At 42.7% G+C, this 60,948-nt stretch overlaps 1 protein-coding gene across 1 annotated transcript; it reads right to left on the bottom strand.

The window, feature by feature from the left end:
• Positions 1-3,599: 3,599 nt before the first annotated feature.
• Positions 3,600-20,602, bottom strand: ALDH7A1 (aldehyde dehydrogenase 7 family member A1; the record flags this gene model as incomplete). The annotated part of the gene is made up of 18 exons (XM_082337596.1): positions 3,600-4,111; positions 4,908-4,983; positions 5,917-5,990; positions 6,158-6,255; positions 6,707-6,823; positions 7,597-7,703; positions 7,994-8,078; positions 8,958-9,052; positions 10,367-10,408; positions 11,414-11,511; positions 12,388-12,465; positions 13,462-13,506; positions 14,126-14,258; positions 14,862-14,985; positions 17,050-17,130; positions 18,836-18,901; positions 20,194-20,247; positions 20,426-20,602. The coding sequence occupies 18 exons, from the start codon at positions 20,600-20,602 to the stop codon at positions 4,057-4,059; spliced, it is 1,605 nt and encodes a 534-aa protein (XP_082193722.1). The 3' UTR covers positions 3,600-4,056.
• Positions 20,603-60,948: the final 40,346 nt, after the last annotated feature.

Genomic DNA, 60,948 nt, shown 5'->3' with positions numbered 1-60,948 from the left:
TTTGCAGAAAAAAATTTATTTAATTACCAGCTCAGAAGTAGTGTTCCTAGATGTGCCGGAATATGAAAGGCACTCAGAAGAAGAGGTTTGTGTTTCACACAGCTGGCTAGCGAACCCAGAGGCTGCTCTGCGCAGGAGGGACTGCTGCTCTGCGGCCCTTCGGCAGGGCTTAGCCTAACCAACAGCGACACCAGGAGGAACGCAACGATTAAAAAAAAAAAAAGGCTCCGCTATGCCTTACTGTGCAAGTCCCTGTCCCAAAATGCAGAAGCCTTTCCCTGTTATCTGGAGGTAAGCAATGAGCTGTACGGAAAATCAATGCTAATAATTTAGCAGAAGAAAGAGAGACTGTGAGCAAGTACGTACCTTTGTAGCAGGTACCCACAGGCAACCACGTTCAAAATGCAAGGTTAGACGAGACGATTTGCACTGCAAGAAGCACTTCAGTGGCAGCAGAAGTTTGCAAGCAACTGAATGCAATTAATCCATTAGTTTCAAACACTAGGCATGTAGCAAATGACAGCATGTTTTGCTGATCAAAGAATACGCGTTTCAGAATACCGAACACAAGATGTTAAAAAAAGTCCTTGCCAAGCCATAGTTTTACTCAAGAATTTAATTTTATGTGATTAAGTCATTTTGCCCATATATAAGCCTTAAAAATGTTTGTCCTCTTCCACACAGGAAAATAAAAATATACACTTGTGCAATACATGCCCAACACATTGGTGCAGCACCAACGTGGCAAATGATTCAGAAGACAAGCCAGGCAAAGAGCTCTCCTGTAATTTACACGTTCTTTTTTTATGTAGCTCCTCTTGAGATTAATGCAGAGACTTGAATGGATTAGTACAGGCCAATGAGTCTTGGATGCAGCAACAATATATATAATAGCTCACACAGAAACATAGGCAGCTGCCACAAACTAAGAGTTCTGGCAGCCTCTTGGTTTTGAACCCACCCAGAAACAAGGTGTAGAACTGAATGACAGAAAACGACATGATACAATATGAACAGCTTGCTCTCTTAGTGCTGAAAGATAACAGTAAGCACTTTCCCAGTTGTTTTAAATTCAGCACTGCAGGGCAGCTATTTGCAAAAACACAAGTTGAGACCTACTACTGGTGAGCAGTATTCCTGGTTCCTGAAAACAGTTCCCATACCAACTCTCCTATTGGGAACTGTGGTAGGATGCAATAGCATGGGAGAGTAGCAGCCTGCAGCTCACAGCCTGCAGGTTTGATTTTTCACCGTTCGTTAAAAAAGCAATTGCTCTGTTTTTTTTGTAAGTCAAAATGACATTAGTAGAATTTGCATTTTCCTTCAGTTAAAAATAATATGGCAAAAAGAAAGGAAGTTACTTGCAAGACTGTTCCCATCAAGGTCATTTCACAGTAAGCAATACTGTGCTAACAAATGAATTATTGATCACGTGTCATTTAACACTCGTTATTCACTCGTGTTACACACTCAGTGGTAATTAAGTTTATGCAACAGTGGATGCCGCTGATAGAATTTGTATTAAAACTGCAAGTGCCGTTATGTTGCACATACCAGTAGCTCCAAGACACATTTTATGAATTCTCAAATTGCTTTCCTCGGGTGAGATAACCCAATGACAGCTAACGCAGTGTACAATCTCGTGAGTGGACTTACCAAATTAAAAGCAGAAATTGAGAAACAAGGTGCTTACAGCATCTTTAAACCTCCTTAGTTTAATACCTCATCATAATCATAACTGCTTATAGGCACCTAAATCCTTGCCAAAACCTATTACAATCTGCAGCTGTCTTTAAAAGGCACTCTCCCCAGAGCCACTCACTGGAACTCCTTCAGCCACTCAGTTCAGGTAGGATTCTTCAACAACAGGTAACAAAATAAATAGAAGGGTGGAGAGCAGCAAATTGCAAAAATCATCTAAGGAATTAAAAGCTGTCTGGGAAGTAGATGAAGCACTATGATTACCTGCTGTAATGCCATACGAACAGTCCAATGACAATGCAGATAACACAGTCTTTGCAATAGAAGTTCATATACTCAGCAAAAGTCAGGATGAATTCATAATCTACTTACGGAGAGAGCCCATTATTTGTCTACATAAAGTGGATCTAATGAGCTTACTCATAATACACAGAGGTAGTTACACAAGTATTTCAAGCTGAGTCCTCTGCAAGACTACTCAAAAATTTGTGTTGAAGGATTGTTACCTATCAAAATGTCAAGTTAACCTTTAAAAAAAGGTTTAGCATGTTTGCTATACAGTCACCCTCTTGATTACACTCCTACATTTTTTCCATTTATACCTATTTTCAGATAACAATTTGGAGACCAGTCAAACATCAGACTCGCCATCCCATTTTTGTTCCATTCCATGGCCTGAGTTCACATACCTGAAGCCAGGTGGCAGAGTTAACCTTATTCCTGTAAATTAAACCACTGGACTTGCAAAATTATTTTATCCAAAGAGTAAAAAGGCCTTTATTTTCCAGAACAACAGATGTGACATAATGAGGCTGTTCAAAAACTATTAATAAGCAGCAAAAAGGGGAGAGTTCTTGAACTTATTTTTCATTGTTGAAATAGTTTCATAGTGACATTCAGTGCCACAGAACAGTGTTAAAGAACACAGCTTCTATAACTTGTGCTATTTTCAGAATAATTAAATTTAGAAATTGGATTGTTTCTTTGCCCTCTATCTGCTAATGATTTATCTGTCTGTGTAGGGGATTTCAGTTCTTTCTGTGTGCAACTACACAAAACTCTTTCATGAAATCTGTTTCCTAGTTAAATGGCCAAGCACAAAGAACTACAGGAGAGAGTTCACCTAGCTGTAAGAGACTCGGTAGGAAAAAACTAGCTGTTTGTTCTGTAGAAAGGGACACCCAAAATACTTTCCATAATACAGATGTAAAATTCAAAATACTATGTATTTTAAAACTAGATACTAAGGTGAAAGAAGACCAGCTAGCACTGCAGTACGTTGGACCTTTAACACAATTTGGATGACACTGCTATTATAAGGTGTTAGCGTCAAAATAGATCAAAAGCCAAACCAGAGTACTAGAATCTGAGCCCAAAATGAACAGCTCTGCCATTTTCAGAGATTGTGGCAATTTAGTACATAAGATTGAGAGGAAAAGAAATCTCCTCCAAAAATGGTACATTAAAAACCTCAGAAGTTACTCTGTGGCAATGTATAGTCAGCCTAGTAGCACCGTTCCTTTTCTCATCTTGGACTCTGAGCAAGGCTGCTAAATGAGCTGATGCAAATTCCCTCTGGAAGAGTATTCCCTCCTGGCTGCATCTCCAGTTCTTCAGCTCGTTTGGTTGTAGGGTGTCACAAGGGCTGTGACAACCTGAACTGGCTGTGGTTCCTCCCAGCGTTCAGAGGAGGTTCCAGGAGACTGCAGTAGCCCTTGGCCTTACCCCTCACCTCCCAACACACAGGGTGAAAGCCTCTTTCCTGAAGGAGAGGGAGGAAAACTGAAGCGACGCTTTTAGCCCAGTGAGACTTCTCCCAGCTGTGTGAAAATGGAGTCAGCTGAATGCTCCTGCTCCAGAACAACGAACAAAAAAAACCTAGAAGCCCAAGGTATGTCACAAAATGTACCTTTATTTATGCATTGAAAAATAGCCTTGTACTGCCCACCCCCCATAGCACCAGGTATCTGTAGGAAACTCAGCACATAGTTTGAAGCATAGACCTACTAGCTGGAAATATTGGTGAATGGTGGGGAGGCAGGGGATACAGGCAGTGCTGATACTGAAATATAGTGGTAAGGCAACAGAAGATTATTCAGGCTGCCTGAACCCAAGTTTGTTAGTTTCAGTTAAAACTCCCTTCTTCCCAAAGACCACATACTTCTCATTTGAAGGCTGAAGTAGTAATTTCATACATTGAAAGTGAAGCAATTTTAGAGTAGCTGATTTTTTGACAGAATTAGTATCCTTGCAGCAGATAAGATTCAGATAATTAACTTTCTTCGCCATGAGGCTTAGAAGGTGCTTGGTTCTGAAATGCTAGGAGAGTTCATGGCACGGCTGTCCATAAGGCTGTTACTGAAACTTGATTCCTTGAGCCAAAGGTAAATCCTTGCTGTAGTTGATTGTACTGCAAGAGAAACAAGTATTTAGAGACCAAACTTGATCACTAAGACAGATTATGCAGTCCATTTTCTATGCACACACTTTCTGATTTCTGTCACATGTATACAAAAGACTTCTGTAAGCAGTTTGCCTATTTAAAGTTATGAACTGACATTATTCCCGTTTTCAATATAGTAACTATGTATGGAGGAAGACCATATTCCCCATTATCTCTTCCTTGATAGATCAAGGAGAAAGTAAAGTATCATTCTCTATTTAATCTTTTACTAGGAGAATGTCCATACAGAAAAACCAAGGTGGGACTTCTCACATTCATAAGCCTTTGCGTGGAAACCAAAGTTAGCATAGATAAAGGCTAGGGAGGCCAGCAGAGAGTGGGAATGGTCAACCACTACAGCCTGTCACGAGATTTATGGACAGATACCCAACACGTAGCTAAATCACCTACCACTGGCAATAGTAGTCTCCTCACTGTGGTTGCCACTTCATGTATTTCCTGACAAGTTTCAGTAACATAATTTTTAGCCGTGTTTAAATCAGGCAAGAGCGGAAAAAAACAGAATATTTTTTTTCCTTTTGAGGAACAGTGAGCAAAGAAAGGTCTTTATCTAGACCCTTCAAATTATCTTCTACTAGGAACACAGATGTAAATTCTTGCATGAAGAAAAGGCAATTACACTCATACATGGTTATCTCACGTTTATCGAAGATAACCTCCTGTAGTCAACGATTTAGGTTTTGAACTTTCACAGGTTTACCTGTAATTTACATTTATCTGGAATTTAAAAAGACTGTCTTACCAAGTAGACCGTCTCATATAAAGTTTCCATGAATCACTTCCAGATTCTCTTCCTCCACCAGTGTGCTTTTCACCACCTGTAGGAAAAAGGCTATAAATGAAAACTTGAAATTTTTTTTCAGCATGGGAATCTGGACTAACTCCAGGAGGTGAAACATTTTGTAAATACTCATGGGAAAAACTGTACCTTTGCCCTTGTTCTGTATCTAAATAATTACCAGATCACCACCACATACAACTCACATAGCTAGCTCTCTCCTCATGCTTGATCCAAAAAACATCTGCCTGGAGTTGAAAGTCTCATCATGCTGGCACCAGAGGCCCTTGGTTTAAAGATATTTTGTTTTAACATGAGACAAGAGTACAAGAATGTGTTGGTTCTTGTACTGTTTAAATGGTAAAGTGAATATTTCTTCTTCCTTCCCCTCACTTCCTTCAGTATATACAAAAAAGAGAAATAAAGGCAAAAATGTATTTAAAGACTTTCTCACAAGAATACTTTATGTTGTAATTTTTATATACACATGCAAACACACACAACAAAAATACTCAAGGCTGTTTTAATTAAAAATGGTTTAAACGGTTTTCTACTCAGCCACATCTCTAAACATATTCAGAACATACTTCTGAGTTACATTCCCTTGATGAGGAGGGGGGAATAATACATGGAGTATTTAAAAACCAAATGCAGAAGTTTTTAAAAGCGGAAGTCCAACTACCTCTAGTAATTTTCTATTTTCTGCTAAAGCAGTATAATTCAAAATTAACTTCATTGATTTCTTTAGATTTAGTCATTTAAATGGACTGATTAAAACCTTGAAAAATTGGATGCGGACACCTAAGTCATACTAGTTTTACAGTGCTTTATTCTCTTCCAAAGTAATTAGAAAAAAAAAATATCCCCCCAGCTTTAAAAAAAATGAAGCTTTAAGAATAATACCAAGTCTCTAGACCTGATGCTAGAGGATTTCATCATTTAAAGGATAAAGAAATAAATGTAAGTAACATACCAAAAGCACCTCCAATCTCAGCCCCACTGGTTGGGATGTTGACATTCACAATGCCACAGTCAGACCCCTTTGGCCTACAAACAACACAATAAGACACAATTACTCCTCAGGATCAGGAAAGGTTCCTTCCCTAAAATGAGGGCTATAAAATGCTCCACTCGCATCATGCATAGGTTTACAAAAGACATGAAAGACTGTGCTCTTATGCTTCAGGAACGTAGAAAAATAACTTAAATTATACCCAAGCCAGCGGAAAATCCGTCCCAAATCCTTGGTGAAGATACTGCTGGAAAGACCTTGTTTTACTTCATTATTCCAGGCAAAAACCTCCTCTTCCTCCTAAAAGGAGCATGTGTCAATGGTTAAACCACGACCATTCAAAGCAAAGCAGTTACAAAAAAAGCACTGTGAGAAAAACCCCAACATACCATAGCCATAAGGCAAATACACTGAATGCCACTTGGCAAATACACATGCATCAAGTCAGGGACAGAATACCTCTACCACTGCACAAAACACACAACCTGCTTTTGAGCAGGCTGACGTGAACAACAAAAATCTATTCCTGTACAGACTCTCATCTTAACTCTCCAGTGGTCTTCACAGAAAATGCATAAATGCAGCCACACAGTGAGGTAAGCTATTACAGTGGATACCCCACAGTGCAGAACAGCTACCACTTCTTCAAGTGCTGGGACAATTACATGAACATGACATACATCTGAAATCTCTCTCCTGACTCTTCTGTTAGCATCCTTAACACCTGACTAATTCCCCATTGTTATTTTACCTTAAATTTCAGCACATACAGTATGGGGGCAAACGTCTCAGTGTGGACAATGGGTGCATTATGAGGAAGGCCAGTCACAATGGTTGGTTCAACATAGTTTCCAGGGCGATCTATAACCTTCAAAACACATAAAAGAATATACAACTGTGTAAGTTCAAACCAGTATCCTGCTTAATATTAGTGCAGGAAGGGAATCCTTCATGGTCTTATTACTATAGTTGTGCCTAACAATCAGAAATAGAAGGTCAGGTCATCTGAGTAGATAACTTAAATTTTACTCATTTAAGTATTTAAAATATAGAAGCATAACTTAGTCTACTAAGCAGGTAATCAAATCTCAAAGTCTAGCAGCTAACAAAAAACACTTCCTTTCTCCTACTTTTACGCTGATTAGTAACCTGATTAGAACTTTAAAGGTATTAGGAATAAAGAAGGTGCCAGTGAAAGACAAGAGTTGCCAGAGCGTTAAGTCCATGAGAATTAAACATCCTGTATGATGAGGATGTGCAAGTGGCTCTCTTGAATCTTCAGTATTTCCTGAAGTTTGATATTGTGAATCCAGGAACAGAACAGCAATTTTTCTTTGTTATGTGTTTGATATTCACCATTTACATTGCTGTTTGTATTTTCACCACCGCCTGCAACTAGGGAGTACTGCAAGGAACAGCCAAAAGCTCTTAGCCGTTTCTTGGAGTAGAAGGTAGCTTCTAAGTAGACCCATCTTTACCCTAAAGACAGGACTGCAATTCAGACATTCTCAGACTGACTAACTTAACATCCCGAAATGGGTGACAGGACAAACTGAGGCATAATTTTGGCCCAAGCCACCATGTTACTGTATTTTTTTTCCTAGAGCACTAAATGTAGCAGGGAGAATACAAGTAAGTCACCTTTCCACCATAGACCACAGAGCCACCCTGTTGTTTTGCTTGTTCCACTGCATCAAGGAACATTTTCACTGCTTCTTTGGTATGAAGAGGCCCATACAGAGTGTCAGCTAAAAACAAAAGATCCAAAGGCATACTTTCAGCAAAACTGTGTATGTTTGCAAATATTCTTACCATGACATTTTGGAAGTAATTATTTAATCTGTCCCAGATGAACAGTAGTAGCTGGATTCTTCACCTCCTTTTCAGAGTTTGTATTCTAAATGAAACCAGCTATTCCCACACCCTGGCAAACTGCTAAAATTAAATAGCTTTGATCTATAATCTCTTTGGAATTTAAACAGAAAGAAACAAAGAGAAACTTGTGTCCTAAACCCATGAGTTGGAAATAGCTACTTACAGTCCCACGGATCACCAATGCGGACCTGGGCATAGGCCTTAGCAAGCTTTGCCACCACCTCATCATGGATGCTTTCATGAAGGAACTAAACAAAATGTGATAAGAAGGTTATAAGACAGCTCAGCCTGTGTAACTATTCCTGAAGTACTACTGCAACTTTGCAGAGGGCTGAATGAAATATGGAGATAGTGTTGCTCCTATTCAGCAAATCCTGAAGCTAAAAATGAGCAAGGCCTTGAAACAGCACCAACACCATGAAATGAAGATTTAAAAATCTTCACCATAAAGATTTCAAAGAAGCAAAGAAACAAAAACCTCTTTTTAATTTTACCCCATCTCTGATCATTGGTATCAACGTGTTCTGTAAACTCTTTAGTTAAGTGTTTTAAGACAAATACTCAAGTAATCTTTATTGCTATAATTCAAGGAATCACTGCCCTTCCTATACATCCAAAGTTAACCCGCATCAATTTTGACTAATATTTACCCAATCAATGCAACTCTGAAAAGACTATACAGACACAGACTGACACTGTAACACCTTTAAACTTGTTGAAAATGATTGGTTAAAAATTAATAATAAAGTAAGCAACACACACACACTCCCCCTTGCTTTGCTGAAATCTAAACCCTGCACGAAAATTTGCAGCAGGCACAAGCAAAGAAGCTCTGGCAATGAAAACAGAGAAACACAGGAAGTATGGTAAGTTTTATTTTCCTGAGTTTTAGCACCAGGTACATTTAGAAACACATACAAAGAAACGCTTTAGAGCTAGAATTATAGCGGAATGACAAACTACCATCTTATTTTCCCATCATACTGATTTTTGACAAAGTAAAAATGTGTCTCAAAGATTATGTATCGCTCTCCATAATATTAGGAATTGTCAGGCATTTTCCGAGCTAATTTAGAATTAAGTTTAAATTCAGAGCCACCCAAACCAGACAATACACATTTACTCACCAGCCTTCTAGCAGTTGTGCACCTCTGACCCGCTGTTCCCACAGCGGCAAATAAAGCAGATGGGATGACAAGGTTCAGATCTGCATCTTCAAACACTGAACAAAAATTAAAACATCAACATGTTACTCAAGTAAACAGGCAGTTCGCAAGACTTAAGACACTAAAGAATATAATAAACTGACAGGCTGGTCAAGAAGCATTAGGAATAGTCGCACTAGCACAGCACACACAGAAACACCTCAAAACTCCTATTACTTTTACACCTGGAATTAGACACACATGATTGGACATAAATGTAGGTCCAAACAACTGAAGAGAGCCTTTTGCAGTAAAGCTTGCAAAGAACTTCAGCTTCATTTTAATTCAAGAAACTACAAGCAATTTCTTCCCATTTCATCACCTTGTCCCTCTCTCACCAAGAAGACATCTAGCAGCATAACGAAAACAGTGGTAAAGTGTATCCAGATGGCATGCAAAAAAAGTAGCTAAAACACATAGGTACACAATAATGTAAAATACAAATGAGCAGAACAAATTAATCTGGCTAGAAGACATTGGGATGTTTAAAGCAAAGCTAGTATGTACAAGCCTCAAAGGGTCCCCAAAATATCACTCAGCTTAACCAGCCCCACAGAATTCTCTAAGTATCCAAAATTTTTACTAAATTTGGCACAAAATCCCATCAAACAATGTTTATGCCATCATTCAAAGCCAAATGCAGAAAAAGCAGGACTTCCGTGCGAAAAACGAAACAATTTTCTAAGTATAAAGCAAGTTTATGCTACTGGCTGCAAAGTAGTACAGCAAAAAAGAAAGACCTGCTCAAACGTTGTTTTCGAAAGAGCTTAATGTTCTAGACAGGCTATTACATTTGTCCATAATATGAGAAAGGTGCAACAGAAGGCTACAACACAACAGGAGAGCAATTCAGGTATTTATCTAGCTTATATTTTCTTTCTGCCACATTGCTCAGCTTCACAGTATTTATATTATGTCTATCTAGAAACTAGATCATACCCTAAGCTACTTAAACCTGTAAAATGTGCTACTGAAATAAATACCTGCATGCTTTGTATACAGATGTACTTACATTCTAAAATGCTAAAAATCCGGTGTTCACGAGATTAGAACTATCCTAACATAAACATATTTAGCATTGTCCACATCCCATTACTGAAGCTTTCTGCTTCTCCCATTCCCTTCTTCACTTCAATGGTGAATACATGTCAGAGCTTTAACTTTCATTTTTTAATTAGAACACTACCCCTCGACAATATTGAAGACAGAAAAAATCCAACATTCTATTACATACTTTTTAAAGAGAGAAAAAAGGGATAATTTGCTAGAAATATTTGTATACTAACTTCCAAATATTATCTATGGGACTAAATTTCTACAGTGCATATTACCAATAATGGCATTGTTTCCTCCCAGTTCCAGCAGACTTCGACCTAATAAAAACAAACAAAACAAGTTATGTCATGCACACCTGTATTCACTGCACCTCATTCAGTGAGCTCACCTCTAACTAGGGCTAAGTTTCATTAAACATGTTTTTCTGGATAGACAAAAAGTTTTAGGCATCACTGTCAACTAATCACTCCAGCCAAAGCAGAAAACTACACCAAATACTACATCTGTCACATATTGTGAAGAAAGATACCTGGAGAGCTGTTAGGGCAGAAAGAAGCTTAAAAAAATAGGCAAAAATAGCATTGGAAAGGAGAAGATGAAAACAGAAAAAGTTGCAGCATAAGCGGTATGATGCAGACAAAGAAGAGGAGGAGGTGTTACAGAGATCAAAATACATACATAGAATTTAACCAGCCTTATTTATTTCTCCAGCAACTTCTCTCAAATTTGAGAGAAGGAATCACCATCTACTTCTGGGTGAATCTTTGCAATCTGTTGTGATTTTTTTTTTTTACGTTCCTATGAACTTCAAATGTATAAAATGAGAAAAACCTGTTCACAAGGTTTTCTGTTTAAAACTAAGAAGTCAGAATCCAGCAGCTGTGCACAGACTCATGCCTGTACACTTTTAAATATCTGCAACAAAAACAGCACCTCAAGAATGATAACTTTTCTCCTGTATTTAAAAGGAGTAAAAGACGAGGGGCCATTTCTCCATGAACACATTGCCAAAAGACCATAGGCCCTGACTGTTCATCTTGACAATCTCCATATATTATAATCATGGAACCCTGCCCAGAATTAACTGTAGGACCATGGATTTTTGGATACCCTGGAAAAAACGCTGAGTTGTGATAGAACAAACTGAAAAATCCAGTATCTAGCTCTGAGCAGTTTCACCATCTTATTTCCACCAAGTTAAAAAAACCAAAAAGTAACACAAGAGGTAAGGGAAACAAGCTGTTATTTTAAAATCCTATGGGGCTCCCCTGCCTTTCCCAACCATGGAAAGAAATTAAGTAGAGAAGACCCCACACACTCACCAAATCTCTCCTGAACCATGAGTGCTACCTGCTTGCCCACTTTCGTGCTGCCAGTGAAGGACAACAGGTCCATTCTCTCATCTCTTGCCATTGCTGTCCTGCACAATGGGAGACATACCACCATATTCAGTGGAAGAGCAGACAACTGGAAAAGCTGCTGGTACCTTCCACGAAAACCAACTTCAGCCAGGGAGATCTTTTAAAGTCAGAGCCACTTCTTTGAAAACATCACATAAGTAACTGAGCAGACAGCAGGAAAGCTGCTTCTTAGTCAGAAAAGGAGCAAGGTTGTTCCTCTCCCCCTTTTCAGACCGTAACAGCATCACCTGTACTAATTTTGGAATTCAATCTGAAGTACGTAGTGAGATCAGCTCTAATTGTTATGTTGCCTAAGAAAATACGGATACTTATGACTTTTTTTAATGCTTACCATGTTTTGTCTTCTCTTGAAATGCTCAAAAAATACATCTGAATATATGTTTGTACTGGGAATTTCCACGTTGTAATAAGCAAACAAAACTATTTGATTTGTACAGCTTCCAAGCAGAGGTATGCATCTATAAGCAACTGCAGAGTCCTACGTAAGCACAGAAAATGGTGAAGTATTCTCCTCCACAAGTGGTCCAAAAGGCCAATGGGCTATGAATTGAAAACTCTTAAGAATATGAGTGGAACTTAATATTAGCTCTATTCTTTGGATATAAGCATATGCAGAAGTAGAATATAAACTTAGTCATGTCTCTTCATTAAATATCTGGTAAGTTATTTGATAGCAGCTGATCTCACAACAGCAAGTGGAAAGATGTATTATGTTTACAGCAAGAGCAGTTTCGGACCAGTTGGTAAAAATGATGGCAATAGGTATGTGCATGTACTGGGAACTCCTGGAGATCAGAATAACTTTACCACAAGCACCTCAAAGAATATTCTTTATCCTCTATACATCTTCACAAAACAAAAGAAATGTTACCTACCCAATGTCTGCTCCACCACAAACCAGAGAACAGATTGCTCCAGGCACTTTGTTATCCTCCAAGACTTTGGCAATTATCCTGGAATCAAAGATGTAAAGATTTCAGAGATTTCTGGCAGGTGCATATAATAGGGAATGAACTATTAAAACTGTCTGACCATGCACTTGAAGAAGCTATAGATTTTTAAAAAGCAGCAGTCTTGCAGTTAATTGACATGTAGTTTGTACAATAAATAATACACTTCTCTTATCAAGGACTTTGGTGTTACAATCATAGCTCACACAGAAGACTGTAAAATATATTCATTACGCACCCACAAAACTGGCACAGACAAGCATTAGATCAGTGTGCAAAAACCTTGTCTACACAGTTAACTGTCTATGCAGTTATGGAGTTACATAAGATACTCATAAGTAGTTTGGGGCCATTGTTCTCAGGAGTTGATATTAAAGCTACAAGACTTAGTAATTAGTTATTTTAAAGGGACCTACTTATATTTAGCATTTAAAAATAAATGTTATTCGTAGTACACAATAGAGAAGTATTTAAAATGCTAATACAGTAAGCAAAGTAACAATAAACCTAGAATAAGTACCACTATGACATTTATTCTTTGGAGTTGTTGTTCTTTTTATCAAGAATGAGTTCTGAACCCTGGAAACACATGCTAAGATGTTACTAAGTTTGGATAATAAAGATTGTGTGAAGGTATCTTCAGGAAATAGGTCTACACAACCAGTCAGAAGAATTTGCCAAGAAACTGGGTGCTGAAGTTGGGCTGAGACTCCCAAAAAAAAGGATGACTCTGAAACATGAGTGTGTGATTGAGGGAAGATGAATTTCTTGAGCAATTCATCTTCTGCAAGGAAGCAAACCACATAGCTAGCCCTACTTCAGCAGAAGCACAGCCCTGGCCCCAGAAAAAAATGGCCAACAGTATAGGTAACATCCTATACATACTGTTACTTCTTAGGCAGCAAGGGGAAAGCAGTTCTTCTGACCACGAAGCACTACCTCAAACAGAAAAGAAGTTGTTTAAAAAGCAAGACAGAAAGCAAAGAAACCATAACTCACTTTGTAACAGCAACGCTAATGAGGGATGTTGTAGGAGCACCCTTCCTAAAAAGAAAAAAAAAAAAACAAAAAACCAAAAGACATTATTTTCTTTTCTGTTCTTCAAGAATAAGAAATAATTCAAATATGCAATTTTTATGGTATCTGAAATACAGCACACTTTGGTTAGGCTGGTTTTCAGGTGTATGTTAAGACAGGAACTCAAGCACGTGTTTCCACAGCTAAGCATTCAGAGCTTCCACTGAAATCCACATGAACGTGAGCTACGCCAGACATTAGAGTGAAGAGGGTAGATGAAAGCGAAGAAGGAGCGGAGAGAGGAAGTAAAGCTACTTATTTAGATTCTTAATTTTAGCTGTACCAATTCTGAAAATATTAACTGTTCGCTACCACTGCTGCAAGACCTCAACCGGGGTTCTTTATTAACAGGCCATTTGGCTAAGTCCTGGACCAGTCTGAATCTCAGTAGCTCATAAATGAGGTTACCACAAAATAAAACAAAGCTCTTTAACTACAAGTGAACATAAAAATAAATAAAAATTAAGCCTACGTGAGATAGAATCAAATATACAGAAACACCAGACGTTTGATAACAATTTCATGCCTGACATAATAGCAGTCTAATTTTAAAATACTGTTAGCATCTTGGAGAGCTGTATCTTACCAGAGGCAAGCGTTTCCACAGATCATTGCAATTGCACTATTCCACCCATAAACTGCCACGGGGAAGTTAAACGCTGTGATGATTCCTACTAACCCAACAGGATTCCACTGCTCTATAAGGGCATGGCCGGGTCCTGAAGGCAAAGACACAACATAACTCAATTTGCATCCATTTAATGTTTTTTTCAAAAGGAAACCATGTGAGCAAGGGGCCTAGCATCACTTCTCTGTCCACCAGAGCATTAGCTTGTGGAAAGCTGTATTATATGTGCTCTGCAGCTTACCGGAACGTGGTTAGCGAGGTTGTGGAAAAACCTAGTAACATGACAACACGAAGTTTTACTATTTTAACTATTCAGTTAAGAGAATGGTGATTGTTTGCTAGTCAACAACTGACAAAAAGGTCCCTCATTTCTAAATACACTGATGAACTTTTTACGTACTTTCCTCTAGGACCTTCATTAACAAAGAAATCAAAGAGAATCTAATGCTTCAAAAAGTGGTGAGAAAAATCTATTGTCTCTCTTGCTATATGCCACAGGCTAAGTAGTTCATTAAGGTGGCGCTACTGCCTACCAGCACATCTATTCCTAGAAAACATGCTCCCTAAACAACTCACAGTACAGAGATTTTGCTGCATTACATCACTGTATATTTAAGATACATCTCCATCTCTTCATTTGTACAAAAAAAAAAACCCAAAAAACCAAAAAACACATACATACACACATACTTACTTTCTGAAGGCAAAATAGGTCCACCAATCATTCGGGACAAACCAACAGCATAGTCACAGACATCAACATACTCCTGCACTTCCCCAACACCCTCGACAAAAATCTTTCCCATTTCCAAAGAGACCTGAAAAAATTAAGAGCAAGACAAAATTCTTTTTTAAAAAATTCCCTTGCATCCCCAATATATTTTGTCTCCCACTAATGTCAGGTATATCTGTATAACAAGTAAGATTTAATACACATTTTTTCATTAGAAGAGCTTCACCTCTTCCTGAGTTGTTCACAGCTTAAGGAAAGAACATAACAGACAACTAGGCAGGAGTCACATTCCCATAGAATAGAAGGAAATTAGAAGAGGAAATCAATGAACAGAGGAAATAAAAAATCTACTGACAGGAATATGCACAGTAATGAGGCTCATAGGTTTAGATCAACGAAACACTGAATTTTCATCAGGACATTTGCATACATTGTGGACCAGGTGTGGAATAAATTGGAAAAGAGGGATTACTCTGCTCCAGCAAAAGAAAATGGTCATTTACATTTTTCATAAGCAAACTACTCATTTTACAATATCTCAAAGTGAGTTTGAGAGATGCCATTTTCAAACACTGCTGAAAATGTCTACACATCTTTAGTATGTTAGTAACCTGGGATGTTTAGGATCTTTTTTTTATTTTTAAGCTGAAGTCAATTCTAAGCTACGTCCTTCTGTTAAAAGCATGTTAGATGTACATAGCAGACATACAGATTATCAATGAGAATAGGCTGGTATTTGAAGACATTTTCGTCCAGAAGGGAATAGTCACCCACTTAATTTTACAGTCATGCTCTAATATCTAGGTGCAACTTTCATGCAGATATCACCTACCACTTTAGCTTGATGACTGCACTTTGAAAATTATAGTGAGGAATACAGTTCGAAGGATTGCCACAAGATTTTATCCCCCATGCAAAGGTTAAAATAAAGGTGACTAAATGTATTTCTAGGTATTTCTATGATGCCTGTGGTCATCTCGAGACAGAAAGAATAGCCCCTATCTGTGACCAGATATGGAGGGGCATCAGACATGAAAAGACTAAGAAACACAGCTGTGAGTCCGTAAGTGCAGTAGAGATATGTCTGGATACTTGACAAGGACATTGTGAAGCAAGGCTGGAAATTCCCAACGGCATATGAAAAGCTGAGTTGCAATATCATTCGCTTCTACATATCCTAAAACCTGGATACCTGCTGCACAGCTTTTACCCTGAAGTTCACCCCCTATCCTGGAAGAGCTGAACAGACTTATTATCTGTTTGGGAAAACTAGAAAAATGCTCTGGCAATAAGTAACAAGTTTTGTCCAAGGAACATACAGCAAACTTCTGTCTGTCCACACTCACCAGGGAAGCTGTATGGTTTTTGAATACAAAAGCATGTTAGTACTCTAATTCCACCACAGAAACTCTGCTGAGGAGACAACATCAAGGGAAACAGCAGAACAAAGTTCTGTAGGTTAACAATATGGGCTTGACTACACATGGAGGTATTCACTGACAGCTGTTTCTGAATAGCAGCACATATAGGCAAGCCTTGTAAAAGGAAAGTGGCAAGTCCCCCACTTGTCTCCTTTTCTTCCCTAGCAACTAGCAAGTGTTTTAAAGGAGTGGTCCTTCAACCTTTATGTCCTGCACAGCACTGCAAGATGATCTCGTTAAGACCATCTCACCTTCTGAAGCCTTATACCTCCACATGTCAGTTCACAAAATCCTGCAGATCACCAGAAAGAGCTCAAGGTTAAAAGCTCTGTATTAGAGGAAGGTCTTTTTCAGGACACTTTCAGTATCAGACAGTGCCTTATCTGACAGGCAAGTGGGAAAACAGCAGGGCAACAGTTATAAGATTCCTCCCAGCCAGAGTACAGGCTCAGAATGAATTACACTTTCTTTTCCTGTTACATGTTATCATTTTCAGTGTAGGATGCCAGAATGCAATCTTAGGGGTTTTTTATTTTCCCTTTTTTAAATTAAAATTTCTTTACGCAAGCTAACAGAACTAACAGCATTTTAACAATTACTAAGGTTAGTATTGCAGAGCAGTACACTAAAAAACAAGAAAACCAGTTTGGGGACACCCCCCCCCCCACACACACCCACCCACCCACCCCTGCCCCCGTGAAGTTAAGCTGCTTCTTAGAACACCTTACCAAGCTTCCTAGAACTTTGATTTTTTGTCTCAGGGCATCACCAATCTGTCGCACTATTTCTCCACGCTTAGGTGCAGGGATCTAGTCAAAACAAGAAAAACCAGAAGAATCTATTTGAGATTGAACATCTGTGACTTCTGCTGCATATATACTGCTAGTTCACTGCCTCTGCAGTAAGAAATCAGTGATTGCTGTGCTTTTCCCCCTATCTTCCCAAGACATCGTTACTTGTTCATTTTTATCATGCACACTGCTTTACAAGAAACTGTTTCCTGCCCCACAAAGACTGATAACACTGCACACATTTATGTCTGTTCAAAACTTCAGTTCCACTGAATATTGCCAGAAACATTCAGATTATTAGTTCTGCTACTTCTGTTCAGCTACACCACCCACAATGCCCCCAAACAATCCGCTGCACCTCAAGAAACAAGTACTTTTTATAAAAGCCCACTTAACTGGTTTCTGAGCTTTTGAAGTGTACTTAACATCACATTTTCAAACTCTTTGTTTCAGTATGACAATAGCTGCCTACATTTATTTTGTTAGCAGATGCTGAGACACACGGAAGCCTCAATCATGAAAAAATTAAACCTATTTATGAAATATTAATAGATTTTTTTTTTAACGTAGTATCAGTATGTTAGGTAATAATCAATAGACAGGATCAATAGTAAACCGTACTCATGCAACAGGATTTACAGGATTAGAAACTGTTGATGAACAGGCAGTTGTAAAGACAGAAGTGATGAATATAAAAACCATGCAAGCATACCTCTTTACAGGCAAAATCTTTCAGACAAGCTCATTAAAAAAACAAAATTCACAAATGAAAAACAAACAGCTTTGAGACGAGGCTTTAAAGCATTTGATCTGTTGAACCTTTGTTATCTGTTAGGGCTGCTTTCAGATTATTTCCAAACACATCAGGAGCTGGCAGCCGCTCACCAACATTATATTCACAAGTTGTAACAAAAGAACACGTACTACCATATCCTGAGGAAGCTGCGGAAGCTGTTGTGTTTGTCCTAAACTTTGTTCTCTTCAGGCACTGCAAACTACTTTGCTGGATAAAATGCAGAATGCCCAATACCTTACAAAATTTAAGTTTCAGCTTGTATCAGAAGTGGCAGAAGTTATAAAAACCAAGCCTGGCATGGCCATCAAGAGAATGGATGCTGGCTGGACATAGGTTGTACAGGTACACTGAGAACTACAGCTTGCTAAGGAAAAATAGCTTAGCTGTTGTCTGACACAGCAACATAACACTAAAGTTTTGGAATAAGGCAGCTGTTTTGTGAAACACCAGGACAGCTGGTGAACAAAAAAAGCACACTCAAAACCAGCAGTCTTCTTCACCACATGAGAACCAGATTATCACCACAAGTTAGGTGTCAAAATATGCTGCAGTGTTGTCCCAAGAGAAAGCATGTGGCAACACCAAATTAAGCACACCCACATAAGCATACCCAAGGGATAACTTGCTCGCTACAAGGTTTCTGACCTTCAGCAGACCTGCTGACAATGGTTTACAGGCACAAACCTGTCTCAATTTGCCAGGCTATTCCAACAAACATTTTCCACAAGTCAATGTCCTCATCTTTGTATCTCAATGGTAAGGTGCGCAAGTTGTCTGGGTTTGTTTCTTGAGGCCCTCATTGCAGATTTTTGCTTTAATGCAATATACACAATATGAACATGTTTTTACAACTCCACCTGATAGAGCAATTTAATGGCCTTTACCTGCCAGAGATACATTATAAAAGATAAGTCTCTTTTAACTTACATCAGCCCAGACCTTCCATGCCTCTTTAGCCTTCTTTACCGTTTCTTCATAATCCTCCAAACTAGCCTACACGAAGAAGCATGTCAAAGAAAAAGTTAGGAAAACCAAAATCCCAAAACAAATGCCACAGAAAAGCTTCTGCATCCAACTCAAGACATTTCTAGTGGATACTACTGCACTACAGAATATCACTTCCATGGGAATTTTATATCTTGCCATAGATTACTCCCAATATGGCATGCTGAGTTGCTTAAAGTTACTGTCGAGGAAAACCATATGTGCTGCCTTCACCAAAAAAAAAACCCATGTGCAGAAATTTTCCTTCATATGACAAAGGATGCTCCATAAAGAATAGTTATAAGGGAGGCATTCATCATATATTCATGTATCAGCTTTAACCTTAGATACTACTACTGTTAACAGTATTAAACAAAGGCTGTGAGGACTGCCCTACTCCACCAGCCTCACTGGACATCAAGGGCTAAGCATGTCCAAAGAAGGGCAACAAAGTTGGTGAAGGGTCTAGAGAACAAGTCTTAATGAGGAGCAGCTGAAGGAACCGGGGTTGTTTAGCCTGGAGAAAAGGAGGCTGAGGGGAGACCTCCTGAAAGGAGGTTGTAGCAAGGTGGGGGTCGGTCTCTTCTCCCAAGTAACAAGTGATAGGACAAGAGGAAATGGCCTCAAGTTGCGCCAGGGGAGGTTTAAATTGGGTATTATGAAAAACTTCTTCACTGAAAGGGTAGTCAGGCACTGGAAGAGGCTGCCCAGGGAAGTGGTTGAGTCCCCATCCCTGGAGGTATTTAAAAGATGGGCAGATGTGGCGCTTAAGGACATGATTTAGTGGTGGACTTGGTAATGCTAAGTTAATGGTTGGACTTGATGATCTGAAAGGTCTTTTCCAACCTAAATGATTCTACGGTTCTATGAATCCTAATACCCAAAAGGTGCAGTTAGTGCCACAGCACTATTCTCACACTAAGAACTTCCACAAATTTGCCACGTGAATGCCACGTTGCTCTCCTTCACACCTCCCCCCGGCCACGCAGCTCCACCGAAGAGCCCCAGTCCACACCTCTTCTGCAGCTCCCTCCCTACAAACGGCGACGGGCGGGTAAAGGCGAACAGCCTGGTTTTCTTCCCAGAAAAGCCACAGGCTTATTTCCAGCAGACGGCCCGAGCTGCGACGAGCTCCGCCAGCCGCCCACAGATCCCGCACCCCCCAGACCCCGGCCGTCACCCGCCCCGGTCGAGAGGAGGCGCGGCTCCACAGCCGAGGCCCTAACACCCCTCAGAGGAGCCGCTGGGTCCCTGCCGCCGAGCTCCCCGGGCCGGGCCGGGCCGGGCCGCGGCGGGCTTACCTGCCGGACGCTGGCGATGGGCTGGTTGTTGGCGGGGCAGTAGGTCGTCACTACCTAGAGAAGGAGGGGCGGGTGAGCAGCGGGGCCGCGCTCCCCCCGGTACCCACCGGAGGGGGCGCAAGGCCCAGGCCCCCGCCGAGGCCCAGGCGCGACGCGGCACCGCCCCGCCGCAGGAACCGGCCGCCGCGGGCCCGCTCCCCCCGCCCGCCACAGGCCGCGCCGCCGCCCGCACCTGGCCGCCGCCGCCCCAGCGCCCGTTGTACACGCCCGGGTTCTCCTCCTGCAGGCCCAGCTCCCGCAGCCAGGCGTAGCGCGGCTGGCTGACCAGCAGGGTAGACATGGCGGCCGCGGCCGGGGCACCGGCCCGCAGCGGCAGCAGCGCGGCGGCAGCGCGGCGCAAGCCCAGCATCGCCGCGGCCGCCCGGGGCGGGGGGCGGGGGACAATGGCCGCCGCGCCCCGCCCCCGCGACGCCCCCCCGCCGCCGGCGCCGATTGGTGGGGGCGCGGGGGCGCCCCTCCGCCGGGCCCCGCCCCCGCCTGCCTGCGCCTGCCTGGCCCCCGCCGGCTGGGCCCCTGCCTGCCCGCGTCCTGCCCGCTGCGCCCCTGCCTGCCCGCGTCCTGCCCGCTGCGCCCCTGCCTGCCCGCCCCCCGCCGGCTGGGCCCCTGCCTGCCCGCCCCCCGCCGGCTGCGCCCCTGCCTGCCCGCCCCCCGCCCGCTGGGCCCCTGCCTGCCCGCCCCGGGCGGAGGCAAGTGGAGTAGAGCCCAGCCCATGCAGGGTCCCAAGTCCCCCCCCCCATCCCAAGTTCCCCTCGAGGGCCACCGCGCACCGCGGGAGTGCGGGGCGGCCAACCCCCCCAGCCGAGTGTTTCTGATAGCCGGGGACAGTAAGAGCGCGCAGGCATCAAAACAGGGAAAAAATGTAGCTAACCTTAGTCAACAGAGGAGTAGTAATAAGGATAAGTAGGAGTATGCACTACCGTTTTCATTCTTTAATACCATGCCTGAATCTCAGTGAAAACAAGTGGCTTCAGCTTCCAGGCTGGCAACTCACCCATGCTCCAGTGCTTGTGATTTTGCAATCTTTTTATTTCTCCTTTCCTGTATGCAGGACTAACATACTCACCTCACTTGATACGTACTCATCTTGCAAAATTGCAAGTGATTTTTGTCCCATATTTTTAAATTGTAATTCCCCTTCAGAGGCTTTCAAAATTTAGATGACTTATTTTGATCACGAAATGTTGTTTGTTTTCAGGAAAACAGTATTTTCTAAATGACCAAACCAACTATGAATAAACCCTGATACTAAGCTTTAAATGTCTTAGAACATACGTAAAGAAGAAAAATTCCACTGATCTCAAGAATGCCATAATTTATTTTTTGGTTTCCACAACTACACACTTTTTCTTACTGTGATTTGTATTAACTATAAATAATTTGCTGTTTAAGGAAGAGTTGTTCGAGTAATTTTTTTGAATGAAAAGTATCCTTGGATGATGTAAACAGATCAGTATTATAAAATAGCCTTCAATAGCTGAAGATGCTGTTGTCACTTGTACAAGGAAATTGGGTTTGGGTACTATAAAACTTCTATCAAAAAGTCAGCAACCATTCACCTTTGAGGGGAATATATAAGTTGCAAAAGCAACTCAAAAGGGAAATTAGTACATCTGAAAGGTTAAACTCTTTTTTTCACCAGCAGGATGAAACCTTACATCTACCTGGAGAGCAAACACTGACAAGAGAACAGCAGTATAGGCTTTCTTCCCCTGCTTTGACATCGTGCTTTTACAACCTTGACCTCAAGAAGCTATCTTACAGAAGGTATTGTAGATCAGTCCCAGAGCTGTCTGTTCATCAGCTGGCTGGCAGAGCCTACTGAAAACCTGTCAGGTAGGTTTCCATCACAACTGACCTGGAGTGAGCTTGTTTTGACCTGGTGACCCACAGCTATGAAGCATCCCTTGAGCTATTCTGTCTCCTGATGACTGTTAGTCTTAATGCAAACATTCTTCTTGGAAGGTTAATTTTATATATAGATCAAATACATAGACGAAATTGGCTCCAGCAGCCACACAGCACGCTGCACTTGGTGAAGCTGGAGCTGCAGCAGGTCCACAGGTGCCTCGGGGAAGAAGAGCCTTGGATGAGAGTACCCCATCCACTTAACTGAGAGGCCTTTGTGGCCATAACTGTCCTTACATAGCGTTCACCAGCACAACAAAACACCGGGGGGAACAGAAGCCCACAGCTTTGTGTTTGAAATCATCCAGACACTCATTTGAGATCATGACCTCCATTGACCCTTGTAAAACTTCACAAAGATCTTCCTCATAAGGTCTGGCCCTGACACCTCACAGAAGGACTGGAGGGATATACTGCAGCTGAAGGGCATGGGCTTTCTCTTGGTGTTAAATACCAAGGCTGTGAACCCACTGCCTCCAGAGTGTCAAGGACCCGAAGGCATCAATGAGTCTTAATGGCCCTGACCAGCCTTGCCTGGGGCCTCCATCCCCCACCCTCAGGCACCGATTGAAGCTCAGCCCTGGGCCTTTGGTGCCTCCTGCCACAGCTCAGCCACAGCCATGCCTCTGCTTGGACAAGGATGTGGTGAGCCAGACCCTGACCCGGTGGCTTCTGGCCTCTGCCCATCACCATGGGATCTGCTTGTCAGCTGCTGGCTTGGTCCTGACCTGGAGCAGCGGGCTGGCTTCCTGGCTTTACCTTGGACCTGCCTCGTCACTGCCATGCTGCCTCACGATCTAGGCTGTGTCTTTGGCTGGTGAGGCCCCTGTCCTGCCCCCCACCTCCCTGTCCCCCAGGGAGCAGTGGCCCTTGCTGCTCCCTGATGGAGAGGGTACAGCTGGCTCAGGCCCGTGGCCTTTGAGAGGTGATGTTTTCTAATGCGTTGCACAATCTTGTGCAGACTTTCACCTTTTTTGGCCTTTTTTTTGTGTGTGTGTGTGTGTGTGTGTGTGTGTGTTGTCAAAGGGGTATTTCACAATAACATAGCTGCAAGATGTCTTCAACCCATGCATTGGGTTCTAGCAAAAAAGAGGGACTTCCAAATGTTTAGGGCTGTATCTGAGGCGTAGACCACATCGTTTCAGTTCCTAGCTCCTCCACAGACTTTCTCTGTCACCATAAGCAAGCAGTTCCTCCAGCCACGACTACACACAGTTATTGGTACAGTAGCCATTGGTCAAGCAGCAAAGAAAATCGAAACCCTGGCACGGTGCCTGACTTGGCTCTGTTCATCATTTTGCTCCAGGGTGTCCAAGCTGTCCGAATTGCCACTGTCATATGTGGTGCCAAAGTCCTTTCAGGAGGGACACAGGGCCAACTTGTCTGCACCGTATTGGTTAGCGATCAGATACACAGCACTAGCTGTGTGAGTCACATTGTTTTTCAGCCATCCACCATAGTAAAGATGTCATTAGGCCTGCTTAGCATGGGGCCCAAGCTTTTTTATTCCTGCCATGTCCAAGTCAACATTTAAATTGAAAGACTGTGCAACAGGGAGCTATAAGAGGGGAGGGAAAAAAGCTCCATATCAGACTACAGCACGTATTTTTTTCTGTTTGTTCTCCATGATCATACTGAGCTCGATATCTTAGATCTTTATTTATTAAAGGTAATTTTAATGAGAAATTAGCTGTCTATGATAAGCTTACTTTGCAGTGTCATCATGTTAGCATGATAATTTGCATTCCCCTTGGTTTGGATGTGTTGTGTCTACTAGTGAGAGCACATCTTGGAATCTGTGACATTTAAAACCAGTCATGGGACATTATTCTGCCATGAGGATGTAATTAGGGTTGCTAAAATGTTCACTTCTACCAAAGCTTTCAAATAGGTGGGAAAAAATCCATTTCAGTGATGCTCATGAAAGTCAGTAAGAACGTGTCCTCATCTTGTCCATCAAAATTTCCTTATTTCCAGATGGATCTGTGACCTGAATCAGCTGAGCATACTCACAGGAGCACTTGGCTCCAGCTCAAGGAAAACAACATGGTAGTGGAAGGAGGCTGGAAGGGGAGGCAGTTCAGCAATAACCCGGTCGTAAGCCAGACTGAGGATCTTGTGAAACCGTGCTCTTGGGTTCTGAATTCACTTCAGTGCTCTTCAGATGTAGCCCTTCCTCACCCTGTGCTTCATTTCCTCATCTGTAGGAAAAGGTACAAGCAGCTTCACTCTTTAAAGGATAATCTGGGGAGCATTAGCTGCTTGAATACAAGGAGGATGGAGGTTAAATGTCCATGTTAAGAAGAGATCTCAGAGCTTTTATGTTTATGTGACGTTAGAGCTGCTTCAGCCTAGTACAAGGTATTCAGACAAATGTAGTGGCAAGAAAAATAGATAAAGCTCCCAAAAACATGCTTAAAACTTTCCCCCCTTTCACACGTGTTTGCAGCATGACATGGCCTTGCCCCAGAGCAGCAGGCTCTTCTGTCATGTTTACATAACAGCTTTCTCAACTCATTTTCAGAAGGAACTGTGTATTTTTCTCGGCGGTAATATATTAGGAATGCAAAGAATTATGGCAATTCTTGGTCTCAAAACACTGAGTTAAAGCTACAGGGGGGAAAACAAACCACAGAGTTTTTCTTGACCTGAGATATTTCAAATCAGTGCCGTTCACTTTTGTAGTTTGTCAGTTACTCACATTTTAAAGTTTCCTATTTACTCTGCACTGGAAGTGAAATCATTTATGAATCACTTGAATCACAAGCAATAGACACAGTTTTATGGGGCATAAAGACAGAAAAAGGTTTGAAATACTAAAAAAAAAAAAACAAAAACAAACCAACGAAACAAACCCCAAAACTGAAAGTAGCTTGTCATGTGGACAATACAACATGGAATTTAGCATGCACACAAACAACAGACTTTGCATATTTAGCTGCAAGTGATAGTGTAACGGGCAACACTACACTATCTGACTTCCATCAGTAATCATTTAATACAAGAAGTGATCAGCAGATCAGTGAGATCTGAGGCTGAAAAAAGAGTTGATTCAGCAACAACCTCTGCACTATGGCTTGTCCTTCTTTCCACGCTCTCCATACACTGATAACTGAAAGAAACATACATTTCCAGACATAAACCAGCTAATATGCAGGTCCTCTTTGGATTATGCAAATAAAAATCACATAAAATGAAAGCATTCTGGTGTGCCACTTGAGGACCCATTCCATAACAAGATCACCTATCTCTTATACAGCCTCTTCCATCTGCAGAAAGCGGTTTATATAGAACCATTTCACCACCAAGGAAATGGAAATCAAGAGATGTCAATTCACAGGCTAATGGGGGAAATCCCTTAGAATTTAGGTTTTGCTCTGGTGCTTTAGCCCCGAGGCCTTGCTGCTTTATTGCTATCAATGTATCATTGTGTTACAGCGGTATAGCTTTCATGTAGTCTGTAACTGTACTAACAGCACCCACGTAGCTTGTCTTCCTTCCAAAGAACAAGCTGTTAGTAATATGAAAAGGACTCACAAACCCACCTCACACAAACTTGGCTCATCATGAGACTTGTTTACATCTTTAAGCTGATGGGTTGAATAAATGGTGATGAATGTATTTTACTCAGGCTGGCAGCCTGTCACAAGTAGGGTTCTGGCAGGGACCAATAGTGGGCCCCACACTGTTCGACATCTCCATGAATTATCTGGATGATGGGATTGAAAGCAGATGGGAGCAGATGGGAGATGGGAGATGCTTCATCTCAACATCAGAAAGAAATTTTTTATGATGAGAACAACCAATCACTGGAACAATCTCCCCAGGAACATGGTAGAGTCCCCATCACTGAATGTTTTCAAGATGTAATTGGACAGGGCTCTAGATAGTCTTATCTAGGCTCCCTTTCCCGTGAAAGGTTGGACCAGATGATCTTTCGAGGTCCCTTCCAATCTGAGCTGTTCTAAGATTCTATGAAATATCTGGGGTGCATTGTCCTAGAGCCCAATACACATGAGTAATGGAGAGAAGGACAAAGAGAGGTGCAAAAGAATTTAGAACATGCTTGAACAATTCTGATGGACTTGAGGTACATTTTGAATGATGTGGAAAACTGGACAACCTGGGGGAAAAAAAAAAGACAGTGTTTTATACACACATGTGGCATAACATATATTTTAATATATTTACATAGGTGTTTCAAGTACTTGTGAAGCAGATTGAGTATAAAAGAAAAAACGGTTAGATACAATGAAGAAAAGCATTTGAGGTCTTTCTTTTTCATAAACTAGAAAAGAAGAAAATGAGTCAGAGAAAAGACATAATTCAACACAGATTTATATATGGCACAATTGCCTTGACGTCAACCAAGATTTACAGGGTATTACTAAGTTCAGTGTGAGCATTTCCCAAGGACTGTAGAAATTAATGTTAAAATAGCAAAATGTCATGAGGAGATACAGGACCAAATTTAATGGCTGAATGAAATATACATACAGATGCTTCTGGCAAAGCCATATCCAGTATAATCTTAATAGTGCTTGACTCTTTATGATGGTATGGATTAGAAATAACCAAAACTTTAAATAGAAAGAGCATTTGTTGAAAAATTAGGAGAATTAAAGAAGTAGTTAATATTTGCTGACATTCAGTCAATTTGGGGGCAGAGAGGCAAACTACAAAACAGTATTTTCCCACATTTTCCTGCAAAAGTGTTGAAAGAAAACATCTTCTGTCTTCACTTTGAAATAATATTGCCAGCTCGCAACTTACATAACTCCAAGGAAAGAAGGAAGATGGTGAATGAGTTAAATACAAGACTATTATAAGAAGTTTGTCTCATGCTAGGTCAATCCTAAATTGTAGTCCTGTATCCCCTTTGCAATCAGCAAACCCAGATTGGTTTCGGCTGGGATAGAGTTAATTTTCTTCCCAGTAGCTGGTATGGTGCAGTGTTTTGGATTTAGTATGAGAATAATGTTGATAACACACCTATGTTTTAGTTGTTGCTAAGTAGTGCTTACACTAAATCAAGCACTTTTCAGCTTCCCATGCTCTACTGACTGAGAAGGCTGGAGATGCACAAGAATCTGGGAGAGGGCACAGCCAGGACAGCTGACCCAAACTGGCCAAAGGGCTATTCCATACCATATGACATCATGCTTAGTATATAAACTAGGGAAAAGCTGGCCAGGGTGCTACTGCTTAGGGACTGGCTGGGTATCGGTCAGTGGGTGGTGAGGAACTGCATTGTGCATGACTTGCTTTGTATATTCTATTATTATTATTATTACTAATTTTTTCCAATTATTAAACTGCTTTTATCTCAACCCACAAGTTTTCTCACTTTTACTCTTCCAACTTTCTCCGCCATCCCACTGGGGCTGGGGAGTGAGTGAGCAGCTGTATGGTGCTTAGTCACCTGCTGGGGTTAAACCATGACAGTCCTTTTTGGCACCCAACCTGGGGCTCAAAGGGTTGAGATAACAACAAATCTGACCAGAGTGCATTAGAACAAATTTGTTATAAATGTTCATTATATTAGTTTGATAGGTGTTGGTCACAATGTTGATTTATTTGCTCTCAGAGTTGTTGTCCTTGTTCTTAAGAGTTGTGCTATGTAACACCCTACTTGCTCTATATGTTCCCTGTTGCACTGTTCACCACCTCTGGGAGCTGGGTCAAGGTTATCGTTTTGCTGTACTTTATAACACTGGCTTATGACATGAGAAAATGGCTGGTTGTGAGACTAATCTGGTATTTGTACTCAGCATTGCTGTCATCTCTGTACTTTGGGAGCCATCTCTTGGAAACTACTAATAATTACTCTTTGTACCTTTTCTCCTCAGTGAGCCAATTTACGGGGCAGACGCCTCCCTTCACCTTCCCCTTCTCCTGCAGGCTCGTTACAATAGCTTTTGAGAATTTTGAATATCTTTGGGATATTCAAACCAGCATATTCCTGTTGCTCCTGCTCCTGAATGTGTTTCAGGTCTTGTTCAAAGTTAAACAACTATTTAAGCATACCACCCAGAGATCTACCCCAAGGCAGGGTTACGAGTGGCAGGGTGTATGGGATAGTATCAGCAAGTACCTACGACAGTGAGCACCTCCAGTGTTTTGGAACTTCACTCCTGAACAAGTGCAGAATCCTGAAAAAATTAGTAGAATATTTGGAAAATGTATGCTGTCACCCTGGCAATTCCAGAGAGACACAAATCACTGCAACATGCTGGGGCGTGGCCCATGCCTACCAAGCCCTGTTCAATGTTATTCAGTACCCTCAAGGGGAAAAGAGGGTCTCTGGATCTGATGACAAAACGACAGGCTCTGCGGTTACTCCAACCTCCGCGACAGGCACTGCAGCTGAACTAGAGAACCAACCCATGCTGGTATCAGTCACCCAAATACACAAGAAGATATCTTGGAAGCAAAATTCAGCTCATTTAGTAAGGGATGATGAAAAAGCAGGGCCATCATGAGAAGAGGAAGAAGAAGAGGAAGAACTCATAAACGAGATGGTAACCACCTGATCGCTGTCCCTTAGTGAGCTGTGAGATATGCAAAAAGATTTCAGCCATCATCCAGGTGAGCTCATTGTTACCTGGCTGCTCTGATGCTGAGGTAATGGGACCAGTAGCCTGGAACTGGAGGGTGGGGAATCCAAGCAGCTGGGATCCCTTTCTAGAGAAGGGGGCATTGACAAAGTGATTGGAAAAGGGTCACAAGCCCTCAGCCTCTGGAGGCGACTCCTGTCAGGCTTCAAGGAAAGGTATCCCTTCAGGGAAGATGCTGTATGTCACCCAGGCAAGTGGACTGCCATGGAGAGAGGTATCCAGTCCTTGAGGGAACTAGTCATGGTGGAGGCGATTTATAGTGATCTGGACAACAAGCAGTTATCCAAAGATCCAGATGAAGTCAAGTGCACGTGACCCATGTGGCAGAAGTTTGTACAGAGTGCACCATCGTCATATGCAATGATGATGCATCCTCATTGGCAATACTGACCTGGAAAGACAGAGAGGAACAGGCAGTGGATGAATTGGCTGGCCAACTCCAGCAATGCAGAGAAAACGTCTCTCCCTCATCTCAGCTGTGGAGAAACTGTTCCAGGAGTTCCACAACTCCAGTGGTGGGAGTATCCCCACCTGTACGGACAAGTATCACAGCCACTAGGAGTAAGCGTTCCTCTGCTCAAAGAGAGGATATAATGGATGCACACCATGGGCTACCCTGTGGTTTCATCTGCGTGACCACGGAGAGGACATGAGGAAGTGGGATGGAAAATCTACCTCAACCGGAGAGGCACAGGTATGTGAGTTGCAAGGAAAAACAATCACAAAAGAGGGTTCTTCCAGGAAAATTGCTGCTCCAGTTTCCAATGGGCAGTTCCCCGGACAGAGCAGAAGGGCTGATCTTACTTCTGATCTTAATAAAGGGACTTCTGATTCGCATTTGCAAGGAATGAGTAGCGAATACTGTGACCAGAACTAGAGGGGCCCTGCCTCCAGCCAAGTGGAGGAAAGGGACAACCGGGTGTACTGGACTATGTGGATTTCATGGCCTGGTACATCAGACCCACAGGAGTATAAGGCTCTAGTGGACACCAGTGCACAGCGTACCCTAATGCCATCAAGCTATAAAGGGGCAGAACCCATCTGTATTTCTGGAGTGACAGGGGGATCCCAACAGCTGACTGTATTGGAGGCCGAAGTGAGCCTAACTGGGAATGAGTGGCAGAAGCACCCCATTGTGCCTGGCCCAGAGGCTCTGTGCATCCTTGGCACAGACTACCTCAGGAGAGGGTATTTCAAGGACCCAAAAGGGTACCAGTGGGCTTTTGGCATAGCTGCCTTGGAGATGGAGGATTAAACGGCTGTCTACCCTGCCTGGTCTCTCAAAGGACCCTTCTGTTGTGAGGTTGCTGAGGGTCGAAGAACAACAGGTGCCAATTGCTACCACAACGGTGCACCGGCGGCAATATCACACCAACAGAGACTCCCTGATTCCCATCCATAAGCTGATTCGTCAGCTGGAGAGCCAAGGAGTGATGGGCAAGAAACGCTCACCTTTTAACAGTCCCATATGGCCAGCGTGAAAGTCTAATGGAGGGTGGAGACTAGCAGTAGACTATTGGGGCCTGAATGAAGTCACGCTGCCGCCGAGTGCTGCTGTGCCGGACATGCTAGGACTTCAATACGAATAGGAGCCAAAGGCAGCCAAGTGGTATGCCACAATTGATATTGCTAATGCATTTTTCTCAATCCCTTTGGCAGTGTAGGCCACAGTTTGCTTTCACTTGGAGGGGCATCCAGTACACCTGGAATCAACTGCCTCAGGTGTGGAAACACAGCCCCACCATTTGCCGTGGACTGATCCAGACTGCACTGGAAGAGGGTGGGGCTCCAGAACACCTGCCGTACATTGAAGACATCATCGTGTGGGGCAACACAGCAGCAGAAGTTTTTGAGAAAAGGAAGAAAATAGTCCAAATCCTTCTGGAAGCTGGCTTTGCCATAAAACAAAGTAGGGTCAAGGGACCTGCACAGGAGATCCAGTTTTTAGGAGTAAAATGGCAAGATGGGTGTCGTCAGATCCGAATGGATGTGACCATCAAAATAACAGCTATGTCCCCACCAACCAGCAAAAAGGAAACACAGGCTTTCTTAGGCGTTGTGGGTTTTTGGGGAATGCACATTCCACATTACAGTCTGATTGTAAGCCCTCTCTATCAAGTGACCCGGAAGGAGAAAGATTTCAAATGGGGCCCTGAGCAGTGACAAGCCTTTGTACAAACTAAACAGGAGACAGTTCATGCGGTAGCCCTTGGGCCAGTCTGGGCAGGGCAAGATGTTAAAAATGTGCTCTACACCACATCCAGGGAGAACGGCCCTACCTGGATCCTCTGGCAGAAAGCAAGCACCGGGGGAGACTCAAGGTCGACCCTTAGGGTTTTGGAGTCGGGGATACAGAGGATCCGAGGCTGGCTATACTCCAACTGAGAGAGGGATATTGGCAGCATATGAAGGGATTTGAGCTGCTTCGGAAGTGGCTGGTACTGAAGCACAGCTCCTCCTGGCACCCCGACTGTTGTTTTTCACTTCTCCATTCACACAGTTCCTGATACAAGATATTATGGCCTAGCACCGAAGTTGCAAGAAAGAACCAGTGTGTAAAAAAAAAAATTAACTTCCTTGAACTTTTTTATTATTTTGGTTCTTGTGATGGAGGAGCATAAATCAGAGGTTTATCTGCTTGAGAGAGCAGGACAATTAAGTACAAGTGATTATGAGAGAGTTGAAGCACAGGGAATTTCTCAGACCCTGCTGGAAACTTTAAGGTTTGTAAATCTAGAAATTGTGCCAAGGAAAATCAAATGTTTCATCATTTTCTCCATAAAATGCAATATCCTATTTATAAAATAACTACAAGTATATTAGAGTACTAATAACGCTAAGTGCATTACTATATTGGTAGAAATATTACATTACAGGTGCATTGTCAGTTTGCCAGTCATTCCTGGGATGCCCCAGCTGTTCAAGAGTGCACAACACCCAGCCAGGGCACGAGGAACGGCGCCAAACAGCCAGCGTTGCTGAAAGATTTCATGGTTGGATTCTCTCTTATCTACCAAAGTCTCAGCATTGTTTTGGCAGAGAGGGGGTGTTCATAACGTTTTATTTATGTGATTTGCCTTTCACGTATCAAGAACAGAGCTTAGACTGTTATCTTGTCTTTTAATAAAGGAATAGCATCTCCCTCTTTATTTCTTTTCCCCTTTATTAAAAGGGAATATGTAGAATCTTTGAAGTCTTTCCATATATCAAATGCTGTTGAAAATTTAATCTACAGTTCAGAAATTGGGTACCAGTAAACATAATCTGTTTATTTTCCACTTAGAGAACCAGGCTAAAAAGTAGATTATCAAAGGGGAAGGATTAAAATCCTGCGATATCCCCACCGCCACCAACTCTTTTTTTTCATTGTGTTCCACCAGTGAGGCCAAACCAATGAATGGTTTGTCATTGAAGGCACTGGCTTAATTTTTTTCCACTAATTAACTTGCTCTTACAGATCATGGCTTCCCACATAGGAAGAAGTGAAGGGCTTGAAAAAAATTAACTCTGTGGGACAGCAGGGCAGTGCAGGGATAGATGGGATGCCGTAGCAGCTTTATCAAGGCTACAGTTGCAATCTGATTATTTTACCCTTCCACTGAGAGAGCTGATGAGGACAAATCAGTGTGTCTCTAAGTTTTTCTTTGTTTAGGCTGCTCTAATTATGTCTAATTTGGCTTACCATTTCAGACAAATTTCATTTTCAAATTAGGGTAACATGAATACGCTTGTCATAGAATTGGTTTCATTTACGTAGTTCTCCATGTGCACATGTGTTGAGAGGGAGAAAATTTTATTTAGAAAAATCCAGCAGAAGCTGTTTTTCCCCCTCCACCTTTTTCTCTCAGGATGTAAACTTTTGTGATTCTCAGCTGTCTCTTCTGTTAGAAAGGCAATCAAATTGCATCCCTGTCTTCCCAACAGCAATTAAAAGAGGTTAAATAAAATCTACAGAACTCTGTCCTAGGGCTATTTCTGGAGAATGATCAAAATATAAAGGTCTTTATGTCACTATCTGGCATCTGTGTGTGCATGAAGAGGAAGAGGCATCAGGGGAGTGGAAAGTGGCTATGAAAGAGCTTAAGGCTAAGGTCTAAGTTTGAATTTATAAGGTATATACGTCCTCTGGGATGCCAGTCCTTATGACATGTATGTCTGGGGAAGAGCCTCATAAAAAGAAATGTCTTTCAGACTCCTTAGCACAGGAAAATGCTACAGCCTTTGTTGACTGCTTCAGGAAGGGTCTTGGTAAGACTCATTTGTTGCAAGTAGTCCTTGCATGTCATTTTAATCTTAACTATAGCAAGTGCAGATCTGCTCATCTTGTTAAATCCTGAAAATATACAGGGAAGTTTTTTACCTCAAGATGATGTTTTGCTGTAGTGAGTAAGATGAAGTCATCTGTGTAATTTTTTTTTTTAAAATCTGATACAAAATAAGATGTTCTAATTGACTCTTAGTTGTTTAAAACCAAACAAATTGGCTTTTTAAAATATTTTACTTACATCAAGGTTTAGTGGTTTGAACACCAACTACTTGCATTCTCCCAGATCAAGACAGACCTAAGAAACATCCCAAATGAACCATCCTGCTTGTCTGTAAGAGGCAGTTGCCAGCAAAAGCTAAGTGGTTTATCAAAATGTTAGTGTATATGGGAATGAGCAACTAGGTCTCCCTAATTATGCTAGGCAGGCAGCTGTGACCAGTACAGACGACAGTGTAACAATATTGATAGCAAATCCATTACTTTCAGTTTTTTAAAACTAGAGCTACGCACTATTATTGCAACAAACCTCTACTGCACTTTCTCTTTTGTGGTTTTCTCAGGTTAGATACGAAACAATGTAATGAAAGAGATTTTAAAAAATAGTAGGGCTAGGTGTAGCATAAGCATTTGTGAAATAATTCTTATTTCTTCTTAGTTACTGAAAATTCATTACATACTGAATAACATACTGATTGCATTTGTTCTGCAAGAAGCTCTAAAAGGTTCTGTTTGAAATTTTACTTTTTTTTTAATTTTTTTTTTTAGAAAAGAAGCACGCAAACAAAATCACACTTTTCCCAATTTGTGGGATCATTTACACCCATGTACACACCCATATTAAACTCAGGGGGAATGCAATGGGCTTGTGGTAAATTTGCAACCAAACAAAAAAAAATATGCCTCTGCCATCTTATGGCAAAACAGTGGCAAAATTACATAATGAGTTAAAGTTTGTTTTGTCTGGTGATAGATCTAATTAGAAAATAAAGACATTAAATGAGACTGCCTACCTATCCTTCCATGGCTAACAGTAATATGGGGTTTTATTACTACTTTTATTTAATTCTGTTTCTTTTTACTAAAGTGCTTCATTGCTTAGTAACTATGGGAGTTCCTCAGAGAGTGCAGGAGCTTTTGACTTGTCATGGAGAGATCTGTTTTTCCCAGGGAAGGGGGATCCCATGGGACCCCCCTCCCTCCTCCATGGCAGGGGCAGCTCTTTTAGGGGCAGCACATAAGAAGGGCAAGAGGGAATTAAATTGATCCCTTCTGTGGAATATTGTTCTGATGAACTGTTCAAGAAGAACCATGAAATTTGAAGACTGTGACCCTTAAAGACAACTTTAATTTAGAGGCCAGATGAAATCTGGTGGTTTATAAGCTGGTGCTGGAGTAGGAAAGCAAAGATGACATTCACCCAGTACGTATCAGCTGTGGGCTTGGAAATTATACTGTCTTATAAAAATTAGAAATTAACCAAAACTGTTAAACTTCTGCATCTACCAATTCATGAACATTGAAATTTATTGATCTCCAGTAACCTAAAGAAATGCCCTATTTCCAAATCACGGCTTTCACCACCATCACTGAAAGCTTGGATCTGAAGCCATGTTTTCCAAATGATTATTAATGAACAAGAGTATATCATCAGTGTTAGGTATAGCAATCCATAATCGTGTGTATAAATTACATCAGATAAGAGTAACTTGAATCATCATTTTGAGTAAATTGAATGTAATCAGAATGGATACAGTCCTTAGGGTTATCTTTATTTCTTCCAAGTACATATACATGTAAAAACAAAATTATTTTTTCCATTATTTCGAATTAGATTTTCAGCATGACCAAAGGGAGTTAGCAGTATCTCATGAAGGGTTTCTAGGAGATTAGTATCTATTAAAGACCATCTGGGAACTACAAGCTAAAAAACATCAATAGGAAATATATTTTCATTTTAAAACGTAATTTCCTGTGCAAAACTTTTTATTTTACTAAATAGAAAAGTATTTTCATTTGTCAGTTTGACCTGAACTGAAATATTTTGTTGGGAGGTTTGGGTTTTTTTGATTTTTGTTTTGCCTGCACCTGAAACATTTCCTTTCAACATTTTTCATGCTACGTCTCTCTTTTAAAGTATCACGGACAATTATGGGGGTTGTAATATGTGTCCCTTTCTTTTTCAAGTGGTAAGGACTTTGTCCAGTTTAATCCACTTCTGAAGTACCTCAAGCATCTCCTGGCAGAGATGGGTAGGACACCACTGGAGTCACTTGCTGACTGTCTGACATGGGAGAGTAAGTTAATCAGGGAGCTCAGCCTACTGGAAGGAACAAAGAAATAAAGTACTTGAACTCTAATTGCCATGTTCCTGCATAACATTTTAGAGAGAGACAATTTAAGGTGAATGTACTCCACAGCAAAAAAGTACAGACCTCAAACTGGTGACATGATTTTCTGTTTTGCTTCATGTAAAGTAGTTATTTGATTTTTCATCTGAAGTTATCAGAATGCCAAAATTTCTGTCCTGTAGAAAAGCATTATGTCTGCTCTTTTGCTGAGGCCTTTTAAAATCAGAACCAACATCCCTTGCATTGTACACCTTCCCCCATCCCCTTATTTTCATTTTTCTTTAGAACATGTCAAAGTTGGCTTTCTTAAGGTCTGGGGTCTGTCCACATTCCCTTTGTGAGAGGCACTCACTCCCTGGAATGGTGGTGTGTTTTGATGTGCATAGGATATTTTGTTCACTTGATGTAGGAATCCAGTAACCACGGGCTGTATGTATTTTCATGTCACCTAGACAGGCTCTGATTCATATCAGAATCTCACGTGCGTGTTCCACATTAGGACCTATACAATCACCATATTGCAGATGACCCTTAAGGAGAGTTTGCATCCCAACTCCTCCAACACGCAAAAGAAAAAAAAAAATTCAGTTCATAAATTATTTGGAAATGTGGGACTTACTTACTTAAAAAAAATTAGGAAAACCCCCTATGTTTTAAGGGACTTACCTGGAACTTCAGACAGTTAGAGAGAGGTCAGCTCTTGTATGACCAAAAGCATGGTCGCACTGCTAATAGCGCTGGGACCCTGAGCTAGACATTAGCTTTTAGATCTATGTGTTGCTTACCAGGTGAGGACAGAAAGGCAAGACCAACGACTGTTCAACATTTTCCCTATGCTAATAACCTGTGTCTCTTTTCTTGTAGTATTTATGATACCATGCTGATGATGGAGTTAAAGAAATGGGGTTTTTGTGTAGCTATCATAACAATTTTTGCAAAGGTTTTTCTGAAGTGTAACTTCACATCTAAATGTCTAGGTGGGTGGTAAGATAGCTGTGAAAAGAGCCACCCTTCTGTGACTAATTATTCAGTGCTTTGCAGATTTGCATTTCTTGTCCTTTCAGTAGCATTGCTTGATGAGAAAGGTTGGCTGTTCAGCTGAAACATGCCTTAGGCAGAGCTCTCTGTGATATGTTTAGAAAATGACTATGAGGATATTAAAAAATAAAATTTAAAATATTGTCATCCAAGTCTTAGCACAAGTGAATCTGGATTTCATTACTACAACATTGCATATTAGAATAACTGGGTGAGAGTGTAAGGGAAGAGAATATGCAAAAATTAAAAAACCAGATCTTTTACAATAACTGGCTGTTATAAAGGCATCATATCCTTGAGACATATGCTTAAGTTCAAGCCCAGGAGTATGTCCAGAGAAAAAAAAAGCATTCATTTTTTATGCTTCAATACCCAGCTGAATCAAAACCTACAATCACTGGAGACACAAGCTTGGCACCGGATCAAGAGAGAAAGGAATTCAAAGGCTTAAATTCCTCCATATAATATTCCCATTCATATTACAGATTTGGGGCAGAATGAGGCATGTCTGGAAGGGTTTTAGTCTTGTTGATATGGAATAGTTCAGTGTTAATTCCTAAACCCAGTCTGGACAAAACTCAAGCCCTTCCCCTGCCTATCTTGTTAGAGGAGGGAAGGGTTGTATTTGACCCAGTCAGCATCCTTAGAGCAAATGAACCTGCAAACCCTGCTTACAGGTCTCTCTAGGCTGAGAAAGGCATTGCCAGAAGGACTTAGTTCTTTCTTCCAAAATTAAGGGAAATTATTTAACCCTTCATTTGAAGCTGTTCAGTTGGTGTGGTACTTTCTTCTCTGAATATACTTACCTCCAAAATGAAAATAACCACTCCTGTACAGTTATATCAGTCAAAGTCATTGTTCACACTGGTGTTAAGTGGGGCATGAAGGATTAATTAACACTTCATAGCAACCCTGAAATCCCTTAAGACTGCTGCTAGCATAGAACTGATGGGAAAAAAATTACCTAAGTAATTCCACTCAACAAAATATTGAAAAAAAAAATTATATTGCTACTCAGCTTTGTCTTTTGCAGCAGAGCATTCATATTTAATATATATCCCTCCTTTAATCTACACAACCAAATTGATAGTGCATTATTAACTTTCAGTGTTTGTTTTTTTACAGCAGACAATACACTTAGATCCAAATAGTGGTAAATTGGATAAGATGAGATATGATTTTGTTACAAGATGGAGGAAGCCTGACTTGGTTTTTCAAGTTGGTAAATCACTTAAACACATGCCGGAGTGCATTGATTAAGTCTATACCATTGGGGTTCTGACTGAGGGTGTGCTTAACTGCTTTGAATTAAGGCCTTAACTAGCGAATAAATATCTAACAAAGTGTTAGAGGTGAACAGGGCCTTCTCTATTATGATTGTGAGGTTTGTCTCTCCATAATAATTTTACACTCTCTGACCTGTCCAAGAATAGCCTAATTGTAGTGATATTTTGTGGGAATAAATGAGGCTGTGTTGGACTTTGACGAGATGCAGCTGTGCCCTTGAGGCTTGTTACAAACAGGTTTGAAGGGATGCAGCTGTGTCCTGGAGGCTTGTTACAAACAAGTTTGCAAAAACTTAGAGGCAGCAAAATAAGGATGTGATTAGATACATTTCTGAAAGAGAAAAGTCGCGTGCACCAACTTGAAGAACCAATAAGCAGCGTGGAAGAGACGCGTGAACGTAAGACAGTAACCAATGAAATAAGTTTTGCTTGCTCGTGAACACTAGATCATATTATAAAAGGGATAGATTGTAAAAATAAAGTGTCTTCGCTTGTCTTCGCCTGAACTCATATGCGGAGTCCGTGTCTCATTCCCTTCAAATGGTGACCCCGACGTGATCTGGAGGAGGCAGCACTGCAAGTAGTGTCCGGAGGGAACCCAGCTGAACAACTCAAGCTGACGGCAGGACCGCGGCTTTAATCCCGGGACATCACCTTAAGAAAGAGGTGAGCAGCTGGGCAGTAATCATGGGAGCTAACATATCAGCTGAAGAAGAAGCTATAGTTAAACTTTTAATGTAGCTATTAGCGAAACGAGGAGTGAAGTATGACGCATATAAAATAAAATTATTAATGAAGTTCTTGCAAAAGCAAGGGGCTCCCTCTACAGTCTCTGCAGTATTTGATGTGAAAACTTGGGAACAGGCAGGGGAGACGATTTGGGAGGTGGCGTCCAGAGGGGACACCACCGCCACCGAAGTCATGACCACTTGGCGATTAGTGACTGAGACCTTGCGCTGATGGCAAGCTGAAAAAAAGGTACAAAACGCAGTCGCTCAAGCGGCGCAGATAGGGAATGATGAACTGAGTGAAAGCAAGCCCCAAGACAAGGAAGCTCTTATAGACTTGGGGGAAAATGAACAGAATGAGAACTTGGTTGAAACAAACAAGGGAACAGGACTCAGACCACCTCCCCCAAGTTCCATTCCAATGAAACCCGCTCCGTCCTGTCCCCCGTGTCCAATGCAGCCGCCCGCGCCGCAGGCTGTACCACAGCCTGAGCGAGCCTTCGACCCCCAGGATCGGTGGGAGCAGCTCCGTACGGAAGCGTTGAAAGATGGAGAAACCGCGGGGTTCGTGTTTCCGGTGTGGGTACAAGATAATAGACCAAACGAATGGATCCCCTTTCAATGGGATCTGATTAAGGAATTAAGGAAAACCGTCACTGTGTATGGTTTAAACACGCCGTTTTCTCAATCACGGTTGGAAGATGTTATGATGAGACAGTTATTAACCCCATTTGACTCACGACAAGTGGCTGCAATGATCTTAACACCGACCCAGCAATTACTCTGGGAGCAAAAATGGAGGGAACACTGTGAGGTAGCCGCCCTGAGCAATCTAGCGTGACAGGATGGAGATCCCCTTGCCGGAGCAGGGATACCTCAGCTGATGGGTACTGACCCTTTGCTGGATCCCCAGTTGCAGGCTAGATTAGACCCAAATATCCTTCGACAATCCGCAGCATTAGCTCTTCAGGTGATGTTGCGGCTGCCCGAAGTGGGAAAGCCAGAGCAATCGTTTACTAGTATTCGGCAGGGGACCCAAGAACCATATATGCAATTCATTGATAGGTTAAGAGATGCATTGGATAAACAAATCAAAAATCGTGAGGCAAAAGAAGCCCTAATACTAAAGCTAGCAGTGGAAGATGCAAATACAGATTGTAAAAAATTACTGCAGGCGCTACCTGTAAACGCCACACTGGTGCAGATGACAGAGGCTTGTAATCGAGTCGGATCTATTGAACATCATATTGCTGCGCTGGCAGGAGCGTTTGCTGCAGCCCTCAACATTGGGAAGGGTGCCGACAGGGAATGGCGATGCTACCGGTGTCATGCCACCGGACACCTAGCTGCTGATTGATTGCCCACAGCGGGCTGGCTGAAGTGCTGCTCCCAATCCTCCTACCCTATGTCCACGATGTGGAAAAGGGTGGCACTGGGCTAACCAGTGCCACTCAAAATATAATGCGGAAGGACAACCCCTGCCAGCAAGGCAGGGAAACGGGAGGCGGAGCGCGGGGCAGAGCCGCGCGATGACACAAGCTCCACTGCCTCCCGGACCGAAAGCACGGCCAGCGCCAGGTTTCCGGCCAAGGGCAATGCTGGCCGAGAGGCCGGTTTCTGCAACAGTGACGGCAACTTCACAGACGTCATGCCAGTGGGCACCCTCGCTGCCCAGACCAGAGGGAGAGCCAGACTGGATGTCGCCACAATAGCAGATCTTACCCTTTGGGGATCCCACGTGCAAAAAATCCCGCTAAATGTGAAAGGACCCATTGGACAAGGATATAGTGCACTATTATTAGGTAGATCAAGCACCACCTTAACAGGCTGTTTTGTTTTGCCTGGAGTAATTGATGCCAACTATGAGGGGTAAATTCAAGCAATGGTTTGGACTCCTTCTGCCCCAGTATTTATACCTAAGGGAACCAGAATCGCTCAACTAATCCTGTTTAAAGCTACAGTTCCACGAGCTGAAAATCGCACACGGCACAATGCGGTATTCGGATCAACAGGGCCTCCTGCGATTTTTTGGGCCACAGACATTGCCTCTACAAGACCAACACTTACAGTTATATTACACAATCCACGGGCAACTCCTTCTTGTACCCAGCTATCAGTCTTAATGGATACTGGAGCTGATGTTACTGTCTTGGCTCTTAAGGACTGGCCACATAGTTGGCCATTAGCCACCCCCACAGAGGGCTTGATTGGGGTCGGTGGCCTTTCTCAAACCTTTCAAAGCACCCACCTGCTCAATATCAATACCCAAGAAGGGTCTACGTTTACTGTACGGCCATATGTGACAAATTTGCCCATGAGTCTATTGGGGCGAGACGTAATGTCCCAATGCGGCTTCACCTTAAATTGCCCTGAAAATTTTCAGTAGCGGCCATTGATGAGCGACTGACAATGAAACTTATTTGGAAAACAGAAACACCCATTTGGATAGATCAATGGCTGCTCCCCAAAGAAAAGGTCGCTGCCCTTCAAGAACTGGTCAAAGAACAACTTCCACAAGGACATATCACTCCTACAACCAGCTCCTGGAATTCTCCTGTATTTGTTATAAAAAAGAAGAGTGGAAAATGAGGACTGCTACCTGACTTGAGACAAATAAATGAAGCTATGGAAGAAATGGGAGCGCTCCAACCCGGCTTGCCCTCGCCAACAATGATACCCCGAAATTGGGACATAATCATAGTAGACTTAAAAGACTGCTTCTTTGCTATCCCACTACATCCTGCGGATTCACCGCGTTTTGCGTTTTCGGTACCAAAAATTAACCAAGGTGAGTAGACCTTCAAATGGCCTTAGCAGGGTTTAGTGGAAGAATTGGTACTCATCACCCCCCTCATAAAATGTTCACCTTTTACAATAATGTAAAAATTGAAGAGGCGCCACTATACCAGTGGCAAACGATTAAGGGTCAAGCAGCGTTCACCGATGGCTCAGGGAAAACAGGAAAAGCAGTTATCACATGGAAAAAAGAAGGTCAATGGCAACACAAAATAGAACAAATTGAGGGTTCACCTCAATTAGTCGAGTTGCACGCCATTACCATGGCTTTTAGAGAATGGCCTCTAACTCCACTAAATATTGTATCAGACTCACTATATGCTGTAGGAATTGTGCGACGCATTGAAAGGGCACAACCAAAACATATACTGAAAGAAGCCTTGTTTAAGTTTAAGGAGCTATTATTCTTAATAGAACAATGAAAACATCCCTATTGTGTAATCCACACTAGAAGCCATACAAACTTACCCGGGTTCTTTACAGAAGGAAGTGCACGAGCCGATTACCTAATGAACATTGCATTACATACCCCAGTACCAAACACACTTTCTCAAGCTCAATTATCGCATCAATTTTTCCACCAATCTGCCAAAACTCTTGTGAACCAATTTGCAATCTCTATGGGGGATGCAAAACTCGTTGTGCAAACATGTCCAGACTGTCAACAACAACCATCCCGCCCATTGTTTGTGACAAACCCTAGGGGACTCTCCTCCCTTCAGCTCTGGCAAACTGACGTGACTCATGTACCCGACTTTGGTCGGCAGAGATATGCTCACGTTTCCATAGATACCTACTCCTATGCAATCTGGGCCACTGCAATGACAAGTGAAACTAGACGGCACGTACAAAGCCATTTCCAAGCTGCCTTTGCAGCGCTTGGTATTCCAAAAGAAATAAAAACAGATAATGGCCCTGCATATGTCAGCCATGCGACACAAAAATTTTTCCACACATGGGGTATCACTCATAAGACAGGGATACCCCATTCCCCCACAGGGCAAGCTATTATAGAACATGCACACAGAACCTTAAAAACTCTATTGCAAAAGCAAAAGGAGGAGGAAGCTCAGGAATCTCCCCAAAACAGATTAGGAAAAGCTATATATGTACTAAACCATTTATTGCTGCCTTTTCAACATGAAGATGTCACACCCATAGTCAAACATTTTAAAGCTATGGAGTTGGGAATCGCACATACATCACAGGAGAAGGCAATGGTAATGATGAAAAATTTAAATACTGGGTGTTGGGAAGGGCCATATCAGCTACTAACTTGGGGTCGAGGGTATGCTTGTGTCTCAACAGATGTAGGACCTAAGTGGGTACCTGCAAGGTGCGTAAGACCGGCTCTTGCATCGGATAACAGGAACGAGCAGCAGAAGACAATGAAGTCCGAGAAGACTGATGGGGAATGACCCCCACGCGAACATGAGAGTAGTTTGTGTCCATCGTTGGAGACCAGGAGTGTCACTTTGTCCCGTCTGTAAACGGTGTTGTGGATTTGTGATCTTTTTTTAATTACTATAATAAGTAAACAAGCTTTTGTGGTAGAAAAACAAAAAGGGGGAATTGTGGGAATAAATGAGGCTGTGTTTGAATTTGACGAGATGCAGCTGTGCCCTGGAGGCTTGTTACAAACAAGTTTGCAAAAACTTAGAGGCAGCAAAATAAGGATGTGATTAGATACGTTTCTGAAAGAGAAAAGTCGCGTGCACCAACTTGAAGAACCAATAAGCAGCGCGGAAGAGACGTGTGAACATAAGACAGTAACCAATGAAATAAGTTTTGCTTGCTCGTGAACACTAGATCATATTATAAAAGGGATAGATTGTGAAAATAAAGTGTCTTCGCTTGTCTTCGCCTGAACTCATATACGGAGTCCGTGTCTCATTCTCTTCAATATTTTTAGGAAAACAAACAAGCCTGATGAGTGTTTTGGAGGTTGCTGACAGCTGGATTTGAAAACAGAGCAAGAAAATAAACTCTTTCACAGGTAGTTGACTGCCTCTGTTTGTATGATCATTGAAAGCTTCCGAGAATCCTTCTCATAGTACTAAAGTACTATGTGTTAGGACACTAAGAAGCTTTTATAGTAATTTTTATTATTGTTTACATTAAAAGAAATAAATAGGAATAAGATGTATTGGGAGTGTGGTAAGCCTAAAGAGTTTCATTTGACATGACCCTTTAGTCTCTTTACTTTTTGCTCCATCCCTTTTGTTAGCAGAAAGTGACATAAGTCAGCTCTGAAAATTAAGTCATCCAGATAGATATTAACTGGTTTAACAAATGAAATAGCAGTGCATAGTAATAATAATAATAAAGCAACAACAACAAAACAAGGAATAATTTTCCAATTTTTATCACTAACTACCTTGAAAGAGATTTCTATAATTAAATATTTCATCCAAATATTTGGTTAGTAGCAAGAGTTACAAAACAGAGTAACAGTGTCAGTTTGTTCATCCCAAACTGCTTCAGCTGAAACACCCCTCACATTTGAACTTCTGAGGAGGCCAAGAAGTAGTGCTAATGGATTGATGCTTAAATTATATGAAAACTGAGAAACCTGAACTTCCTAGGGAGACTTGTGAAGCAGACTGCCATAAACTTCAGATCTGTAAGCAGCCAGGCTTGAAGGCAAGACATAATTCCTAGGGATCTCAGTTCTCAACAGCTGTGGGACTGAGAAGAGCATCAGTTCCACTGGGTAGCAGCAGCATCTGGGGAACACAACAAAGAGAAACACAAAGTCTGTACGTACGTGTACATTACCTAACACAACACTCTACTGGAGGCCGCAGCAGGTCAGTAAGGCTTGATTTTATTCAGTGGCATGATGACAGTCCACTGGAGTCTCTTCCTGCCAGTCGTAACCTGGCACCAGTGTTCTATGCTGGTGGAAGGACATCTTGTGTAAATTAATATGCTTCAGCACACACAAAAGCTGTTCAGCCAGGAGCAGGGCTTGCCTGGCTGGGGAGGGAGTGGAGGTGAGTTCTGTGAGTGGTGGTGGGCACATTTGTCAGAGATCTCACCTGTTCCAGGCACCCACCTGGTACCTGCAGGCAGCAGCCATAAGACCTTAATTTCCTTTCACTTCCTGAAGTATTTACTGCAGGCAGATTTTCTGGTCCAATACTCTTTTAGATATTCTGCATGAGAGTTTAATGTTTTAATATCAGATTTACTTATATGAAGATATTTGACATTACATGGGATTTTAATTTTGAAGAGTGATACAGCAATGCACTGAAATCACAACAGAAGCACAATATAGCAATTGCAATATATAGTTGAACCACAATACAAACATGATTCTCATTACCATGCCACTATATGTTGCACTGTCATGATGCTGGGCATCCCCAGACACTGGGAAGGCATAGGTGGGTTGAAGCCAGTTCAAGCCCATTGCTCTGTTCAAAGTCCATTTTGCTGGTTGTTTGATTTTTGTACACCATGTTGGGCTGAGCCATGTATACACTCCTCTCATGTTGGTCTCGCTGGCTCAGGAAGATTATACTTTCTATTACTTATTTTAGGGAAGGCCATTTACATAACCAGTTGACCCACTCAAATGATGCAGCCATTTATTCGCAACAAAAGTCACCCATTGATCTCCTTTGTGTTAAGTTCAGCATCCTTTACAATAGCTGCGGCCACTTCCTGCATTCCTACCTGAGCCTCATGAGTGCGCCATCCTTGTCTATCTTCTCTGAGCCTTCTTCCATTGTAGGGTTTTGTACACCAGTCAAGGCTAAGGACAGCACAATAGCAAGTGCAGGTTACCTTCGTGCCTCCTTGCCATCACGGTATAAAGGCCTAGTCAGCAGCCAGATATTTTTGGGTGTTTCATCCCTGACGGGAGCAGTTGCATGCTTTGCCTCAGAATTCCATGGACCAGAGACAAGGAGCAGCTCTTGGCTCCGGAGGCTGATGGAGAGGCACCCCGGGACATGCCGAGGAGCAGCTAATCCCAGGGGCAGGGAAATATTCCCGGTTTCTCTTCTCCCGCAGCCATAGCTCCAGCCTGCGGTGCTTGGGAGCCACGCTGGCGAGTATTTTGCCATCTCGTGGCAGTTCACAGGCAAAACAGCTCTGGGTGGTCACGGACACTCAGCTGCCCAGGAGGAGCAAAACCAGAAGGAGTTCGGTTGTGGCAACTGTAAAATGGCACGCTGAAGGTTTGCGGCTGCACAGAGCAACCCAAACCCTGCAGAGACCATTACCTGCCACCTGCGGCTCCGGCGTGTTCTCTGCATGCCTGTGGTGGCATCTGAAATGAAAGCAGAGAAGCTGATGTGACTTATTTGTGGGACGCTGTAGCTAACTTGAGGTATGCTAAAAAATACAAACCCAAATGGAATGGCCTGAGCCTCCTGCTGATGTCGTTCCCCAGAGGAGCTGTCGCTGCCGTGCCTGAGAAGGCCTTCTCCCCAGCCCTTGGCCTCCTGCTCCCACTGTGTGCCCAGCTGCCCCTCTCCAAGGCACCCCATGGTGCTGCCCCTGCCCCTGCTCTGAGCAGGGAGTGGGTAAGACTCAGCACCCACATCCTCATGGGGATCAGAGACGTGCTGCAATGGGGATCCTAGAGGAGGGAGCTCAGGAGCAAGATCTCGCTGGCAACGGCCCTGGTGTCCCTCCAGAGACATCTGCTCAGTGCCCGCATCTCTGCTGTGTGGGTACCACGCATTTGTGGTGTGGAGCAGGGGGGAGGTGGGATGTCATGGCTGCTGCCAGGGCGAGCCAGGGAGAGGGATGGCGTGGTTCCCCTTCCCGGGACTGCAGGTCCCACGGGCAAGAGCTTGGTCACTGCCAGTGCTATGGCTGCTGCTCAGGAGGGCACGAGAGCAAAGCTCCTGTGTGCTCTCCCCCCAGAAAAAGTTGTCAATGGACAAAAGCTCTGCTGCTGATCAAGAAACTCCAAAGGACACAATGGCTCAGGAAGCAATGCCAAGCCTTCTCAGGGGCAGGTTTTTCCCCAGTTCCAAGAGGTCTATGGGTGGGATGAGGTGGAGTAGCTCTGTGCAGGTTGTGGGAGAGGAGCCCCAAAGCTTCTGCTCTTCCGAGATGTGTGGAGAAACAACCCCCAGAAAGATCCCTTTAACCTCCAGACTTGTTTCTTTTCCGCTCGGAAATGAAAGTCCCTCTGTGAAGGGGGAGGTTTGCAGCCCCTTCTTGCTGGCCCAGGTCACTCTTCATGAGCACGCATGTCTGTTCAGTAAAGGCTTATATCCTGTATTCTGGACTGGTAGATTGCCTTGAGCCATAAGCATCAGACTGAGTACTCTGCAGCCGATGCATCTCACCTGTGCTAGCATTCAGCCACAAGCTGCTGTCCACTGGAGACTCATTATCTGCTGTCATCATGTTCTACAAAATAAAGAGACAGTGACTGTATTGACTTCGTTCAGTAAATTTAGGATTAACAAGGTATGCTCTGAGGAACACTGTCAAAAGAGACCAGCATTTACATATGAAAAATACAAGAACAGTTAGTTCTATCTTTTAAGGGGAAAAAAGTCAAAACAAGTCATTACATTCAAACTAAACTACCAGTTCCTAAGCTGAGCTGGGCCTTTGCTGTTCTTGTACCCTCTGCCTGTTTTTTGCTGGGCCAAAGGTGCTGGGTGCCATTGGTGGACGACACACACAGCTTGTTGGACTAGCTGACCTCTAGGGATGCCTTCCCACCTAAATTAGTCTGTGTTTTTATGACCGTAGCAGTTAACATCCAGATGTCATTCCTATGCTCACCCTGAGGTATGCAGTGCCTTTGTATCTAATCAGGCTGTTAGCTCCTTTTATCAAGGATGAAGTGGAGACATGCTCTGGACCACTACAACCACTTTAAAGAGTTTCCTTGACTGACTGCCTCACTGCACATCTGCAGCAGGGGCACCGCATCGATTTATGCGCTCATGCAACAGCAACAATTACGGAAAGAGAGGTTTTAAAGCCTGACCCTGCAGTTCAGTGGGGAGTTATGGTGCCGCACATTGTGGGCAGAAAGCAGATGTACCACATCATGTTACTCTAGGAAAGGTTTCTGCTTGCTGTGTGACTAAGTTCATCATATGGAATGGATCCAGCTTCCAAAGTAGCCAGTGTGGTTTTTTGCTGCATGCAGTTATATTCTACATCTCTAAAGGAAACCAAGCTCATTGCATATTATCAAGGAAATGCTACACGGAATTCAGATTTACAGTCCTTGTTCAGAATCACTCAAAGGAGAAGGGTTTGCTTGGTTCATTGATGGGATATTGATGTCATTGGGCATGGCTGGAAGCTTGGCATGTTTATCTTACACTCCCACCCTATTGTCTTTGTACTGGTGAAGTGGAAAAAGTAATCCAGGATTTGTTTCTGTGAACTTCAGAGTTGACAGACAACTGTAAAGTGATTATTTGGGACTGTGCATTAACTGCATTGTGATATTTTACAAGTGTTTTTTCTAGCAAGTTGTGTTCCTATAACACTCCTGAATTAATTAGAATGAGTTAATCTGAATATGATTGTGAAGGTATATGGCCTGATAGAATTTTTAAACTGTTGCTTTTCAAAGGCTGTTTTAGGTAATTAGCCTTCTCTGCTCACTAATTGTTATTGACTTTTAACTCTTTCTATGCTAAGGTCCAATAATGCTTAACTTTATTATGGATCTTTGACCAATGTGATGCCCTCTTCTGGCAGCCCATGCTATCATAGCACATCATATATTTAGGTTTTTTTTCCTCTGGTGACTCTTGTAATGCCTTATTAGCAATCAAGGGACATCTAATATAGTGCTTCCTCATAGGTACTATGGACTTATTTTTCCTGGTATTAGTGGTTTTCATCAGTTTGCAAGAAGAAAAACGTGATCGGTTTCAAGTTCCTTACTAGTTTTTGCAACATAAGTCAGAAGATTATTAGTTTCAATAGCATAGATTCATCTTTGATTGATGGCTTTACACCTTTTCCTTTCAGGCACTTGCTATTTTTTTTTTTTTCTTCTGCCTTCTCTCAACACCCTGGTCTGTTAGACTTTTTTATTTACCCTGGAGAACATCACTTGTGGACTGTCATCACAAAATTACCATCCAGGTTCAGAAACCCCCTAGGGGAGCATAGGAAGTTGCAGGGGTCAAAGAAGTGGGAAATTATGCCTTAAGTATACAATGTCATGGAAGAAGGGCACTGCCTGACCCCATGAAGTGGGGACTCTCATTGCAAACCAGCCATGGCGCTGACCCCATGGTGAGGAGCAAGGGCGGCTGCATTGACCTGTCATCACCCTACAGGCAACCGAGGGCACGCTTCAGGGTGGCCCAGGGTATGCTAAGACCCTGAAAACATTGTTGCTAGCCGGTACTCCTCTTAATAAACGTAATTCATAGCCTTTGGGCTCGTAGTAGAAAATTGTGTTTTGGAACAGGTGGGCTGTGGTGCAGCTGTTATCACCCAGGTGTGGGTCAGCTGGGGGAGACTGCTGGGGCAGTGACTTGATTCAGGCATGACATTTGTAGTATCTATCTGCTGTGTTTCCCTATCGTTCTCAATTTTAGGGCTTCAGAAACAGTTATTTTGGCCTTGATATGCCAGTATATGCTTTGGTTTTAGCATTGGTGGATGTGTTGCAAAACCAGTTTCTTTATAGTCTCTTGCAAACCATGATGTAAGATCTTCATGACTTTACTACAAATGGAAACACACAGAACTACCCTGCCATGCTTAACAATGTTTTCATCCAGGAGGTGAATGCAAAGGAATGACTAAGACTCCGTTTTGATGCCTTATGATTCAGAAGGTGTCAATAACTTGCACCTTCTTTACTTTTATATATGCATACTATTATATAGATTTATATAGGCAGCTGTGATTGAGTCTTCATGAACACTGTGGCCTGACATTGCTTCCTTGAGAATCTGGCTGAGTACAGCAAAAGGTAGGAGAACAGCTGGCTAAAATGCAGGCATTAGAAGATAAGGCATTTCATGATGTTATACAACTTGCATTTTCATTCTTATTCTGGTTACTTAAGCTATGGAAGAACGGCTACACTAAAGAAAATTTTAGAAATTGTTAAATACATTTTTTATTAATGCTTGTGCTATTTTTCTCACTTTAGTTTTTCTGTTTCCCATTTATTTGATAAAAATCTATTCACAGTGTATTGAAAAAAATACCTTATTCAATGCAAGATGCTAAAGTCCTTAGTAATTGCATTGTTTTTTAATTTAATCTTAAACTTTAATATCTGCAGTTGAAAATGGAAGCCAAACCTCTTAGTTCTGGAAATACAAATATAACTACACTTAAAGAAATTATGAAAGTTAGCACTCTTTAGCATTTGGAAAGCAATATGAGTAATAAAATAGTATGTTGTATATTAAGTTAAACACTGAATGATAAGAAAGAGAGAAGTGGTTTTGTTTTGATATAGCACGGAGGGCTTTTTATCATACAATATATTTTTGCTTTTGAATACACTCTCAAAACAAAATAAAGTTTAGGCAAGTTCAGACTTACACATTTTCTTGGAGTTTGGTTTTATGGCAACAGAAATAATTATGAAGCCAAGATCCCTTGCTCAGGCTTTCACCTACCCTGTCTCTACCCTGTTTCTTCCCAAGATGTTTAGAAGAATCCCTTCCCTGATGGAGTTGTGCTTCCTATTTTTATGCTCTGGTGCAGTTAACAGGATTAATATATGCCACTTTGTAACTCGAAGCAGGGCAAGTCAGTGTGGATAACCATGCAGGGTCATTGATTTTACTACTGTGTTCCTCTGCTGAGGAAATAGCTGCAAATAGCAGCAGTTCACTGTACAGCAGAACCCATGCTGTTTCCCTTCCCTTACAAGGTTTTGGTATCTGGCAGTGAAAGATGACCGGTAGCAACATAAACTGTGTGCAAGTGCAATTGCTGCTGTAGAACTAGCACAGTAGAATGCGGTTTTAATTGTGTGACAACTTTAGTCATGTAAAAACGTGATGCCCGCGGATGTCTTGTAGTGATAATGCACTTCGTAAGGCCAGATCTCAAAACGGAAGCAAAAAGTGAATGGTAAACTTAGGGACAAAGTTTTTTCAGATCTTTTGCTTTTCTTTATGAACAGAACCAGAAGAGAATCAGCCTGGAGGCTGTTTATATATATATATATACACACACACATACTTACTGCTAATGAGGAAGATGCCTTGCATATCTTTGAGTAGGAAAAACTACATCTATAAGAGGAGAGCAAACTTGCTTCATCAAAAATGCCCATGAGTTTTAGGGGTTAAAAATAATACAAAATGCAAAAATATTGTGTGAACAATGCACACAGAGAATGATATCTGTGTGTGTAATGCTTTACTGTGGGACCAGAAGGCTGCAGATCTCTCTGTATGTGTGCTAGAAGGCTGGACAGTTGAGATGGCAAAGTGAGAGTATAGGAGCAGCAGAACTCATAGAAGAAAAACATTTGTGCTTAAATCTAATGTAGACAGTCCACAGCAGCCTTCCATGAGTTCTAAGTTTTACTAAAATAGTTACTTGAGTAGCTGGAGTCTCTGGTACTAGATGGTATATGTGGGAATGTGCTGATCCAAGTGAATGAAAGAAGCAGGAAGGCTGAAACCGAGTTATGCAAGGAGACACTGACGAAGTCCTGAGCAGTGGGACTGTTCAGAGGGGGCTGATGGATTGTCTGTGCTCAAACCAGTCCTTGAAGCAAAGTCAAATATTGCTCTCTGTGGAGCTTTTGACTTGTGGACCAGGCCTCACAGGGTATGGGCACTACTGGCTTTATCAGAAGGGTAGATAGATACCTGTTAGGAAGTGACAAATGCCGTGTACAGCTGAGCTTTGACTGGGTTCACTTAGGGCTCTAACAGGTTTGTGGTGGCAGATGGAAATCAGGCACGCGGTGCTGTTGCCACCCCAGCCATCGCCCTCCCTGCCCCTCTGATGGGACCGGGTTCTCCTGCAGGAAGGGGGTTTGACTCACAGTCCATCTCCAGTCACCACATTCTTCATTCATTCAGTATAATGACATAGTAAACTGAAAATGGTTTAATTTAATATGCCATCCTAAACGCTATTGATTCAGGAGCTGATCTGCTAGGAGATGGGCTGGCCCGTGGAGGACAGCCTTTCCCAGCAACGTAAACCACCTGTTTTGTTTTCTGCCACGTATGTTTGTGGCCTTATTAGTGCTCTAAAGGGACTAAGGAATTAATTTTTTGAGATTGATGTATCATCTATCCTGACCTTTAAAACCAGAAGAGCTACTTAACGGTTAGCATAAGCTGTTGATTAGCATTAAGGTGCATCACTCTAAATTGCCTGTGATCCCTGTTAAGTGAGGAAGGGCCTGTCATATCATCACATCTTCAACATTAAGTACAGTCAGTTCTCAATTATCTGCAGTGACTAGTGCTGGAGTAAAATGGGCAAAACAAAGCTATGGATAATGTGAATCATATTTAAGTGATGCTGTAAGAATATGCAGTGAGAGACTACTGGTGAAGAGGAGGGTTGGTAATGCTTGTGTTTTGATGCTTAGGGATGCCTCAGAGGTCATTGAAACGAGCTAGTGCATGACTTGTGCATGCGGCTGTTCTCCTTCCTGACCCATGTTAGCTCTGTGGAGCCAAGCGTCTCCACCACCCAGACAGTGGAGTGCTGGCTGTGCTGACAGCAGTGCAAGAGGAACACATTATCCTGACAGCCTGCTTGTGTCATCCAGCTGGTGTATTTTGTCACAACTTGCACTGTTGAGTTTTCAGAGACAGAAGCTGCCTTGTTATTGCATGTCTTGTACAGAGCTTAGGACAGTGGTTCCCAAGCTTGGTCCGGCATCCCATTACAGTTTACAGCCTGTAAATAGCTGTATGAAAGAAGATTTCAAAGGAGCCATAGAGCCTTTGGTACTGTGGATCATGCGGATTTGTTGATTCAGCTCTCACCTCTTTATGAAAGACGTAGGATTGCCGTAGGAAGACTGCATCCCTTGTTCTGACCTTCCAGGTTGTACTGGGTAACCGTTAAAGAGCTGTAAGAGCTTTTTCACACATGCCTCTTGAGGACTGTGCTCTTCTGTGACACATCCACGTGTAGTTGTGGGGTGAGCTGATAAGGTCTGGCAGGTGGAGCATCGGTGGCCTCTTCCATTACTGTGTTTGCTGGCTCTTGTCTCAAGCAAATTCACAGTAGACTGGTTTGGGAATCCATTCTTTAGGGAAGTCACTGTATTTATCTTTCGTTTGGACAAATGACCGGTGACTGTGTTTCTGATGCAGATTTGGATTTGTAAGCTGACCACTATGATACCTATGGGCAGGAGGTGAGAGGAAGAACAGAAATACTAAAATAAGTATTTTTCTTCTGCCATTTCTTTTACCTGGAAGAGATAATTCTTCTATGTAAAATTGTTGTTTACCTGCTAAAAGCGTGAATAATCAGAAATGGCTTTTTGAAAACATATGTTTTACATTGATGCTTGAAACCCCAAGGTTGGTTTCCACTGAGAAAAGGGCGATGAGATTCCTCCTTTCTTTAGTTCATAACCACCTCAGCTCTTTTCCACTTCTCGCTTCAATCAGGCATTAGCACTGTGCCAAAAGTCTAATCACCCAAATTGCTGAAATGTACACAATAAATATTGGGCACACTTGTGCAATGAAAAAGTGTAATATTGCCTTTTTGTCCTCTACAAAAAGTTTCTCTCTTTTGTATTTAAAAACATGGAGTATAGTCCTGGCCAGTATTGAGGGAATGACATAATGTTGGCTTGACCCTGATTTGCTAATTTAGAAGGTTGTAACATTATAAAATCTGGCATCTGAGGAGAGAGGAAATTATCTTAATCCCTCATGGAAGGATGCTGCATTATTGTGCTGTGCCTGCAAAAGCGCAGCTTCGAAGGAGTGGATTATAATCACACACAACTTCATTTTCATCTTGGACAAAAGCATTGTGTCCTCAAGTGATACTGACATGGATTTACCAATTTTTATTCCTGCTCTTTCTTTTCAGTTATGAGCCTCTGTACAGTTTCCCTATCTACTGCTTGAAGCCTATGCTGGCATCATTTCTTAAACTTCAAAAACCCCATGTCATCATCTCACTGAGAATACATATGGGTTGCATTTCTGCTGTATTTCTCCTCAGCCCCAGCAAGGAAGACAGATTAATCTAACTTGTGATACATCTTTAACCATGTTAAGGGTTAGTGCACCCGCAGGGTGCCTGTAATGACAGAAACAGTCCTTCCAACACGAACCAGAATGACCAGATCTGGAGCCCAGTTCCCAGCACCTCCCTGGGCTTGTGCTCTGGGAGCTGACGGATCACTGGATCAGCCGTCCACATTTCGAGTGTGAGTGTGAATGAAACAGGGTAAAGCTGAAGTAACTGCCAACAGAATGATTTGGGAGGGCGTCTGTGGCTCCTGTGACCAGCAGCTGTGCCCCTGTTTGGTGAGCACAACGTTAATACATAGGTGTGTAACCCTATAGAGTATGACATATGTGTGTCACACGGTGGTGCTGCTGTTCAGCAAATGTGAAACCTGCTCCAGTGTTGGCAAGGAAAAAAGTGACATCTACCACTGTGCAAATGTATTGGTTTATATGTGTGTGCATGCGCACGTGTGTGTATGCGCGTCCACACATGCCTTTCCAGGCTGTGTGAGAACAGTTCATCTGTCTTTTATTTGTGTCACAGCTGATAAGTCAGATACTGTTTTTTTCTTGAGCTGTTATCTGTGTAGCGCGTATGCATTCCTCTTCAAAGCAGATGTTTCAAGTCAGCACCAAAAAAGTGATGAGCAGGCCCTGGTGTGGAACAGCAGCAGATTGCTCAGAAAGGAAAGAAAGTTTTAAGCTTCTAGAGTATGTTCGTAAACAGGAAGCACTTGAACAACGTATAAAATAGCCTTTCAAATTTCAACTTATAAAAGTCAGTCAACAGGATTAGAGTCACGGCTGTGTTCTTGGTGAATTCAGCCTTTTCTTGGTGCTATGTTCCCAAGCAAACATCAAAGATGTAACAGCTAACAGCCACTCTCATTAGTGAAATGAACTGTGGCGTTATTATTAAATCATGTTAATCATGCCTTGTGCCTCTGTCAGAGTGATATTTCATCGTAACTGTGATGGTCTAAGCACAAAGATGGCACATGGGTTGCTGGAAGAACTAATACACCTTATTAAATAACTGGTATGAGAGGAAGAAATGAACAAACTTTAAGTCACTCAAGCCCTTCTTCAGACTTCCAGGTTTGAGTACAGAAAAGCTTGTCTGATTTTTCTAATTATATCAGTTTGTCTAATAATGTCTACCAGCAAACCACTTTCTGCTTTGTTTGAGTTGGTATTAGTTTATCAGGACAAAGAAGGAGCCCTGACTTCCAGTGGACCTGCCAACTGAGAGACGACTCAGGGTTGAATCAATTCAATTAAACACTGCCAAAACAGCATCTAGAGCTCTTAGACACATTCATTTATTGTAAATGACTGTTGTAGAAAAATGTATTGGCTGTCATAAAGCCTTTCATTTTTATATTGCTTTATCAATAAATAACTGTTTTAAAAAGGTAAGTCTGTAGTCGATGGTTGTGATTTCTTAAACTGCTTGAATTCTAGTGACTTGATGACAAAATTTTAATGCAACCTTTTTGTGCTACCCTGAACAATTTCACTTTTCTTTGATTTTATTTTTCTACGGTACTCATGCACCATTGCACATCTCTGTTGTACATACAGACGAATTAAATACAAATCTTGATCAGAGACAAGTTCTTTGGGTTCCTCAAAGCACTTTTCTCATCACAGACCACGTAGATAATATTAATTTGTAGCAGGTAGGCACCACTTAAACCAGCGAGAATCTTTGCACTGCCTCTGGTCAGATTATCACTTCCCACACATGATTCTTTAACTCAGCTGGGGAACAGGTTTTGAATTTTGTTTATCCATGGCTTTGTATTTATTAATCATATGTTCAGTGTTTTACTAGATTTCGTAAATTTATGCCACATCCATTAAAAGACCATTAGTGCATTGTACAGCACAATGTATCATGCATCAACTTCGCCTTTTTTATGATTTCGAAGAAATTTGGTGTCATCTTTCTGGTTTGGAGGTATAGCTAATACTCCAGATCTCTGCCGCAGAATTCCATGGACCAGAGACAAGGAGCAGCTCTTGGCTCCGGAGGCTGATGGAGAGGCACCCCGGGACATGCCGAGGAGCAGCTAATCCCAGGGGCAGGGAAATATTCCCGGTTTCTCTTCTCCCGCAGCCATAGCTCCAGCCTGCGGTGCTTGGGAGCCACGCTGGCGAGTATTTTGCCATCTCGTGGCAGTTCACAGGCAAAACAGCTCTGGGTGGTCACGGACACTCAGCTGCCCAGGAGGAGCAAAACCAGAAGGAGTTCGGTTGTGGCAACTGTAAAATGGCACGCTGAAGGTTTGCGGCTGCACAGAGCAACCCAAACCCTGCAGAGACCATTACCTGCCACCTGCGGCTCCGGCGTGTTCTCTGCATGCCTGTGGTGGCATCTGAAATGAAAGCAGAGAAGCTGATGTGACTTATTTGTGGGACGCTGTAGCTAACTTGAGGTATGCTAAAAAATACAAACCCAAATGGAATGGCCTGAGCCTCCTGCTGATGTCGTTCCCCAGAGGAGCTGTCGCTGCCGTGCCTGAGAAGGCCTTCTCCCCAGCCCTTGGCCTCCTGCTCCCACTGTGTGCCCAGCTGCCCCTCTCCAAGGCACCCCATGGTGCTGCCCCTGCCCCTGCTCTGAGCAGGGAGTGGGTAAGACTCAGCACCCACATCCTCATGGGGATCAGAGACGTGCTGCAATGGGGATCCTAGAGGAGGGAGCTCAGGAGCAAGATCTCGCTGGCAACGGCCCTGGTGTCCCTCCAGAGACATCTGCTCAGTGCCCGCATCTCTGCTGTGTGGGTACCACGCATTTGTGGTGTGGAGCAGGGGGGAGGTGGGATGTCATGGCTGCTGCCAGGGCGAGCCAGGGAGAGGGATGGCGTGGTTCCCCTTCCCGGGACTGCAGGTCCCACGGGCAAGAGCTTGGTCACTGCCAGTGCTATGGCTGCTGCTCAGGAGGGCACGAGAGCAAAGCTCCTGTGTGCTCTCCCCCCAGAAAAAGTTGTCAATGGACAAAAGCTCTGCTGCTGATCAAGAAACTCCAAAGGACACAATGGCTCAGGAAGCAATGCCAAGCCTTCTCAGGGGCAGGTTTTTCCCCAGTTCCAAGAGGTCTATGGGTGGGATGAGGTGGAGTAGCTCTGTGCAGGTTGTGGGAGAGGAGCCCCAAAGCTTCTGCTCTTCCGAGATGTGTGGAGAAACAACCCCCAGAAAGATCCCTTTAACCTCCAGACTTGTTTCTTTTCCGCTCGGAAGTGAAAGTCCCTCTGTGAAGGGGGAGCTTTGCAGCCTCTTCTTGCTGGCCCAGGTCACTCTTCATGAGCATTGGTGAGCAAGCACCAGCCAGCTGTAGCACCAGTTCAGATGGTTTGTATCAGACAAGTTATCCACTGGGTGATATCAACAGGAAGATGTCACAGATCCAGGTCCAGACTGCCAGCAGTCTCTGAAAACTCCAGGCTCCCTTTTGCTGGCCTTTTTGCGCTGAATCCTGCCTCAGGGTTTACCTGTGTGCCTAGTAAAAGACTGCAGGAAACCAAAGATTTTCTTCAGCAGCTGATGCCTACTTGTGTGAGCACACACGTGAGTGAGCAGCTGGACAGAAGGAGCTCTTTGGACAGCGGTCCCACCAGTGGGACACAATGAAGGATGTTGTGGAGGCCAGGCTAATGGAGGCCTAGGGAAGAGCTAGCCAGTTTGCTGTTCCTTCCCCAGCAGACCTTGCCTGTGCATGACCCTCCTCCTAGTGCTTGAGCATCCATGCAGTCCCCCTGAATCACAAAAACATGAGCATGGGATGAGAGCCCCAAACCACTGAAGCACCAGTGAGTGCCCTATTAAAGCCAACAGCAAATTGACATGCAAAGCCATCCCCAGGTTAACCAGAGGGAAGTGCTGCTGGGTGTCACACCTGTGCTGCTGGAAGCAGGTGCAAGAAAAGTCAGTGCTACAGCCCACCCTGCTACATATTTCTTGGGAGAAGAGTCAGTTTTGGCTCTCTGAGCAATGTTATCCCAATTACAAGCTGGGGAAAGAAGAGAAACAACTTTCAAAGACAGCAAATGACACATTTCCTTGGTTTCTTATTTTTATGTTAAATGCAACTTTGAAATATTCTGGGGATATATTTATCACACTATGAGAATACAGGACAGCTTTATGTAACTGCAACTTTCAAACACCCTCCTGAGAAACCTTAAAAGTTATGTACCAGCAATAGTCTGTCTTCTTCACTTTTCAGAAGTGTTCAGTGTAAAACATGCCACATATTTTTTCCTGGGGCATCAAACCAACAAGATCTGTTGACAAGCCTGTATTATTGTCAATGGCAGTCTCTCTTGGATGGTCTAGGAAGGATGTCCTGGGGGAAGGCAGTTGACTGGAGGATGCTGTTTGTGCTCCTTGGCTGAGGGTATCATAGAATCATAGCATGCTTTGGGATGGAAGGGACCTTTAAAGGTCATCTAGTCCATACCCCCTGCAATTGGCAGGGACACCTACAACTAGATCAGGTTGCTCAGAGCCCCATCCAGCCTGGCCTTGAATGTTTCCAAGGATGAAGCATCTACCACCTCTCTGGGCAACCCATTCCAGTGTTTCACCACCCTCATCATGAAAAATATTTTTCTTGTGTTTAGTCTAAATCTACCCTCCTTTACTTTAAAACCATTACCCCTTGCCCTGTAGCAGCAGACCTTGCTAAAAAGACTACCCCCATCTTTCTTGTAGGCCCCCTTTAAGTATTGAAAGGCTGCAATAAAGTCTCCCTGCAGCCTTCTCTTCTCCAGGCTGAACAACCTGGAGATGTTCCTGTTGACACCACCGAGGGGTTTTGGAAGAGGTTCTTAAGACTGAAGCCTCCACTATCTAGTAAGATGATGAGACATGGTTCCTCCATGGGAGGACCTTCATTACCTGCAAAGGTAATTTGTGTTTTCTTACACATAGGTGAGATACTGAACAAGACAGACACGGAAGGTTTGCACGTGAACAAGCACTCCTTTTTGAGTAATCACTTGGCTGCTTGTTTGCAGCCTCCTAGAATACGTGCATGGCCTGTGAGCACACAGGCTCATAGCAAGCTATGTGAGCATACACAGAGTAAACTGCTGTGTGGGATGCATTTCTTTATCTGCAAACAGGATTCTGAATGACATGGAATCCCCTTCTTGAAGTTAAAGCTGCAAGGAGACTTGTCTTGATGAGTGGAGTTCATGTTTGCCACTAAGGATTACCATTCTTCACAGGATCCACTTTTCTTTCAGTCTTTCTGACATTGATAATAATAGATACAGACATGCATACTAAGTTGGAAATATTTATAGAAGGCAATTGAGGCAATGCCTTGAAAGTCTGCTCAAATATTCTTCTAGGGACTGAAAAACAAAAAAGCACTCTTTTTCAGAAAATTGCTTTATGGGGGAGGAACGGCAAGGTAGTTCACAGGTGTATAAAATAATGTATAGGCAAGGTTGATGTTTGTCTGTGACAAACAGTCTCATCACCCAAATCAGTTGTCCCTCTCACAAACATACTGAGTCAATGAACATTGTCTTAGAGAAGACAGGAGATCTGACCTCTTACAAGCAATTAATTATTTTTCCAATGTGCAAAAAGATGCAAAATGTTATATGTTTGTTTGGTACAAGACTCTTTCTTCCATCTTCTCTGAGTGAGTGTGGTTTGATGCTTTTCTCGACAACCCTGTTTTCTTTCCTGGAGGCTGGTCATGCTGCCAAGAGAGGGCAGCAGTCAAGCACAGAAACTGCATGCCTGGCCCTATATTAGGTCACACGGGAATTTAAGGGATCATTAGCACAGAAGCTCTGTGTCTTACTGTAATTACTGCTCAATGCACTTAGCCCACTGCCAATTCGTTCTCACTGCAAAAACAACCCTCTGAATTGTTGTTCTCTCTTTATGTTTTCTTTCAGACAAAAGAAATAAGCCCAAACTTCTGCTGAATCATTTGGAATTTCTGTGCCATGGAGTATGGTCAGACAAACACCAGGGGCTGCTCTGGGGATGCTGTGTAGGAGGCATAGATCCCACACCTGCGTTTCCACAGCTTTACAGGGGACTGAAAGTGTGTGACAAACAAGTGTACAGCTATTTTATACCTTTATTTCCATGTGTAAGACATTTTCACAGTTCATGCTGTCACCTTCCTACTGCAGGCTGTGTTACCAATAATAGACTGCTCTGCTCTTTAATGGGCAGCATTTTCTCTCAAATCCACCATTTCTGTAAGATCCAGAGCCACCTCCTTCATGTGTGAGACTGAATGATCAGATCACCACATACCCTTAAAAGCGTATTTATTCCAGTATTTATTGACTTGATCTGGGCTGAATCCACTTTAGAAACAAAAGTAACCTAATTGGTTTTAATTTGGATAATTATTTTTACCTCAAAAAGAGCTGAAGTGTTTTGGCCCCTGCCTCTGGAGGCAGTGGGTTCTCCTGCCCATATTTTTGAGATTACAACATTAAAACGCAATATTGACAGGGAGCTTTTGCTCAATGAGGAAAATGTCACGGCCTGATGGAAAACGGAGGTAGAGGGAGGGTCGGCGTAGACTTTGTCTTACTGCAGGACAAAAGCACTGTTGCTCTCTGGGGCTCTGCTCTTCCCATGTGAAAGACAGATGCTGGCTCTTTGCTTGGTCACTGGAAAACACCTGAGGCTCTATTGATAAAATGAAACTAGCATTTAAGGGAAGAATAAAAAGAAACCATCCCCAAGCACACTGTGTGGAGCTGGACAGGGCTAGAACAGCGGGGAAGCATGAAGTGCTGGATGACTCCTGCCTCCTGTGCTATACTTAGACTTAAATGGACTAATGCTGGCTTAACCTTGTGTATAAAAAAAGGAAAAGCTGTGGGTCAGACTGAGACCTAGTTGTGGGAGACCTTGAAGGGCTTCTCAGGGCAGGAAGGGCTGAGAAAGCACCGAGCTCACAGGGAAGGTGTTCAGCTGGTGTCAGACCCGAATTGCTTTGGCAGGGGCAAAAAACCTGCGGTACCACTGGTGATCCTGCCCATTTCTCCTCAGCCAGGAGGCTGCACAGCAAACAGCATTTTATGTGGGAAGGAGATTAAAAGAGAGGAGGAGAAGCACAGGGAATGGGAGTGGTGGGGTTACACCAGGCAGACACTGCTCTCTGTGCAGGTACCGCTGCTCCTACCATCCGAGCCTGATCCTGCCCCAGATGTCCTCTGTAACCTGGGCACTGAAGCCTAGATTAATTTAAAGGCCAATTCAGTTGCCTAAATTCCCTGGAGGGTATGAGCCTTGGCTGCACTTTCACACTACAGCTAAATCCGTCTGGTGGCTGCTGAAAGTGGCAGGACACCTCCTGCCCTGCTGTCCCCTGGGGGCTTTGCTCAGGTCTGCAAGTGGCGTAAGCAGAATTAAAAACCCCGGCTCCTCCAAATTCTTTGCACAAGGGGAGGATGCTCTTGTAAATTCAGCTCAAGCTATGCAAACAACAATTAAAGAAATAATCAGGAATCAGACAGCAAAAGGCTGGCCATTCAGTGTTCCGCACGTGCTGTGCCTTGCA

The sequence above is a fragment of the Platalea leucorodia genome (assembly GCF_965183815.1).
Source record: "Platalea leucorodia genome assembly, chromosome: Z".
NCBI lineage: Eukaryota > Metazoa > Chordata > Aves > Pelecaniformes > Threskiornithidae > Platalea > Platalea leucorodia.
The sequence above is the reverse complement of the archived record's forward strand: the minus strand, read 5'-3'. Positions and strand labels throughout refer to the sequence as shown.